The sequence below is a fragment of the Arachis hypogaea genome, chromosome 2 (genome assembly GCF_003086295.3).
Source record: "Arachis hypogaea cultivar Tifrunner chromosome 2, arahy.Tifrunner.gnm2.J5K5, whole genome shotgun sequence".
Taxonomy (NCBI): Eukaryota; Viridiplantae; Streptophyta; class Magnoliopsida; order Fabales; family Fabaceae; genus Arachis; species Arachis hypogaea.
The window spans coordinates 95,525,072-95,584,859 of record NC_092037.1 but is presented as its reverse complement, the minus strand read 5'-3'; the positions used below and the strand labels follow the sequence as shown (position 1 = coordinate 95,584,859).

The following is a 59,788-nucleotide window of genomic DNA, read 5'->3' as shown; positions in this document are numbered from 1 at the left end:
ATTGTATTTTGTTTAATATATTTTGGGCAATTTACATAAATAAAATATTTGAATTTTAAATTTATACAAATACAACTTTTAAAATACGAAGATACAAATGCATTTTTTTATATTTCTATAGAAACTGCTACTGACAGTAGTAGTCTACAGAAGAACATAATCCGCTATAGGTAGCCACGGATTACACGGTTAGGGTGCAACACAGAAACTGTTATAGGCAGCAACAATTTTTGTTGATGGAGAATGTGCATAAACTGCTACTGGCAACAGCGATTTATGTGTTTGGGGACGTGTGTGTAAACTACTGGAGGTAGTAGCAGTTTCATTATGATATAACGATGACAGAAAATTCAGCTAAGTGATACAATCTAACCCCATTTAAATAAGGGATGATCCTGTCACGCATGGGTATATTTTGTTGCCGCCTAGATACACCTTGGGGTATATTTGCTAAACGCCTTGGGGAAGAGAGAAGCGGGTTTGATCCTCTTGAAAGTTTCACTTATATGTTTGGTCAGGAGAAATTAAAATTTGTAATTTCTGCGTTTTATATTTATGGTTGCTAATTACTCTTGGAAAATTAGGTGAGAAATTTTTTTTTTACTAACCCTACACTTCATTTTCTTTTATAAAAAATATACCAATAACTATTACTTTCACAGTAGTTTGTTGTAGTTCTTCCTACTTTTTCATAATTCTTCGTTTTAATTTTTTTTAAATCATTCAGATTTGTTTCAATCTTTTCATATTTTAATTTTTATATTTTTTATTGTATTTTTTATTTATATGATAAATATTTTTATATTATTTATGTAGTATTTTTAATTCTCATGTTGTATTTTTATATGAGTTTTTTTTATTATTTACTATACTATTTTTTATATGTATGTTTTGTATGAAATCTTTTTTTATTTTTGTTTGGCTTTGTTCATATGATTTTTTATTTATTTTATTGTATTTCTTTTATTCATATGACAAATATTGTTGATTTTTTATATTTTTTATAGTGTTCTAATTTTTCAAATATTTTATTAATTTTTATGATATTTTTATTATTTTTTGTTCATATAAATTCTTTTTTTTATCTTTTACTACATTGTATTTATGTTGTGTATGAAATTTTTTAATTTTTTATTTGATTATATTCATATAAATTTTATTTACTTTTTATTGTATTTTTTTATATGATATATGTTGTTGGTTTTATGAAATTTTTATTATTTTTTAACTGTATGATTTTTTTATTTTTTTGATGTAATCTATAAAAAAAGACAAAATAAATAAAAAATTAATTAGAAGTAACAATATAGTCATAAATAATAAAAATTTATAGTTCAAAATAATACTAAATTAAAAAGTACTGACAGTGCTAACAAAATTATAGAATATTTTTTTTGTTTGAAATTATAAAATTTATAGTATTCTCTTTCATATTTTTATTTTTTATTGTATTTATTTTATTTATATGATAAATAATTTTTATAGTATTTTTGTTAGTGTTCTGATTTTGCATACATATAAAAAAATTATTTAAATTGATGTCTATAATATTTATTTTACTATAATCAATTTTGATATAAACATAAATCACGTTGCATAGGCATCCACCCTCAACGTAAACCGCTACTGCTTCCAACAGTTTACGCACAAGTCACATAAACCGTTACTGCTAGTAGCAGTTGATGCATGTTCTCCATCAACAGAAACCACTACTACCTGTAGCGATTTGTGTGTTGTACTATAGCAGATTATGTTATTCTGTAAACCGTTGCTGCCATTAGTAGTTTTCATAAAAATATAAAAAAAATGTATTTACGTCTTCGTATTTCAAAAATTGTATTTGCATAAAATTAGAATTCAAATATTTTATTTATGTAAATTGCCCTATATTTTGCAACACCTTAATTTATTTAATGTAAAATTTTGTTCAATTTATTCATTGTTGGTTTTTCTAGAGTATAACAATTACAAACTTTTATGGAAAAAAATAAAAAAATTTAAATTTTCAATGTATTTATTGTGTCATCCAACACTTCTTTTCTATTAAGCATTAACTAATTATAGAGTTTTAATATTAATAATTAGAGTTTAGTTATAATGTGTTTTAAAAATATATATTAATATTTTAAATTAAAAATTATTAAAAAATAAAAAATTTAAAATATTAATATATTTATTTTAAAACATTTAAATATTTTTATTAATAATAATAAATTTACCATGTATTTTTAAAATACATTAGCTAAACTTTATCTACCAGCACCCACCATTTCATAAGTTAAATATAATTTTAAAATAGCAATGTCAATAGAAGTGACGGATTCAAAAAATTTATATAAACAATATATATTTTAAATTAATAAATTGATTAATTTACTTTAAAATTTTATATGCAACATAATTACATATAACAGAATAAAACGAAAGATAAACAAATAAATAATAAGGATCACTAAATTGAGAATAAAATAAAATATATAAATTCATGAAGAGAATAAAAAAATAAATTAATACCTAAATTATAATCGTTTGAATTAAAATTTGTAATTGCAAATATAAAAAAAAAATAAAATTGAAAGATACATAGAGTCATAGAGAACTATATAAAATAAAATAAAAAATTTAAAATTTATCTTTTGATAAAGAGAAGATAACCAATAGATAAAAAATAGAAAAAGAATGTTAAAAATATGAAACTAAAAAGAAGATTTAAAAGAATAAATGAGTGACGGCTAAAATTTAAAAATTGAAAAAATTAAATTTAATTAGATTAATTAATGATTAATATAATATAAAAATAAAATAAATCTAAAATTTTTAATAATTAAACTTAATTTATTTGTAGTGAAATTATTTAAATTTTAAAATAAGATATATTATATATGCATATTTTTTTATTTGAAAAAATAAAATAAGAGTGGGGTGCTCTCATTACCGAGCGTAGGTCCGTGCCTGGTCAATAGAGAAAAGACCTGCCACCAACTAAAGTAGACTAGGAAGAAATTCATTCAGGGAGAATAATTTGCATAAGCAAATTGCATGCAAAACATAAAACCAAATATGCTAGGTAGTTAAAAGGTAATTATAATATGAAAATATTATGTAAAAATTTTTATTTTTTAATAAGTAAGTGATATATACTTTTTTTATTATTTATTTTTTTAGAATAAAGTATTGTTTTTGTTCTTAATATTTGGGATAAATTTTAAAGTTATTGTCTCTAACGTTTCAATCGTTCTATTTAAATTCCTAATGTTTTAAAATTGACTCAATGTTATCCTGTCATTAGGGATCCGTTAATAGAATTGGCTGTGAGACAAAATTGAGACGATTTTGAAATATTAGAAACTTAAATAGGACAAAAACATTGGGGACAAAAACGATATATAGAAATAAATTTTAATTTTATCCTTCAATAAATAATATCACTTTTTTACTGTACATAGTATTCAATTATTTTTTAATCACATCTAAATTAAGTAAATTACAATTAATTACATTACTTTTTTATTCTAAATAAATTAATTTTTTTATAATTTTACTCTTAAAGTAATATATATTTTTTATAAATAAATAAATTTTATACTTTCATTCTAAATAATATAATTTTACTTTCATTACTTAATCACATTACTTATATTTTTTTATAATTTTACACTTTTATTCTAAATAAATTAATTTTTTAATTATTTTACACTTAAAGTAATGTAATTTTTTATAAATAAATAAATTGTATACTTTCATTCTAAATAATGTAATTTTACTTTCATTACTTCATCACATTACTTATAATTTTTTTTATAATTTTACACTTTCATTCTAATCACATTACATTATTTATTTAGAATGAAAGTGTAAAGTTTATTTATTTATGAAAAAATTACATTACTTTAAGTGTAAAATTATAAAAAAATAAATAAATTTATTTAGAATGAAAGTAATGTGACTAAGTGTAATTTATTTAGATATGATTAAAAAATAATTTAATACTATATACAGTAAAAAATTGATATTATTAAAAGCTAAAATTAAAATTTATTTCTATGTATTATTTTTATCCCCAACGTTTTCGTCCTATTTAAGTCCCGAACATTTCAAAATCGTCTCAATTTTGTCCCGCCGTCAATTCTGTTAACGGATCCCTAACGGCAGGACAACATTGAGTTAGGGACTTAAATAGGACGATTAAAACGTTAGGGACAACTTTGGAACTTACCCCAAACGTTGGAGACAAAAACGATACTTTACTCTTTTTTTTATTATTCACATTTTTTCTGTTTATTTAGAGTTATTAATGTTTTTTTCAAAATCAATTTCAGTTTTTTAAAAATTAAATTTTTAACATCTCTCAATCATATTATTATCTATTAAAATAATATTTTTTTACAAAAATTATGGAGATTAAATTAAAAAATTTTAACAACTTTTATTATACAACTCATATTTTACATATAGACAATTAAAAATTAAAAAATAAAATATAATTGAATATTAAAAAATAAATTTTTAAAAATAATTATTAACTCATCATATTAAAATTAATAAATAAATATATATATGAATATTAAATAAAAAATATTAACATAATTAAAATTATTATCTATTAGTGTATATATAAAATAGTTTAAAAAATATAATAAGATGCATAATTTAAAATTTAATAATATTAATTATAAAAATTTATTAATGATAAATATCGTATGTATGAAATTATAAATATATGATGGTTATTATCAATTGATCGTGTATGTGTGCTTTGGCCTTTGTGCCTATATTTTTTTAATAAAACCTAAATTCATCTAAAAAAATTTTTAAATTAGAGTATTTTAATCTCTAATAAATTTTTATTCTTTAAAAAGTTTTTGTTGAAAAAATTAGTCCAACCCCTTTATTATTTTGAGGGGATTAATTTGTCTTATAGTATTTTTTTGAATTTAATTATTTTATAATAAAATTTGTAAAAAATTTATTTGTCTAATATATATATTACAAATTTAATTAAATACAATAAAAAATTAATTTATTTGACAAAAATAATTTTCAAATTTAAAAAAAAAAATAGAAATTTGTTGGAGGTTCTAAAGTATCCAATCTGACATTATTTGAGGGACAAATTGAGTGCTACTCTTTATCGTTCATTGCCAAAAGTTTATGATCACATATAATAGGGTTAACATACATGACAAGCTTGTGGAATCTATTAAGCATTCGGTTTTATATGTTATATGTACAAGGTTTTGAGTAACTAAACCTAATCAAGTTGTTCAAATTATTAATTGGTCCAACAAATATCATTTACACTATTAAGTGCATACTTCTTTTTTTCCTTCTTTTCTTTTATTTTTTTAGTTTCTTCTTTTTACTTATTTTTTCTCTTCTTCTTTCTTTTAACATGCTCTTTTATTTTTTTTCTCTGGTTCATATTTTGTTATTAATATAAAATATTTTTTTTTATTTTCTTATGTTTCTCCTTAAAAATAGAAATTTTATGGAAAGAAATCAGTTTCTTTTTTAAGTTGAGTTACACAGAAACATCACAAAAAAATGCATAAGAAAAATATAGAAATTTCAGTTGTAAAACACAAAATTATTTTGAATTTTGCATTTTTTTAATTGAATTATTCAAAAGAATTATATAAAACTATTAGTTAAAAATACACAAATTTTAGTTGAATAATGCAAAAAATAATTTGGATAACACAAAAATTGCTTTGAACTATGCATAACTTTTAGTTAGATGGCACAAAATAATAACACATAAATTTTAGTAAAAAATACAGATATTTTTTGCACAAAACACAAAATAATCTTTAAGGCAAACACAATTTTTGGAGAGAAACAAAATCTTTTCATGGTATACACACAATATTTTTAAGAGAAATAAAGACAAAAAACACAGAAATTAAATTTATTGAAGATAAACACAAAACCTTTGTGATGATAAAGACAAAAAATAGAAATTTATGAAGAAAATACAAAAAAATTATTGAAAAAAAATAGAAATTTTATAACGACTAACACATAAATTTTTTTATGATAATTATAAACATAACTTGTTAAAGAGAAACAAAACATTCACAAAAATTTACTTTAACAAAATGACACATAAGGGTAATGAATAATAACACAAAATGAAATGAAATATAAAAAGGATTAATTTTTTACAACTATTAAGATATATATTTAATATACTAGGAAATAAGTCTAAAAAATATTTATTATTAACATTTGAATATTTATTATTAGATTTTTTAATAGTTTAATAACATTCATATTGAAAAGAAGATTAAAAAGTTATAATCAAACATCAAATGTTGTAAGCTGTAACGTTACTAAAATCTTTAACATTTTGTTATGACACAATTATATAATTTTATTTTTAACTCTTTAATTACAAAATTATAGATAGTTTTCCTTAATTTAAAATATTTATACTTATTATTTTACAAATTTCTTGAGTTATATATTTTTAGAAAACAATAATTAATATACTAGATGTATCATTTTCTTTGTCATAAATCCTTTTAACTAAGTAGCCAAATTCAATATTAAAAAATATAATTAATATTTATATTTTTTTACGCAAATATTATATAGATTAACATTTACAGTATAGTAATTTAAAATATAAGTATAAAGTGTTAATTAATTTTTTACAACTAATAGATTATATATTTTAATATATTAAGAAACAAGTTTCAAGAATATTTATTATTACACAATTGTAGTATAATATCAGTTTTAATTATTTAGTTAAAAATTTATAGGTAATCTTCATTAATTTAAAATATTTATTATTATTATTATTTTGTTAATTTCTTGAGTTATAATAAGGTTTTTAAGAAATAATCAATAATTTCTTATTGTAAAGAAACTAAATAATTTTTATGATACAGATTAAATATCCATCAAAAGTACGTTTGAATTCCTTTTGTTGTCTCTCTTGACGGTAAAAAAAAAAAAATTATTATATCTAATATTCATGATTTATATCACATAATTCCTTTTGTAAAATGAATGCTTTAATAAAATGTTACTTGACAAGAATATGATTATTTAAAATAAATGTAATTACAATTAATGAAAAATATATTTTCGTCACTTATTCATCAATATGTATATAATATTTGCCATTTTGTTGTGTTTTGCTTGGAATAATCTGGAACGTTGTTACTTATAAACAAAATTGAGTTAATGATTTGGATTATTTATATAGACATATAGTTTAATTAGTTTTTTTTTGGGAGAATAAATTTTCTTAATTTTTTAATGATTTTGTCAAGTATATTCTTTTGTCATTCAAGATTTTTTCTTATATATTTTTTTTAGTCTAACTTAAAAAATATACAACGAGAGATCACATTATATAACATTAATTAAAAAAAAGTAAATTAAGAGAATCTATTCTTATTTTTTGGTTATCACTTTTATATGAAACAAAGTAAATTAAATTAATCAAGTGAATTTAATATTTTTAATATGTGATATATATTAAAAAATATTTAATTTGAAACATTTATTACGCTTTAAAAAGATATCTTAGTACAAAATATTTAACTATATATTGTTTATAAATATTATTATCTAATTTTTTATTAATTTAAATATAATAATATAATATAATAATAATAATAATTTTATTTAACGATATGACTGAATTATTTAACGATTCACAATATCATATTTACATTAAAAATATCTCGATAAAAGTATCTACCTAATAATTTTATCTGTTATCAATGATTTAATGTGTTTTTTTAATCCCTGCGTGTCGCACAGGCAATATAAAATATGATAACTTCCTAAAAGGACAAAATGAAATGGGAGTGTGAAATATATAATTAAATTAAAATAATTGTGGCAGTTGAAGTGTGAAGAGATAGTGGGTGAATTGCATACCAGCTAATGTAGATGTAGATGTAAGCTTGTAAACAGCAACCAAATTAATATTTTTATTTTTATTTTAAAAAATAATGTGTATATTTGAATTTTCATTTTTTAATTAATGAAATAGAAATAATAAAACAAAGATAACGTGTTTAATTTTTCTCTTTCTTTTAGACTAAAGATTGAAAGTCTTAATTTATTTTTTAAAATTGTTTTTCAGTATTTAAATAAATAATTTAAATATATTTTTTGAAAATACAGAAAATGAAATATCAAACTTTTTATTTAAAAATTAAAAAATAATTAAAAACTGTTTTAAAAATATATATTTCGTCTCTAAAATTTTTGAAAATTTTAAAATTATATTTAATATTATTTTATTTTAATTTTACTTCTAATATTTTAAATATTTTAATTATATCTATTTTAATTCTAACATATGTTATTGACAGGTGACAACTTTAGATTAATGTGTCAACAACATATGAGCCTAAATTTATTACATATGTTATCTCACATAAGATTGAATTAAAATATATTAAAATATTAAAAAAAAACCAAAATTAAATATTAAGAATAAAATTAAAATAAAATATAAAATTTGAGAATAGCAATAATTAAATTAAAATAGTTGTGACAGTTGAAGAGTGAAAAGATAGTGGGTGAGTTGCATACCAGCTAACGTAGATATGTAAGCATGCAAACACCAACCAAATTAATTTTTGGATAAAGTATACTTTTTGTCCCTAAAGTTTGATAAAAGTTTCAAAAATATTCCTAAGTTTTATTTTGTTTCAATTTTGTCCCAAAAGTTTTCGGTTTGCATCAAATATACCTCTAACGACTAATTTTTCAAAAAATTTAAAACCAATTCAACAACAATTTTATAAGAACAACCCTCAATACAAGCAAATCAAACAAAATTTTCATGCATTATTGTTAGATTGATCTTAATTTTTTTGAAAATTTAGTCGGTAGGAGTATATTTGATACAAATCGAAAATTTTTGGGACAAAATTAAAACAAAATAAAATTTAGGAATATTTTTAAAACTTTTGTCAAATTTCAAAGACAAAAAATATATTTTATCCTTAATTTTTTTATTATTTTAAAAAATAATTCGTATATTTTAAGGATTCAACAGTAATTTGATTGGTGACACATTGCTAAAAGAGGTTTAAGTATTCTTATGGTGCTTGGAATTCAATTTGAAAATTAAAATAGTGTAATTAAAATTTAAAAATAAAATAATATACGATTTTAATTTTAGAGTTACTTTAGAGATTATATTATTATTATTGAAATTTTCTGTTTGTCTGATAGTGTTATCTAAAATTTTTATTTTATGCCGTACCAAAAGCAAGAAAAAAGTGTACATGCGAAAAATATATTTTTCATTTTAAAAAAAAAATAAATACACAAAATCATATATATCTAATTACTATCAGGATTTCGCACACACTTTTGTATTTTTTTTATGTTACACGGATAAATATTTATGTAATTAAGTCCAACTAAATTAATATAAGTCTAATGAAAAAAAAAAGCATATGTAGAATTTTTGTATTATTTTTTTCGTATTTTCTGTAACATATAAATTTTTGTTAAATAGTATAAAAATTTATTGATATAGCAAATATTTTAAAATATAATACACAAAATTTTGTACATAATATAAACTTATTAATATAATATACAAATTTTTGTTACGAATATATTTTGTTAGTTGGGTGAGTCATAATCGTCCAAAAATCTGTATTACACGTCAAAACTTATGTCTTATGCACTAAAATTTGTGTTGTATACCAAAATTTATATGTTATGTGTGCGTATTTTATTGGTATATTATACATTTTTTTGCATTATAACACATAAATATTTGCTATACAAAATTTTGCACATAACACAAAATTTTTATATATAGCACACAAAATTTGCTGCAAATGTATTTTGTTTGTTGGATGAATCGATGTTCCGAATATATAGTCTTTCAAAAATTTGTGTAGTACATCAAAACTTATGTGGTATATACCAAGATTTTTGTGTTGTATACCAAAAATTCTGTGTTATATACCAAGAATTTTCCTCAAGATATTTAGGTGCGCAAAATGGGAGCATATAAATCTCTGTTGATCTTTGACAGTCTATTAAATGCAGAAGAGACTTACACATTCAAAATGAATAGCCTTTTACAGTTGTTTCATAGTGTATGGAGGTGAGACGAGTCAGAGAAAAGTGAAACTCGAAGAGTGTGGTTGGAGAGTTTCGGGGTTCCGTTACATGCATGGTCCGTGGATATATTCAGGATAATAGGAAGCCAATGGGGCGAGGTGGTTGGATGTGATAAAGTGACGGAATCGTACAATTCTTTTAATGTCGACCGAGTACAAATTGATACATGTGTGATGGATGTGATCAATGAATGGGTCCATATCACAATAGGTACTAGTGGCTTTGATGTTTTGGTAAAAGAAGTGGGACGTGAAACATATGGAGAGATTTGTAAGTTGAAAACTGTGGGAGAGGATGCGGTCAGATGTGAACAACAGAAGATGTTATCTACAAGGGTTTGTGATGATGTAGCTATATGGTCGAAAAGGCCCACTAAATTAACAGAATGTACAGACCAGGTAGTGGAGGTGATAATAAAGGGGCTACGGGAGGAGGTTGAAGACGAGGATAGATTGGTAAATTCAAAAACAATTTTGAACGAGTGGAGTTATAAATATTTACGTCTCAATCAAATGAAATTGGTAACATATCAATTTTAAATGGTGATATTGAAGGAATTGCAAATTTAGTGGGATATGCAGAGAGCAACGAGGCTGGTTCTGAACAATCAATTTTTTGGTATTATTTTTGTAACTTTAATGGGCTCGCTAAGGAGAGTTTGAGGAATAAATTACTTAGCCCAATTTATAAGCCCACAAACGGAAGAAGGGAGAGCAAGAACATGTTGAGCCATGAGGGCTCAAGCTCCAAGGGAACCTATCAGCCTGGGGACGTGGACACCACTGCTGGGCCGGGTTTGAGGAGTTCGAGTTGGGCTTGGAGACTCCAGCAGGTTGGAGACACGCCTACTTCTGATGCCTTGGAGTCTCGTGACCTGGGAGGCAGCATGCATGGAGAGGCTTGTGAACTAGAAGGCACGGTCTCCAGGTTACGTTCTTCAAGTACACGTCCTGGAGCAAGACATCTTGAGGAGGCTGGTGAAGAACGTTCGACCAAGCTGGGTGATGGTCGATTGGTGGAAGGAGCAGAACCGAACCAGAGTGGAGGATACCAGCTTGAACACGATGGTGTAAGAAGGTTGAAGGTGCAAGTAATCCAGCTAGACGGCAAACCACAAGCCTTGGATGGTGTGCAAGGATTGACCGTTGATAACAGGGTTATGAAGGCTGGAAGCGAAAGAGATGCGGTGGTGGAGGGGGTCACAGAATGATAAAAAATGATAGAGGGGCGGAAGGGATACAAGGAAACGAGGGGGCGGAATACGGGCAGCACGATAGACACTGTCATGGCGATGATTCTGAAAGAAGTGGTCGAGTTTATCAAGAAATTACTAATATGGGGAGAGGAATTGAAGGAATTCGTGGCAGAGATATACTGGAACCTAATAACGGAGATGGCTACGGTGATGATGAGAACATTGTGAGGGGGGGAGAGCACATGCAAACAATGATGAAGCCAGTGATAACGGGTATTCAGGTTTGGATGAGCAGATGATAGAAAACAAAAGGACCTGGAAATTGGCAAAGGAGTCAGGAGCAGAGTTATAAAATGCAGAAGATGACATTATGGCTATTCTCTAACAACAGAATAAAAAAATTGCTCAAAAAAGAAGATTGGCGAAACAGAAGGCAAAAGCTAGACGGAGCAGACCCAAAACTCAAAAAAAAGATGTGCAATATTTCTTTAAAATGATCGTTAGTTCTTGGAATATTAGGGGGTTGAGGGGAGATGAAAAATTGAGGATGGTAAATGACCTAAAGCAAAAATGTAGATTAAACATGTTAGGTCTGGTGGAGACTAAAAGGCAAGTAGTAACTAGCTTTGATGTTTCTAAAATTTGGGGTAATGCTTGTGCGGGGTGGGACTATGTTGAGTCAGTTGGTGCGTCTGGTGGGTTGCTGCTAATATGGGATGCGGAGTTTTTTAAAATTAAAAATTCTTATAAAAGTGAGAGATGGTTGTGCCTTGAAGGGGTTATGCTGAAGAGTAATTACAATTGTGCTTTTATATTGGTTTATGGGGCACATGCTAGAGATGAGAAGCTTTTTATGTGGGAGGAGCTGAGTTACATAGCTAGTTTATGTCAAGTTTTCTATTGTTTCATGGGGACTTTAACGAGATTATACAGGTGGAAGAAAGACGTGGCACTAATAGACTAACCTCGTCGGAAGAAGATTTCAAGACTTGGATACATGACATGGGTTTGGTGGACTTGCTGATTACTGATCGCAAATTTACATGGTTCAGAGGTCGATCCTGTAGTCGTATTGATAGGGCCCTTGTTAGCTTGGAATGGCTTGAGGAGTTTCCAGAGACTCGATTACGGGGGGGTCCAAGGGGTTTGTCTGACCATTGTCCTATTATAGTGGAAGATAAGAGGATTAGAGATGGACCGAGGCCGTTCAGAAGTCTTGACTCATGGTTTACGCATGAAGGTTTCCTGAGGATGGTAAAGGAAGAATGAAGAGGACTAAAAGAGGTGCAATTTACAGATAAGTTGAAGGCCTTGATAATTCCTCTAGGGAGATGGCATAAAGACAAATTTGGTGACATGGACAAGAAAATTATGACGTTTGAGGAAGAGATTAAGAAGATTGATGACATGGTGGGCGATGGGGTCTATAATGGAACGGTAGAAGCAAGAAGGAGGGCGCTTGAGGCTTGCTGTGAGAAATGGTATGTGAGGAAAGAATGACGTTAGAAGCAGATGTCGCGATCTAGACATGCGAGGGACATAGATAAGAACACAAGGTACTTCCACGACTTAGCTTCGGCGAGAAGGAGAAACAACAAGATTGATGCACTGGTCATTAATGGAAGATTGATAAGGAATCAAGGTAGGATTAAGATTAAGATTAGGGGCTTCTACAAGGACTTATATCATTAGGAGGATACTCCAATAATGGTGGGGTTTAGAGACGGTCTGGTGGAAATGATAAATGAAGAGGATGCTTTGGCTTTGAAGGTGCAACCGACTACTGAAGGTTAGAGAAGCAGTGTGGGATTGTGAATTATCCAAGACTCTCGGAAGTGATGGTACAACATGAACTTCATAAAGAAGTGTTGGGATAAAATTGGTTCTGAGTTCACGGCAGCGGTGTTGGACTTTTTTTCCAGTCTTCTAGGTTACCAGCAGATGCCAATCTCACACGGGTGGCGCTGGCACCTAAGTTTACTGGGGCAAAGGAAATAAAAGATCTCAGGTCGATTAGCATGGTAGGATGTGCGTATAAAGTCATCTCGAAGATGCTGGTTAGGAGAATGCGAGCAGTAATGCCAGGGCTAGTAGGTGAGACACAGAGTGCTTTGTCAAGGGGCAAAAGATTCATGACGGGGCTCTTATTGATTGCAAAACAGTTCAATGGATTAAACTGAGGAAGAAGGAAGCGGTGATAATAAAGTTAGATTTTCAAAAAGCATATGATAGAGTCAAGTGGAGTTTTGTGGATCTTGTGCTACAGAAGATGGGGTTTGAATGAAGATGCATGGAGTGTGTCAGTACGTGTTCTATGTCAGTATTGATAAACGGTTCGCCATCTAAACCATTTAAGATGGAAAGGGGCCTACGACAAGGTGATCCACTGTCTCCTTTTTTGTTTGTACTTGTCATGGATGTCCTACACAGGATGTTTGGGGAGGCGGTTAGGAACGGGTATATATCTCCGTTATTGATTGGTAGAGATCATATTGAGCTGTCGCATCTTCAGTTTACGGATGATACTATTTTGTTCTGCCCTCCAGAGGAAGAGACCGTTAAAAATTATAGGAGGATTCTTCGCTGCTTTGAATTGATGTCGGGGTTAAGTATTAACTTTGACAAATCTAGCTTGATTCCAATTAATTGTGATGATTAGTGGGAACAACGTATTTGCAGCGTGCTGGGCTGTAAGGAAGCCTCTCTCTCAGTTAAATACTTGGGGATCTCGCTAGGAGCAAACCTGGGATTGGTGAAGACTTGAAAGTCAATTATAGACAAAGTGAAGGAAAAACTTAGCATATGAAAAGCCAAGGTTCTCAATAAAGCCGGTAAGTTGGTGCTCATCAAATCTATGTTAAATAGTCTCCCTGTATATTATTGGAGTCTATATAAGATGCCAAATGTTGTTGTAGAGAAACTGATTTCTTTACAGAGAAGATTTTTATGGAGCAAGGAGGGTGGTAAGAATGGCATGGCCTTGGTAAGGTAGGAGGTGGTGCAGGCGCCCAAAACGTTTGGTGGTTTGGGTGTCGGGGATGCCATGGTGCACAACACAGCCCTTTTATTTAAGTGGTGGTGGCAATTTTCAACGGAGGAGTGTCCGCTGTGGAAGAAGGTGGTTTGCTCTTGTAATAACTTGAACCCAAATATGTTGCTGTCCTCCCAGGTTTTACCTATCCGGGGGACCCTGGAAGGATATATGCCAAATCCTGTTCAAGAATTAACAAGTAAGACAGAAGATGGTTACTGGGTTGTCTACGGAGGTTGGTGATGGGAGAGGAACACATTTTTGGGAGGATGTCTGGTTGCGTGGAGGTTCTCTGAATGATCAGTTTTTGAGGCTCTTCTCTGTTTCAAACCAAAGATGATCTGTTATAGGGGATTGTGGATTTTGGGATGGGGTTGAGTGGATATGAAACTTCGAATGGAGATGAGAGCTATTGCAATGGGAGTTGGATTTAGTGAACCAGATGCATGATGCACTACGACTAGTCAAACTTGCTTACGACAGAGAGGATAGAGTTGTATGAAAATTTGATAAACAAGGAGTCTTTTCTACTAACTCTTTTGTGCTGGTATTGCAGGCGAAAATAATTCCGGAGGGTATAACAAGCTACAACTTTACTAGGACAATTTGGAAAGATCTAGTTCCACCAAGAGTTGAACCATATGTCTGGTTTGTTTTGACTGGGAAGATCAATACACAGGAGAGTCTGAGTCGGTTTGGGGTTATCAACCAGGAAGATGTTACATGCGTGCTATGTTACAAAGGTGTTGAATATGGTCACCATTTGTTTCTTGGTTGTGATTTTTCTTGGCAGGTTTGGTGTGTTTGGCTTTCATTTGTTGGAAGGCAACGGTCGTGTCCAGGGACGTTGAAGGAACATTTCTTGAGTTGGACTGAGATAACCATTAGTAAGGAGATACGCAAGAGATGAATGGTGTGTTTCTGTGCGATTATTTGGAACATATGGCTAGAAAGGAATAGAAGGATTTTTCAGCATAAAGAAAAAGTGGTCGACAAGATTATCCATATGTCCTTTACAAACTATAAGGAGTAGTTAGGTGTGGATATTTTTGTTGTTGATGACAATGTCGAAGATGACAAAAATTAAAGTTTTGCATTCTTTGTGTTGATTTGGCTAGTTTTTCTTTTTTCTTTATAGTTTATACCGGTCCTGTTGTTGTTTTCTTACTCTTCACTTAGTGTATTGAGCTGTTTTTTTTTTTTTTTTTAAAAATATCTCGAAGGATATGCATCTTAGGGATAACGTGTTAATGGTTATTTGGGATTTCTGCAATAATCATAAAGGACATAAATTTGTTACGGTAAAAGTTTACAGTATAAAGGATTCATCAAAATAGTCTAAAAGGGTATCCTATTTGCTCAATCCATTACATATAATTTGAATTTATATTTATTTAAGTATTAGAGTGTCTTTTCAAGTCACAACTCCTGTGGGTGAATCAAGGATTTCGATATCCCAACTTTTAACTTTATCAAGTTCGTAGATATCTGAACATTAACTTATATTGGGATTAATTATTAGCATTATGTGAAATTAACCTTAGACATATACGAATATTATTGTTTGATTAATTTCTAATTATCTATCATAATGCATTCACGCTTCTTCCCACAAAAAGTTTTCACTAAAGTTGAAGACGTTTTGAATAATAATAAAGGGCATGTATAGGATTTTCGTAAACGCAATTTTGAACAATATTTAAAAGCTGGTTTTGGATGTTTTGAGAAGCTAGGTTTTGTAATATAGACTGGCGGATTCCTGTTATGCATGCAAATTTCTCCAATATTTATGCTTTGTGCCTAGATCTAATCTAAGCCCATTTATAACGTTAGAGTTCGTTGCATTAAGAAAATAAAGTGCAATAGTCAAAAACGCTTACTTAAGTTCATCGATGTGTACTCATTTTTCCACTGTGAAAAAGAGGATGCTTCTGAGCTAAATCAATCAGAAAATAAATCAAATAAGTTAAAATTGAGAAATTCAAAAAGTCTGAATCAAGCCCAAAAATAATAGGTAATAGTTAGGGATTGGCAATGAGTTTTTATGAAGTTTTTTTTTTTATTTTGCGTCCTTGTTTAGTAAAATATATATCTTTCGTTTTATTTTTATCATAGGTCTCTTTTATTTTTCTTCGCGGAAGAGGCGGATATCTGCGTGTATCTATAGATATTAAGTCTTGAAAAAATTTTAAAATAAATTTAACACAATCATAATAAAATCCGATACCATTCAATCAAATGTATTAAATTAAAGCACAATTCTAATATAAATTCAACATAATCAACATACACACAAAATCTTTAACATACAAATAAAAATAAACTAAAATAAAAAATATTCACAAATGTTAAGAATGAATTAAAATTACATAACTATAAAATAAAAAATGTTTTCACAAATGTTAAGAATGAATTAAGATTACATAATTCTATGTGCGTGTGGGTTTTGTAGGTCTCCGTTATAGTTCAATTGCAGATAATTTTTGCAGATATCCATGAGTGCGTGTTTTTTTTGCTATCCCTATTAAGAAGTTAAAAATTGTGAATTATAGCATTAGAAATAAGGTTGCACACAAATCAGATTGGATATAATCAAAATCTCGATCTGATTCGTAATAAACACATCGGATCAAATAAAAAATAATATCACACTTTTTATGTTCGGATCCGATCCAATCCGCACATTTACAGATCGAATATCCGATATATTCGCAAAATAAAAAATATTTTAAAAAATAAACTTATTTATAATAAATATTTTAGTAGAAAATATGTTAATAAACTTAACTATATGTACTATTTAATTATATATATTATGTGTTATGAATTTACGGATTTGTGAATATAGATGTGATTTACAATTCAATTCTATTATTAGAATGTAGATTGAATCTAATTCCATAATTATAAGGATCGGATAATATCCATAATTTGTGAATATCATGTAAATAAATATTACCAATAAATGAATATTATTTGATCTATGTTCATTCCTAATTAAAATGAAAAATTTGAATTCTCGTTTATTTGAGGTATAAGAACCTCCAAGGTATGCAAAAACTAAAATAAAAGTGTTGGACCGTTACAACAACAATCAAAATCAATTCATGATCACGCATTAAAGAAAGAAATTGTTTCTCGGTTTAAGAGGAAGAAAATGTGAAGTGATGATGGCTTGCAATTTTTTTATTATATTTGCTTGCAACCACCCAATTTCGATGAAGGAATGATCAAGTATGGAGCATGTAACAATATATTGTAACCATCTTTAAATATAGTCGATATCTTTCTAAGCGTTGGCCCGTGGTTTTTTGTTCCATTTAAGAAAGAAAATTTTTTTACATTAAAATATTGATGTTACTCTCTCTTTTTCTTGGCATATTGATTCCATCGTTCTCCACAAATTATTTAACTTTTTTTCGTTTTGACTCTATTTTATCTCTAACAAGTGGTATCAAACCGATAATTAATCGGTCTGATAATTTAAAAAATATTTAAAGTAAAGTATTATTAAAAGTCTTTTCGGTATCGGTAAAGATGATTTAGATGACGTGTCTCGCGGTATGGTGCGGTAAACCAATAATATTTTAATATAGTAAAAGAACTAGAAAAAAAATGTTGATGTGCTCAATATGGTGATTTACACTTAAGGGGAGATTATTAAATAGTAAGTATGAGAAGTATAATGAATTAGTTGCACATTAAAAAAAATAAAAAAGAGTGTAAAATTTATAAGATAAGAGATCCATTATCATGAGGTTACAAAAATTTTTCTATTTGAATAAGGTTAAGAGATCACAAATACTCTCATAGAAAATTTTAAGGCAAAATTAAAATAAAATATAGGATAAATTATATTTTTTGTTTTTGAAATTTGGCAAAAGTTATAAAAATACCTCTAAGTTTTATTTTGTTTAATTTTGTTCCAAAAATTTTTTATTTGCATCAAATATACTTTTTATGGCTAAATTTTCAAAAAAATTTAAGATCAATCTAACAATAATGCATGAAAATTATGTTTGATTTGTTTGTATTGAGGGTTTGTTCTTATAAAATTGTTGTTGAATTGGTTTTACATTTTTTGAAAAATTAGCCGTCATGAGTATATTTAATACAAATAAAAAATTTTTGAGACAAAATTTAAACAAAATAAAACTTAGGAATATTTTTAAATTTTTTGTCAAATTTCAAAAAAAATATACTTTACTTTAAAATATAATATTATTTTTAAAATTTTTTACACTCTAAACATAGATGTTGAAAAAAGTCTAAAATGCCGCACAACAATAGTATTTCAATTTCCAACCATATATGATATAGTAATAGAATTATTCTCCACGTCTAAGCAATTTTAACATTTAAGTTTATCTAAATAATTTAGAGGCAAGCGCTTCTTCTTTTTATGTTTTTCTCTTCCCGCGCTTCTTTCAAATTCACGTATGTATGGAGCTTCTTTTCACACTCATTTATGCATGGAGCGTCTTCTTCTTCTTCTTTTCTTTTTCTTCGCGTTCCTCCTCCTCCTCCTCTCCTCTTTCTTTTTCGCGTTCATTTTTCTTCACGTGTTTTCTCTTTATCGTCATTCTTTTATGGTTGTTGCTGCTGTATTTTTTTTCTTTTTCTCCATCTCTCCCTGATGAAGAAGCACTAAAAGGTAAGAAGAAAGTTTTGAATTGTACAGCATAGAAATGAACCGAAATTATATTCATAATAAACCAAAATTATATTTAGAATGAACTGAAATTATATTCAAAACAAGCATAGACTAAATGCACCTCATTTAAATTCAAAATGAATCGAAATTACTTAATAATTACGTTCTTCTTCTTCACCCATGATGCTACGTCTTCTTCTTCTTCTCCTCCTTTTTTATTATTTTTCACTTTCATTATCGTCGTTGTCACTACCACCGTCCCTCCTCCTCCTCCTCCTCTTCCTCCTAATTTTTCTTCTTCTTTTCTCATTTTTTGTTCAAGATTTAATTTTTGTTTGTATGCTTATTTTCGAATTGAGTTTGTGTCGCAATCGTTAAATAATTTCCGTTCATCTGGATTTAAATAATGTGCACTTAGTCTGTACTTATTTTGAAACGAGTTTACATTATGAATTTTGCACAATTCAAAACTTTTCATCCTCACATTCTACTGCTTCTTTACCCGGGAGAGAATGAGAAAAAAATACAGCAGCAACAATAATAAAAGAATGACGATAAGAAAAAAACACGTGAATAAAAAGTAATGCGAAAAAGAAGGAGGAGAAGGAGGAGGAACGTGAAGAAGAAGGCGACGTATAATCACGCTCTTTTAATGAGAGTGATTTTTGTTGATGTTTGGCCTACTTAAATGAATTTGGATGAAAAAATACTTGGATGTGTAGCAACCCTAATAATAATAATAATAATAATAATAATAATAATAATAATAATAATAATAATAATAATAATAATAATAAGTGTTCATAGAACAAGCACTGTTTGTCAACTGAAACATGAAGCATTATCCAAGCAAATAGAGCGAAACCGAAACGGAAAAAAAAAAAGCAAACCAAGCAAATAGACATAGTCGTGTGCAAGGACACACTACTGACACTCATAGTTTAATAGATATTAAATAAAATGTTTGCCAAATCGGAAGTAGCTCAACAGGCAACAATTTTATTTGTAAATTGGAGCTTTGTTATAAAAAGCAGAAAGCTTGAATCAGCACTTCCCTCTCTGCTAGATTCCACGCTCATACATGAAAAAATTGGGTCAATAATAAGAAAGATGAATTCTTGATCTAGCAGAAATTTGTATGATCAATTAATATTTCATATTTGGTAGTAGTTTCTCAAAAAATAAATGTGATAGAAATTAACAAATGATCACTTTTCTCATGATGAATTATAGAAGAACTGATTTTGGGGACCAACAATTAAACAAATTAAAATTACAAAAATTAGTTTTACTCTTACCTCTCCAAAATAGATGCTAGGCATCCCCAATAAATTTCCGAACAAGCATTGCATTCATAATTCCATTAACATTTTGTGCAAATAAAAATCACTCATTTCCCTTTAACTTAAGTACTTCAATATATATATAAAAGAAGGGAAGGCAAAATCCTAAGCTTAAGTGGCAGAAATTGGAAATACAAGGAGCAGTACCCTGTCAAGATAGTGCAGTGCAACAAAAACAAGATTGCGAAGAATACGACATCCATTGAGATTTGAAGTTTGAAAATTGTGCAGATTGCATATTACTCCAGGCAAGCGCTTTAAATCATGATTGAAAAAACAAGTCAAGGTATCTTGGATGAAACAATTTGCCTACCTTTGGTTGAAGTTCTTCAATGGAGCAAGAGCTCAAGATCAGTGTCCTGACCCTCCTCATATTACTTACCAGACTAGAAAATTATTGACAAAGTATAAAAATAAAAAACGAATGTTATGCAATACAAATTTCTCTAAATGTGATAAAAACTCATAACGATGTTATGTGTATCTTGGGAGGTCTGGAGGATATACAATAAGAAAAAGAATGATATATAATATAAGTAGTAAATATGTATGTTTTTGTGTGACAAGAACTGGAGAGCCTGAAAAGCAGCATGTGGTTTATGGCTCTTGCCCATCCCTCATCCGCATCTCTGTTTCTGAAGTTTGCTTTCTCGACAAGATTTGACTTAAAAAATGATCCGTCTTGAGAAGACTAACATGAGTAAGGAATTCCCCTCCACTTGGTAGTTGTTGAGCATGTGAACCCCATTCAAAGTTATAAACAGTGGAGATCAACATATCTAACCAGAAAACATGTATCTCATCCCAGGGTGCACAAGCTAGTTCCTCTCCATCGGGAATTCTATCTAAGAATGACTTGCGATTATTCACTCCATCATGTTTCGTATTCACATATTGCACTAGAATTTGAGCAGCTTGAGCAGGAGACTTGGCATGATGACATAACTCTTGGGCATGATTGATGGTGTCTTGGATATATTCAATACCACCAATCCATGGAGGCAACATGGAAGGGTGTTGAAGCAATATATAGAATAGATAATCAGATATCTTCTTGCATGCTTCACGTTTGCGTTTGTATTCCTCACCAAGACTAGGACTAGTGGAGTGGTACGCAATATCTGTTATAACATGACCTTTAAGCACAGTTTCTGCAAAAATATTTCTTGACTCTAAAATATTCCCTTCCTCTAGACTCTCACCATCATATTCACTACTTTCTATTAGTATTTTAAATATAACTTCTTTCATATCAGTATCCACCTCTTCCAAACGTTCATTACGGATCAGATTAAATTCCAAGGGTAAGATTTTGCTGAACAAGTAGTCTTCAATGCAAGATCTGGTTGTCTTTTTTGAGCAAAGATCCATCAGGCTGAGTTGACTCATGTATAACTTGTTTTTACTGCCTGATAAAATTGATCGAAAGCGAGAAATGGAAGAGTACATTAAGTTTAGCAAACAACTCCTCCTCTCTCTTTTGGTTAGCCAACACATTGTCCAATCAGACAAAGTAATGGCAAAAAATGCATAAAGCTCAAGAAAGATTGCCCCAATAAACAAAACGTATGTTATAACAACATCAACCCTTGAGTAGGCCTCATCACTATGAGTCACAAGAATGAATGCAACCACTGCACATGTTATGGATAAAGCACTCACCAATCTTAGAAAGAGACCTTTTTTGGTATAAATTATAGAAGCTTTTGTGTAGAGCACATCAAATAAAAACCCAAGTTGCACTTCCACCACTTTAAAGGCATGGACTGCTGGTTTCATCTCAAGCACACATTCTTTTGCCAAATTAAAGCTTGTAGTTAAATCTCGTTTTTCTACGCCTAGATTTGCATGAAGACGTTTGACTAGGGGAAACAAAGAATATCCTTTGTGAATACATTCCAATTCAGGATCCCTAAGGATATGACCTGAATTTGGGATTTGTAGCGTGACATTTGAAGGCAAAGATTTCCTAAATTGGTCGATGGTAGCAGACCTTAGAACCCAATTTCTCTCAGAGTACTTAATGATTCCGGAAACAAACACCAGAATGGCCACAAATGTTAGTGCATTGTTGCCCCATGACCTTAGGAAGATGTAGAATGCAATGCTAACTTGGACAATTAGACCAAGCAAGTGCCTTAACCATAAGGTGTTGTCTTCCAAGGAATAAGCAGTGATTGTGTCAGGGCCACCAAGATGCAATAACAGAAAAGGTGCCCATAATGCTTGAAGAAATTGGTCTTTGCTCTCTCTTTTGGAATTGGACTTGTCAACTTCTATTTGGTTCGTGGCAAGGATCCCCAATGCTACAGTTGCTAACTGATCTGCTGTCAAATATGTCACCCAAACAACAAAATTTAGGATCACACCTTTGATGCCACCTCTTTTGTGTTTTCTCATTGGACCACATATGATCAGGATAACTTGCCATAACAGGCTTAGTAAAACCAAAACACGTATTTCACATTTGTTCCATAGTGATAGTACGGATGCCGGGAAGATCTCCATCACTGTCTGCTGTATAATATAATAAAACATATTTGCTAACTAAAATAAATTAGTTAAAATTAACTAAAATTTACTTATTTAATATTTATTTTTTATTTTCCTAACATTACTGTAATATAATTTTGTGTGCTCGGTTTAATAAGTTAAGCATCTTTCGTTTCTTAAAATTAAATATTCTTTCATAAATCATAATGTCAAATGCCGCTTTTTATTTTTCTTGTGTGAGAGAGAGGTGTATCACAAGATGCTGTGAGGAGAAAAGTGTTTTAAATTACTATGAATTACACAAATCAGAGGTACCAATTTGTTTGTATTGTATTATTTTTTAAATAAACAATCACAAATTGAACGGTCTGATTTTTATTTTAAAAAATAAAAAAAATTAAAAATATAAATTGAACCCACTGATTTATAATTTATTTTTTTCTTTTATAAAAGATAATGTCAAATGCTAATGTATTCTAAATATGGGACGTACCTACGTTCTTTGAAAAATGTCAGAGGTAATAAATAAAGTAACAAGTTATGAAAAATGTCATATATATATTTGAAAATTCTAAAACAAATATAGTTAACCTTATTAATAGGTTATCCTTTTAAATCTCAATTATTTTTATATAAAACATTATAAAGTTAAAATTTAAAATTTCTTTACCTAATAAAATGTGTAATGCTCTTTACTTACACTTAGTTTGACAAAAAATTTAAAAAAGATTCTTGTGTTTTTGAAAAGTACAAATTTTTTATTTTGTATTTGATAAATAAAAAAATTATTTGTATCTGTAATTTTTAAAAATAAAAAAAAATTAAAATACTTAAGATGTAATTTTTTAAAGTTAGATTGGGTTTATCAAAATTAAAAAGTATAATATAATTTTATACATTAATTAATTTTTAAATTTAAGTATTATATTTATGTTTATTATAATATTTTAAAATTTTAAAAATTATTTTATTAAATATAATTATTATTTGAATTTATTAAAAATTATCTTTTAATTTAATTTACTAAATATAGATGTTATAAAGATGTTATAATAATTTTTAAAAAATAAAAATTTTACTAAATCAGACCTAAAAGATATTTAAAGATGAGTCCGTTAATAATGTTAGTAATTGCTATTAAGAGTTTAATTTTGAAAAGCAAGTGTCTTGATTTAAAGTTATGACAAAGTAACTTTCATATATTAATTAAAAATTAAAATTAATTAAAGCTTGTGTAGAGAAAAAGTTATGGTAAAGTTGATTGGGTTTTTATTAATAAGTTTGAAGAATGCCAATAGTTTCACCTTGAGATCAAGGGGAAAAAAAAAAGTAGTATTTCAACCATTCAATTGTTTAAAAGAAAAGAATAATAACTTTTAAAAAAAATAAGAAAATATTAATCTGTAAGCATTGTTTGGATTTGTGGCATAATATAGGAGAAAAAGGTCAGAGGACAAGTACTTTTATTAAAATTTGGTTAGTATTTAACCAATAAAAGAAAAATGAATAATCTCACACTATTAGATATAATCTCACACTATTAAAAATACTAATGATTATAAATTGATGACTTCAAATCACAAAATCTGCTGGTCCCTAACACCCATTATAGAAGTAATTTACTAATAATTCCAAATGTTTTCATTTATGTCAAATGTCAATAAATCATATTCCAATAATAAATAATTACCCTGGGTTATGAAATGTTCGATGTCAACATAATTCTTAAAATTATAACAAAAGTAACATACTAAACATAATTGAGATTTGGAAATTTAATCAATACTAACACTTTTATCATAGAATATATAAGAGATGAAAATGCTAGAAAATTAAATATGAAAATTTAGAATACGTAAAAGATATAAATAGGCAATGCTAGTTAATAACACCACATCTTTCAATTACTTGATATAGCATTCGTTGTAGTAATTAATAATAGTAATTAAGTAATAGAATGACATACCGTACAATGCAAATTAATCTACACACAAATTTTTGCTTTTCAAATTTCTTCTGATTTATAAGCCAGCTGACAATGGAAAGAGGAAATGAAAAGAGCATTAAAGACCATAATTAAAAGTTAGAATAAGGATTAAATTGAGAGGGAAGGAGGGATGATATGTCACACATATACACTTACACTGTATGGTAAATAATTTAATTGATTGTTGTAACAGTAATGTGCAATCATCATGCTATATATAGGGATTATAGAGACTATAGTAACAATGAAGTATTACAAAGGCATCTTACTTTAAGGATGTTTGTACAGTAAGACCAAGACATACACAAGCAACATGCATGTTTGTAAGTATGAAGAGATAATTTAATGCCAAGTTACGATCATTTTGGAATAATTCTAAAATCAAGCACACATTCTTTTTTTAATTTTAAGAGTAATATATTAATGGTCAATACCTTATGCTCTTTCCTATCAAAAAGATAATTATGAAGAAATATAATCTAGCTTGATCACATCAATCTTTAATGTTAGTTTAGAAAATTAAAAGATGTCACATTTAAATGCATATATTCTGCGTTTTAATTTTAGAATATAGTATTATCAAACGATTATTATTAAGAAAAAATTTAAGGGACTAATACTTTTATTAAAATTAATAATTAACTAATAAGAAAAATGAATAATTTTATATTATTAAATATAATCTTACATCATAAAAAATATTATTACTGATTAATTGATAATTATAAATTACAAATCTGCTAACACTTTAATACTCTTCTGTTATTAATATACTCTCTTCAATAATTCCCAATCAAAAGAAAAAGAAAATTTTATAGAGAAAACCTTGTAATATTATTTTGGATAATGATTATACCTTGCGTAATAGCTAGCTAGAATGCATTGCATTAAAGTATGACACACATAGTCAAGCAACAAAATTTATTTTATTCTTTCTTCCCAACAAAAAGGTAAAAGGATAAAAGTTACACAAAAATTAGCAAGTATTCCTAGATACGTGTGAATAGACCCTTGCATGCATATGTACGTATAAGAGAAAGTGTTAGACACGTTAATGAAATTTAACTTTACTTTAATAATAATTTTGAAAATAATATATATAAATGTGTAACTAGATCGCATTGTCTTGCAAATTCACAAGACATAAATTACTTACAAAGTACACAATATTATATATTAATAACAAAAAGCCGTAGCTTCCCCAATCATAAATTTTTTTTTCTTGCTTTTTCACGAGATACAAGGCGAGATTTAAATCATTGACACTTGTTTAAATAAATTAGTGAGTTAACTACTAGATCAATCCAACTTAATTTTTTCGATCATAATTTTATTAGATGAGTTTCCAGTTTTAATTTTAAGGGCCCATCTTATTTGTATTATTATTAATTGGCTGTCCCCTAGTACTCGGATGGTTATTCTAAATAATATAAAAAGATGTTCATTTTGTAACTCAATAGCTCTGTATTGTACATATTGTACAAATAGTCTATTATCTAAAGAGATCTGAAAAGAAAAAACATATTCGTAGTTGTAATCTAATCTTTTATTGCTAATAATGATAATTCAAATATTCAACTTAATTTTATTCTATACCTTGCTTAATAGTTAGCATTTTTTATTCCATGAAATAGACACCATACTTTTTTTATTCTTTTCCTCTTATTTTAGAAGTAACAAAAACAAAAGATATACATAGAATATATAGAAACATTTTTTTTCTTCATGGAAGCAAGTAACATTAGATTGGGAGTAAATTTGAATTCACATGGTATATATATCTTTAACTTTTAGAGTGAATAAAGTATTAAATGGTCAATATATCATAATCTCTTGCTTGTCAAAAATAAAAGAAAAATCATATCATTTTCATAATATTTATATTTAGAGCTCTTAAAAGTTAACATTACACATATATAATAGAAAAAAGTTTACATTACTCTAAATGCTATTAGTACATGCATCATAATAATTTTTCCTCTCTCCCACATATAAAGTAAAATAAATTATATACTGAAAGTAACATGTCTCGCTTTGTATTCGTCATGAAATAATTTTTTTTTTTGAAATTTAAACTCATAAGATAAGGTAGTATAAACGGTTATATCTATTTTTATATAAATTTTTTTATTTATTTTATATTATTTTTTTCATTTTTAAAATTCATTAATAATCAAAATTTAAATATTTTGAATATAATCATCTATGTTACTTTTTTTTATAGTTTAAACTTTAAAAAAAAGTTGTATAATGACAAAGATAATAATAACTTTGCTATGAATTTAAATTCCTATTATTATTATTATTATTATTATTATTATTATTATTATTATTATTATTAGAGACGGTAAGATCTGTAATTACAATTAATAAATTATATTAGATCCAATATTTAATTTGCATTACTAGAAGAGAATCAATTATCATGACACATCAATTATATTTTAAAACCGGTAAGTTTATAGTAACATTTTTGTTTTTCCACCATCCAAGATACTGAAAGGAAAAGTTTAGGTACATGAGTTTTATTAAAATTTGGCCAGCAAAGTAAAGTGAATAATTTTACATTTTTGAATAAAATTTTACACCATTAAAATAAAAAATGATGATTAATTGATAGTTATAAATCACAAAACTTGCTGCCCCTAATATTCCTCTTATTGAAATCCACAAACTCATCTTAGTCGTACTTAAAAGTAGGGATGTACATGGGTCAGGTCACACCGGATTTGACCTAACGTAGACCCGACCTGAATTATAGACCAGACCTAATTTTTAGACCCTAACCTAAACCCTAATTTTTAGACCCTAGAGCCTAACCTGTTTTTGTGTGACAAGAACCGCAAACACAGAACTAGAGAGCCTGAAAAGCAGTTGCTAACTGATCTGCCGTCAAATATGTCACCCAAACAACAAAATTTAGGATCACACCTTTGATGCCACCTCTTTTGTGTTTTCTCATTGGACCACATATGATCAGGATAAGTTACCATAACAGACTTAGTAAAACCAAAAAACGTATCTCACATTTGTTCCACACTGATAGGACGGACGCCGGGAAGATCTCCATCACTTTCTGCTGTATGCACCAATACGGACGTAATTGAAGAGGAAAAACTTTTAGTGGGAAAAAAAAGTTGCATAACATTGCAAATACAATTTAAAATTGTTCGTTATTTAACATTTTTATACTTCTTCGTTTGTATAGTATAATAAAAAATATCTGACAACCAAGATAAATTAGCCAAAATCAGCCAGAATTTATCATTAAAGTTGATTGGGTTTTTATTAATAAGTTTGAAGAATGGCAATAGTTAGATCAAGGGAGAAAAGTAGTATTTCAACCATTCAATTGTTTAAAAGAAAAGAATAATAAGTTTTTAAAAAAATAAAAAGAAAATATTAATGTGTAAGCATTGTTTGGATTTGTGGTAACATAAGGTGAAATACAATTTTTCAATGAGTTCAGAGTACAGTGCGATGTTTCCGATTTCAAGATAGAGGTGTAGAAGTAATCTGCTAATAATTCCAAATGTTTTCATTTTATGTCAAGTGTAACCAATCATATCCCAATAATAGATAATTACTCTGGGTTATGCAATGTTGGATGTCAACATAATTCTTAAAATTATAACGAAAGTAACGTACTAAACATAATTGAGATTTGGATAATTAATCAATACTAACACTTTTATCATATAATAATGAAAATGCTAGAGAATCAAATATGAAAAATCAGAATATGTAAGAGATATAAATTGGCAATGCTAGTTAATAACACCACATCTTTCAATTACTTGATATAGCATTTGTTGTAGTAATTAGTAATTAGTAATTAAGTGATACAAGGACATACCGTATAGTGCAAATTAATCTACACACAAGTTTTTGCTTCTCAAATTTCTTCTGATTTATAAGCTGACAATGGAGAGAGGAAATGAAAAGAACATTAAAGATAATAATTTAGAAGTTAGAATAAGGATTAAATTTTGAGAGGAGAAGAGAGGGATGATGGTCACACACTTAAACTATACGGAAAATTATTTAATTTGTTGTTGTAACAATAATGTGCAATCATCATGCTATATATAGGGATTTATAGAGACTACAGTAATAATGAAGTGTTACAAAGGCATCTTGCTTTGAGGATGCTTATACAGTAAGACGAGGACACACACGAGCAACATGTTTGTAAGGATGATGAAATAATTTAATATCAAGCTACAATAATTTTGGAATAAATCTAAAATCACATATTCTATTATTAATTTTAAGAGTAATATATTAATGGTCAGCATCTTATTTTCTTTCCTATCAAAAAAATAAAGTAAATTATACAGTAAAGATGTACAGATCTTTTTATTAATAGAATAAAAAAGATTGAGAAAATTAAGACCCATATTTTAAACATTAATAAAATAATAAAAAATAATTATAAAAAAATTTATACTCTTTTTATACAATTTTAGTCTGTATAATAGGATATCCAAAAAATAATTATGAAGAAACATAGTCTAGCTTAATCACATTAGTCTTCAATGTTAGTTTAGAAAATTAGAAGATGTAAAAATTATTTGCTCACATTTTTCTGCATTTTAATTTTATTCTAGTATTATCAAAGGATTATTTACTAATATACTCTCTTCAATTCCCTGTCAAAAGAAAAAGAAAATTATATGAATAAAGTATTATTTTTATTCTAAATATTTGGAATAAATTTTAAAGTTATTCTTAACATTTAAATTGTCATATTTAAGTTCCTAATGTTTTAAAATATTGTCCTGTCGTTAGGAATCTATTAATAGAATTGACGGCGAGACAAATTTGAGACAATTTTAAAATACTAGTCGTTGAGGATAAAAACGATACATTACTCTTAAAATAATTACCAAATCAAGTAAAATGAAAATAAATTTTAATGGAATGAGTTGCATTACAAATTCAAAATTTTTACTCATAAGATAATACTTCTAGAATGAGTAATAGATAAACTTCTGAAAAAAAAAAAACAAATATGATACATATACAATATATATAGTATGTCTCTAATGTATTGAAATTTTTTAATGTTTAACTTAGTTAAATTTTATTTTTAATTTTAAAATAAATTTTAATTTTATCCTTCAATAATATTAATTTTTTATAATAAGTAATTATATCATTATTTTTTTAATTGCATTTAAATAAGTTATTCATAATCACATTATTTTCATTCTAAATAAATTTATTTTTTAATTTTATTCTTAATCACATTATTTTTATTCAAAGTAGTTTTATTTTTTATTAAGAGAAAAATTAAAAAATAAATTAAATAATTGTCTATCTTAAAAAAGGTAAAATTATTGAAGGAAAAAAATTAAAATTTATTCAAAAGTTAAAAATAAAGTTTAATTAAATTAAACATTAAAAAATTTGGTATATTAAAAATAAAAAGATATAATTTATATTTTATTGTATTTGTATATTTTTTTTTAAATTTATATACTAATCATTTTATAAGTATAAGTAAAAATCTTGAATTTGTAATATATAATTTATTTTGTTAAAATCTATTATCATTTTACTTGATTTGGTAATTTTTCTAAAAATAATGTATTGTTTTTGTTTTCAATATTTTTATTCTATTTAAATTCTTGATATTTTAAAATTGTCTCAATTTTATCTTATTATTAATTTTATTAATAAATCACTAATAATAAAATAACATTAAAATAATATTAAAATATTAAAAATTTAAATAATATAATTTAAATATTAGAGATTTAGAGGTATTTAAAACTTACTCTAAATATGAGGAAGAAATCAATACTTTACTCGAATTATGTTCTTGCCGTGACAAGGTTATCTCTATTCTCTAATATTTTGGATAATGATTATACTTTGATAGTTAGAATGGATTGCATTAAAGTATGAAACGCATAGTCAAGCAACACATCTTATTTTATTCTTTCTTCCCAACATAAAAAGTAAAGGAGTAAAAGTTACAAAAAAATTAGCGAATATTCTTAGATATGTGTGAAGAAGAGTATTAGAGACCAACAGAATTTATAATATTTAATTATTAATTAATTATTATTAATATTTTTAATAATATATAATAATATATATTTGATAATATAGAATTAATTTTTTTATAATTAAATATTGACTAAATTTCAATAAAAATATTAATTTCTTAAATTTTTTCATGTGTGAATAGACCCTTGCAAGCATGTGTGCGTATAACGTGAATTGTTACATACGTTAATGAAAATTAACTTTACATTAATAATAATTTTGAAAATAATATATATAATATGTGTAAGTAGATCGCATTGTCTTGAAAATTCACAAGACATAAATTACTTACAAAGTACACAATATTATATATATTAATAACAAAAAGTCGTAGCTTCCCCATCATAATTTTATTAGATGAGTTTTCAATTTTAATTTTAAGGGCTCATCTTATAACACTCTCATTATTAGAATATTATATTTTTTGCTATGTTATTCTTGAGAAAAAATTGACCCTTCGAGTATTACAAATTGTATGAAAAAAGATTATAGAAGTAAGGGGCTTTAAAAAAGATATAGATATATAGTATCTATCTATGTATATTGAATTGCGAATATAGAAATAATACAATTATTTCAGATTCGACAAAATCTGGATATCCGATATAGATGAAAGAAAGTAAATAAAATGGGTGGAAACATTTTTCAATAGCGAAATATATTTCTAATAAATTCTACAGTTCCGACATAATTATATATAGAATTAGATTCTATTTTATACTTCTCAATATACTCTTTTCTACTCATCCTATTCCTATTAACTGAATATATATATTCAGTTAATAGGAATAGGATGAGTAGAATCCATAAAAAATACTTATCGAAAAAAGTGATCCATTGAGTCATACTAAGTATATTTGAATTCTATTGATTATAGACTATCTTTATAACAATATAAGAAAAAAATGCGATATATAAATTCAATATTCTATAATTAATAATTATATATAGCAGGTACAAATATTAAATCGAGGTACCCATTCTATGATAAACTTACCTTCCATTTTTGTGCCTTTAGTGGGCCTAGTATTTCCGGCACTTGCAATGGCTTCTTTATTTCTTTATGTTCAAAAGAACAAGATCTTTTAGATACGGACAATAGGCACAAATCAAGTATATTTTTTTAGATCAGGGAGCAACTTGATGAATAATCACTCCTAAAGGTTTACACCATAATAGTGCTAGTCGATGAGAGTTACTTCGGAAACAAAGAAGAATCAAGTCAAATTCATTTACTTAGCAAGGAGTATTATGATTACTTTATATATTTAATATTAAAATAGGAGCCTGTGACTCGATATTGTATCGTTAAGTTTTTTGAAAATTGGAAAAAATAAATACTTTAAAAACAAGCAGGCATAGATTCATATACAAGATTCCTTACATAATATCTTATAATATAATATACATATAAAACATACAACTCCTATCCCTCTTACAAAATTGTAATAACAAAGACGAGGGAAGAAAATAATCTAAACAATACAACAACGTATAAACCAAACACATGCATTATAATTCTCTTTAATGCCTCTTCTTCTAGTTCCTGAAAAGGTAAAGCTTTAGGGGGTGAGAACCTAACCACACGGTCTCACCACGGAGTTTCAAAGTTGTCATAAGAAGATATTTAATAAGAAAACTGTTTCAAGCTCAGTGATTATCATTGCCTTATGAATTTTTTTAAAAACCAATAGGTAATAATTCAAAACCTTTTCAAATGAACAATGTTTAATCTTTCAAAAATTCGAAACATTTCCTTTCTTATAAGAAAATCTCAATCAGAGACCAATCACGCAATTAAACAACACAATCATTACTTCAGCACCAAAATTCATTCTCAAATGTAGCACGCCAGGACAAACACAAGCAAGACAGACAAGGAAAGCACAAGTAGATAGCAATTACAGCAAATAGTTCAAATAACAGTTAAGAACAGTTTAGCAATTAGGCAAACCAAAACAAGTTTCAATCCAAGCAAAACATATAGATACATATGATGCATGCCTGTCCTATGGCTGATGAGGCTCATCTGTCGGTTATCCAGCCAACCCGACAAGTCTGAATTGTTCTTAGACTGTCCCCCGACGTACATTTCCAAGAGTCTATGCATAACTTTTTCTCAAATAATCAATATTGCTCAATGGGGGTAATATTATTCCCTGAAATTTATATAGTGCCCGGTCACACTTACGTCGTAGGGTCAACAGAGTATCGAATTTTCAACCTGGTACACGTGGTGGCAAGTCATGGTACTTTATCCAGGGAACCTCGTATCTCAGATAATTCAAATTCATAAGCTAAATGAATAATTATTCAGAGATCATATTTCAACATTTTCAATCCATATCTCAACATTCTCATCATTCTCAACATCATCATCATTCATCAATCCAAATCTCATTTCCAAATTCATTCAAAAACCATATTCCAAAGAAAATTCTCAATCATCCTTCTTTCCATTCCGTTCACTAACAATTCCCAATCCAAAACATAACTCTTCCTTTGATAAATGAGGTAATTTTAAATCATTATAATACTTAAAACCTTTTAAAATAACTACTTCCAATGAAACTTCTAATTTTATAAAATTTCGGCAGCATCCCCTCTAAAACTCGGATTCTGCCACCTTTTTCGGGTCTCAACCAAACCAAACCAAACGCCTGCCAATCAGTCAAATCACTTCCAATAACCATTATCACAACAACACTCAATCCAAAGAAATTGAAAAATCTAGAATTCAATCAACTAATCCTATAAATCGCAATTTAAACCAATTTCAACCAACAACATCAATCAATAGTTAAAAATTCTCAGACTTCTCAAACAGTGTTAAACCAAACCATTCCTCAAACACTTTTCTAATCATTTCCAAAATAAAAAATCATTCTCAATAAATAACCCGTTTTCAGATATCAAGTCCTTTTCAAATTTATTTTTAAAATCAAATTCCGATACTAAATCGGGTTTAATATCAAATCAAATCTCAATATTAAATCTTTTCTAAAATCAAATTGTTTCCAAAATTAACCTAAAAGTCAATAATAAATCTTCTCTAATAATTCAAGGAAAACCACTTTAACAACATCAATCAACTAATCCAAATATCCACTTTCTCAATCGATCAGTTTATTAATCAAACTAATAATCTCATTCAACCAAAACAACTCAATTCAATTCATAAGACTCGCAAAATCACAAAAATATATTTTACGCGTTAATATCGATTTATAACAACCCTGTAATGTAAAATAGATTTAAGAAAAATCCCTACCTCGATTAGTCGCAAGATTTGTGAAATGAAAATTGGTTAGACTAAGGATGAAATATTTTCTCAAAAATCCTGGAAAAAAAAATACTTAGATGCAAAATCTCATAAGAACATGTATAAAAATTGTGATAAGATTGGAAGTGAATCAAGTTGTAGTCAATGAAAAAAATCTAAAGTAGAAATTGTTTTCACATGTCTTTAGAAAAATAGGTGAAGTATTGCAGATAAACAGATTTAAACCATATAAAGATTCTTTAATCCATATAAGAAAGTATATGCTAAATTAAAAATGATCTCATCAAATATTCGAAGGGTGGTTGTGAAACAGAATTTGGTAGGGAAAAAAAGTCAATTCAAAACTTTTTCAATTTAAAACAAGAACTCTAAAAATAGACTGTAAGGGATGATGCATCTCACCAACACAAGCTTAGTTTATATCAAGGAGATACACAGATCACAAAGCAGTTAAAGTTAGGAACTGTGATGTCAAAAATTTAAGAGATAATCAAGAATATGATCAATGAGAACAAGATTTTATGAAGAAGAACATAGTCAATAATAAAGATAGATATGTTTTGAAAGTCTCAGGTAAATCCTCAGGAATACAACGAAACATGATTATGGACGAATAATAAAATATGGTTAGAGAATAGTCAAATCATGGTTCAAAAAAAGAAACCTGAGTCAAGGAACTTCCATGAGAATAGTAAAGAAGAAATAATATGCCAACCTAAGCAACGTGAACAAGAATCATAAGTTGAAACCAAGCACGAAAAGCGAATTCTAGTATCCCCGAACCACGTGACTCATATTACTTATTACTTATCAATTTCAATTCGCCTATAATTACCTATTAACTTTCCCGTTCACATAAGTTATCAACATTAAGTTGGCCAGACTTAACATCAACAGATATGCAACAGTAAGCTAACAGTATTAATTAATAGGCAGTCATGTGCATAAAATTCTAATTCTTGTTATTCTACAACTCCTAGATTTTATAATTTAAATATGAAAATTATCCAATAATTATAAAATTAGATAAAATTTCTAATTTGATTATCAAAACTTGATTTAGTTAGCTTTAATAAAATAATTTCTAAAATTAAAATCTTTAATAAATAAATAAACTGAAATTGACTCATAATAAGATCTTTCAAAAGTTTTGGGTCTTACATCCTGCTCACCTCCAGTGACAGCAAGTTCCGCCAACGGCAGAGGCGCAGCCAGAAGCTTCGGCAGCAGCGAATCTGGTGGTGGTTCAGACGAAGACGACACCGGCAACTGGGCAAAACTGGCTCCGACGGCGCACGGGTGTCCTTCCTTCTCCTCTCTTTAATCGCGTCACTCCCTCTCTTCGCGGCGGTGGCACGGCAGCAGTGACGAGCTTCAGCAGCGGTGAATCACTGGCGATGGAGGTTTGGCAGTGGTGAACGGCTTCTCCTCCTCTGTGTGCACTCTGCTCCTCCCTTCCACCAATCAGCGACGGCAACGCGGATAGGGTGCGGCAGTGCAGACGACAGCAGCTCCCTCTCTCTCTCTCAAACGTGTCGCTCTCTCCCTTGGTTCTTTCCTGCGATGGCGACGGTGAGGACGGCATGGGCTGGACGCAGGCTGGGCAGCAGCGGATCTTCAAAGCCTCCTTGGCGCTGCTGCTACTCCAAAATTTCGCTTCTGTTTCTTAGGGTTTGATATCTCACCCTCCTACAGCTCTACCTTTTCAGGAACCAGATGAAGAGGCATTAAGGAGAGTTATACTGTATTTGGTTTATATGTTGTTGTATTGATTAGATTATTTTCTTTCCTCGTCTTTGTTATTACAATTTTGTAAGAGGGGTAGGAGTTGTATGTTTTATATATGTATTACATTATAAGATGTTATGTAAGATGTCTTGTATATGAATTTATGTCTGTTTTTTTTTAACATAAAGTATTTACTTCCGATTTTTAGAGAAATCAGCGATACGGAATTGAGTCACTGGCTCCTATTTTAATATTAAGTGTATAAAGTAGTCATAATACTTCTTGCTATCAGAGTAACGCAGCTGGAAGCGTGACTTTCTGATAATGAGAGTGTTACACATCTTATTTGTATTATTATTAATTGGCTAGGTAATATTCTGATCATTTAGGAAAAACAATAAAACATATTCGTCTCGTGTAAAGTCTTAATGTGATCTTTTATTGCTAATAATGATAATTCAAATATTCAACTTAATTGTATTATATATTTCAATAGCTATCATTTTTGTTCCATGAAAAATACTTGGGCACCATAACTTTTTTATTCGTTTCCTCTTACTTTAGAAGTAAACAAAAAGAAAAGATACTCAAAGAATATATATATATATATATATATATATATATATAAACATTTCTTCTATTCATGGAAGCAAGTAAAATTACATTTGGATTAAATTTAAATTAATTAATCTCTACATTCAAGTTATTTAACTAACCAAGTCCAATCAAGTAGTTTTAATCTAATTCATCTCCACGCGCCACTATCTCTAACAAACTTTTGATTCAACGCGTGAATACATATAACTGTATTTTTATTTTATGCGGATTTCGTTTCCTTTTTCAAATTTTCTCAGCGTTTTCTGTGTCTCTACGGTCTGTTCCATCTCTGCGTTTTCTGTATTTTTCTTCCTTCTCTATATTCTCTGCGTTCTCTTTGTTCAAGTTTAATGTTATTTTATCTGATTTGAAGATTTGGATCAAATTAAAGTTTTTGAAATCAAAGCATGAAATTAAGGTTGAACAAGCATTTCATTGTCAAAGATAATGAATGATTCAAGTTTAAACTGTCAATTGAACTAGAATAAAGTGGATTATTATTTTGAATCGAATCAAGTAGGTGAGGTGTGGTTCTTTCTAGTTAATATAATTCATTAGTAGTTTATGATTCTGTAGGTGAATAATGTTTTTGTTTGTGAAAATTGCTGTCATGGTTGATGGTTTGAATTGAATGTAATGTAAGAGTTCTGAATCTGAATTATTATTGTGATGAATCTGTTCCGTTTCCATTTCGGTGTATTTCAATTATAAATTGGTGTATTTTGGAAATGCTTTCGGTGTTTTTTTTAGTTCATACTTTTAATTGAAACAGAGAGAATTGCATTATTGTTTTGAATCGAATCAAGTGGTAAGGTATGGTTTGAATCTAGTTAATATAGTTTCTTAGTAGTTTATGATTCTATAGTTGAATAATTTTGTTTTTGTTTGTGAAAATTGTTGTTTATAGTTGTTGGTTTGAATTTGAAAGTAATGTACAAGTTCTAAATCTGATTTTATTATTTTAGTGAATTTGCTTCGTTCCTAGTTTCAGTGTATTTTAGATTCTAATATTGTTCGTTTTGGAACGATTTCGGCGTGTTTTCAGTTTCTGTGGGATGGTCATGAGCAGCTTGTTCCAAAGGTTGGAATGACTTTTAACACGGTTGAAGAAGTTAAAAAATTCTACAAAGATTATTCTAAACTTGCAGATTTTTCTAAAAAATTTTGAAACACAAATAACAAGGGAAGTAAAATTAATAACCAATTGATTACTTGTAACAGAGAGGATAAATGAAAATCGAACATATCTCCAACTGAAAAGACAAATTCCTCAGTTGGATTAAGTTGTCCTGCAAGAATTTGTATACATATATTGAAGGCTAGGACGTTGGTGTTTGGATCATTTTGAATGTTGTGTTGCATCATTCACATCCATACTGTCCAAATCAAGCAGAGATACTTAAACAATACAGGAAATTAAGCATGTATGTACGACGTATATAATAGAAAATAACAAAGAAGCCGAAATTAGACCAAGCAAAACATATCAATAATTTGTCCTAGCAACAAGGGGTTATCGTGAATTAAGTTTTATTGAAAAATATAATAATAAGTTACTTTTCTCCTTAGCATAATTTAATGCTACTGTAACCCCAGTATTCATCACTTTAATCAACTCTTCCAACTTTTCCACCAATATTGAGCTGTCTTGAGATTTTTCCATGTCAGTTGGTGGTTAACCCTCTTGAGTAAGTGTAACTTCATCACTTGATTGAGTAAAGCCAAGGCTAAATGATGTGCAAAAAATTTCATCTTTAATGCAGTAGTAGCAACCATCATTATTACATTATTCACGGTTTGAGCAGGTGGATGACTGCATGGTAACACATAAAATAGTTTAAGAACACACAAAAAATATTAAAAAAGAATTTTATTAAGTAGAAATTAAACATTAGTAAGAGCTACTTCCTCATGAGATTCTTGTTGAGCTTGTTGAGGTTGTTCTTTGGGTCGAAGACTTTGTAATAGGCTGTTGAGTTTATGGAGGACAGCAGGATTACAAAAAAGAAATTTAATTAATACAACTAAACCAAGTGCACCTCAATTCACATGAAATACATTAAAATACAAATCAAATACATCACTATTTAAAAGATATGCAACTCAATAAAATATGCACAAAATGATACCAGAAGCATTACAACAAATTTCTATGGGCTAGTTACAAAAAATGCATCAACAAAGTTTCTCAAAATAGACAAAATCAATATTCTGTTGCCTAGTTACAACAAAAAGATGACAACAACACCAAGTGCACCTCAAATCACATGCAATACACCGAAAGATAAACCAAATACACTGAAACTATTAGAAAAGAAATTTAAGTAATACTTACGCATTAATAGTTTCTTCTTCTATATATTTCTCTCTAGGAGATTTTGCAGCAGCTTGTTGAGTGTACAAAAGGCTTGAGGCAGGTACTTTCGAAAGCGAAGCAAATACTTGAAGTAGAACTCTAATGAAGACAAAAATAAAAAAATTAATATGGAATAAACATTCAGGTGCAAATGATTAACTCAATGAAAAGAACATTAAAAGTGAATTGAAAAACTCATATATCCATTGGTTCTGATTGAGAATGAGTCTGTTTCTGAAGAACAATCATTTGTTCTTTGAGATTATTACTTCTTGAACAAGAGTTGGTTCATTCAATGATTCTTCTTGTTCCTTGAACCTGAAATACACCGAAATCATCTCACGACTACACCTTAAGTATTCAACAAAAACACAACTTTTGTTGTATGAGAATTTATATAGTTGCAATTTTTTCTTTTTTTTCTTATTTTTTTTTCTTGAATAAAATCTTAAAGAAATTTAAAAAAAAAATATATATATATATATATATATATATATATATATATAAAATCAGAAGCAGAATATGGTAGCACAAGAATTAAAGAAATAGTAAGAGAAACAGAAATTGCATGTTATCACTTGGTTGATTTATATTGCTCTAATAGTTTGTCTGTGTTTGAAATACAGTATCCTTTTCACTTGTCAAATTTACATGTGGTATTCTAAGGACAAAATAAATATTATTCACTAAAATTAGAGTAATTATTACATCAAGTTTTAGAAAACTTTAGCAAAGAAATAATTTCATACATTAAATTTTACATTTGTAAAGAATCATAGTGAGCTTCTATGGAGTGGAGCACACTTTCTGAAATATCTGTGTTTTTTTCTGTATCCTGAAAAAACAAACAATCAGCAGGCAAAAAAAACTCAATCAAAATATACCGAAAAATAATACATACTTTTGTGCAGACTTATCATTTATTTTTTTAATCTTGTTTTTCTTATTTCTTGTATTTGTTCACTTCTGACAGTACATGCAAAAGATTATGTTAATAAATAAAATTCGGATGAAAAAGAAAACATAGCATTACAATGATAGTTTCTGAATCTTACTCATCAGATTCAATTTCTTTTTGGGAAAATGAATCCTCAATAACATGTTTCCTTTTTTTGGATTCAATCCTAGAAAAGCAAACAATGATCAGGCAAATAAACACAATAAAATTGACAAAATAAACCGAAAAGTAACACTTATTTTTTTGCCGGCTTGTGGTTTTTTTTCTTCAATCTTCTTTTTCTTATTTCCTCCATTTCTTCACTTCTGACAATACATGCAAAAAATTCTGTTAATAAATAAAATTTTGACGGAAAAAAACATAATATTACAATGATAGTTTTTGAATCTTACTCATCATCAAATTCAGTTTCTTTTTCGAAAGATGAATCCTCAATAACGTGCTTCTTTTTTTGGATTCCTTCCTAAAAAAGCAAATAATTATCAGGCAAATAAATACAATAAAACTGATAAAATACACCAAAAAGTAACATACATTTTTGCAGGCTTGTGAATTTTTTTTGTTAAATCTTCTTTTTGTTATTTTCTCTAATTCTTTACTTTTGACAATACATAAAAAAAATTCTGTTAATAAATAAAATTTTGATGAAAAAATAAAACATAGCATTCCAATAATAGTTTCTGAATCTTACTCATCATCAGATTCAGTTTGTTTTTCGAAAGATGAATGCTCAATAACGTGCTTTCATTTTGGATTCCATCCTGGAAAAACAAACAATCATCAGGCAATAAACACAATAAAATTAGGTTGCTTTCTTACTAATAGTTACTTCTTTGCCATTCTCTTAGGTTGCTTTCTTCTTTTTGATATCTCCTCTGAGTCATGTTCAGAATCAGACTTAGCAACACTTTCATTTTTCAAAGAAATAGTCTTCTTCTTTTGTGGCATCTTTTGTTCCTTCTTTTACTTTTTTTTTTTGTCTTTTGATTGTTCTCTCAGCTGTGCTCTTTTCACAATGCCCTAAAATAGAAAAAATATTAATTTACATAACATATTTAAAACAAATACACCGAAATTAAAAAAAAATTCTGTTGAATTATCATATCATCCTTAATCTCAGTTTCTATTCTTTCAACTAGCAACTCCCTAGTCTAATGTCGCACCTACTGTACGGTGGTCCAGAAATTGTATGCACCGGCTTATTCTTGTGTGTGAATTCATGAAAATATACAATCATCAGAGTAAAAAGGCAGCTATCAATAGAATATTTTTTTTTGATGTGTGCTCTCTAATGCCCTTGATGAGGAAGTTGAGCACATGACCACCTCAATCCCGTTCATGTATTGTGTCCACATGAAGAATGGGCGGCATGTGAACCGGAGAAATTTTGTTTATCATTGTCAGCAACAAAAAGCACATCTGAATATAAAGAATGAATCTCCTCTTGAATTTTAGCCAATTTTCCTCTCCATCAACACTCATCTTCATCATAGATTTTGTCAATTGCGATAAAGTCAAGCCTTGAAAGTTTTTAACAACTTCCTTCTGCTCCTCACTATATCTTTAAATTTAATTTTGCGTGGATAGCATGCCCTACAAAAACAGCAAAAATATTTCAATAACAGAAATAATTTGATAAAATATCGAAATTTGATTTACAGAATAAATTACAAAATAATTTTTTACCAGAAGCATTCAAATCAAGGACATATCTTATATTTTCTTTGGTGATGTCGATTACACTATACCGTGTGTGCAGTGTGTTATTGTACAGATCAAATGAATATACCAATTTTTTCAAGGGCTTATGTGGTATATTCATGGCAGGGTTACGTTATGCATCATACCACCAAATTCAAATCCTTGAACAATGGCTTCTCATCATTACTCATATTTTGAAATCTATCATTAATGAATATTGTGGAGCATCTCAAATCATGAATTTTCTATAAATAAATGAGAATCATATAAATAAACTATATTTATACAAAAAAAATTTGAATTGTTCTAACATATATATGCTTACATTATATTTTGGTGCTTCTTTTTTTGCGATGCTCCTCCCAACAACTTTTTTTATTGTCATTTTTTTGTAAAGAATAAAAAAAGTTTAATAGGTAACAACAGTATCAGGTGCACCTCAATTTATACAAAATATACCAAAAGACAAACCAAATACACCACTATTATTCTTTGATTACATCACACAATGTGAGTTCAAAAAGACATTCAACTCAATCAAACATGCATAAAATAACACCAGAAGCACTATAACAAAATTTTATGGGTAAGTTACAATAAAAAAAGGACAAAAACACTAAGTGCACCTCAATTTACATAAAATACACCGAAAGACAAACTAAATACACTGCTGTTATTTTTTTATTACATCATACAATGTGAGTTAAAAAAGACATGTAACTCAATCAAACATGCATAAAATGACACTAAAAACACTACAACAAAATTTTATGGTTAGTTACAACAAATTCATGAATAAAATTCCTGAAAAATGGACAAAAACATATACAAATCACTCAAATATGTACAAAATAACATCAGAAGAACAAGAATAATATTTTGGTGTATGTCTAGTTCTGGCAGAAAGAGGACAACAACACCTAGTACACCTTAATTCACATGAAATACACAAAAAGTTGTTACTGATTATTACAGACAAACTCAGTTCGAAACATGCAAATACTCAAACATGCACAAAAACACATTCAAATCTCTCAAACACATACAAATATAGGTTAAATTATACGAGAAGTACTACGTAATATTTTTACACTGACCTAACATAGTTATCACCAAATAAACAGTATAATGAGAACAGTAATATGTACTTTAACTCAAGAACACAAAATGAATCTACTAAATAAACAAAAATATGACTATCTAGTGTTTCGCGATCGAAATGAGAAAAAAAGTAGAAAAATTGGACGATTAGTGAACAGTACCTTCAATAATCTTTTGTCTTCTGTTTCTGTATTTTTTGGTGAAGATTTTGAACTTAGCTTTGAGATTTCCTTAAATTTTGCGACAATTTTTAGAGATTTTGAGTGTCGTTTAAATTTTGAACGTTACAGTTTTGATCGAGAAAGAAAAAGCATTTTTCATAATAATGTTCACGCTATGGAACAGGAATGTATGTTTACACGCACTCTAATCTGAGGTTGATTTTTATTGGACTTGAGCTAATTTGTTTAGACTTGATTGTTAAAAAAGGTGAAAACTCAGGTGTTGTGAAATTGATAACTGAGAGTCGTTAGATAATTTAACTAATTTGACTAAATTTTTAGCTAATAATAATCAACTATCAACTTTACATAAAATCAATAAAATCAACTGTACCTGAGTTTTTACCAAAAAAATTTTTTTGTATATATAACAAGACTGAATTTGAATTCACATGGTATATCTTTAACTTTGTATATATAACAAGACTGAATAGTGAGTAAGATATTAAATGATTAACATCATAATCTCTTGCAGGTCAAAAAGAAAAGAAAAATTATATCATCTTCATAATATTTATATTTAGAGTTCTTAATTTCTTATAGTTAACATTACACTATAATCGGAAAAAATTACATTACTCTAAATTCTATTAGTAGAGGAATCATAATTATAATAGTTTTTCCTCTTTCATCTCCCACATATAAAGTAAAATAAATTATATACAGAAAGTAGCATATGTCTCGCTTTGCATGAAGGTAATAATAACTTTCCTATGAATTATTATTATTATTATTATTATTATTATTATTATTATTATTATTATTATTATTATTATTATTAGAGACGGTAAGATCTGTAATTATAATCAATAAATTATATTAGATCCAATATTTAATTTGCATTATTAGAAGAGAATCAATTCTCATAAGTCATAACACACCAATTATATTTTAAAACCGGTAAATCTATAATAAAATTTTTGTTTTACCACCATCGAAGTTATTGAAATCCACAATTTATCTTAGCCGTACTAATGACACATGTTCTAAGGTTTTTTTTTTTTTTTGTTCCCTTTACAAGTAAACTCATTTTTCTCATAATTTCATACAAAAGAATTAGATTTTAGAATAATGATAAAATTCTAAAGATAAGATAGATAATAAATAATAAAATAATAATTTATAAATTTTAAAATAAATTTTAAAATTAAATAATATATAAAGAATCAATTACTAAATAAAATTAAATAAAAATTATTTAATAATTATTAAAAAATTTAAAAAATATATTTTATTATTAAGACTATTTAATAGTTTTTGAAACTATTAAAATGGAAGCCACTTTTTCAATTCAAATGAACACTATTGTTTAAGAAATTTATAAAGTTGTTAAGAAATTAAAAAATCTATTCCATCAGTGACACTGTTAAAATTAAAACTGTAAAAATAAAACAAAATCAGAACACATGTGGCTAGATTAATTCTTTGACTTTTGAATTTTTCTACGAATCAATTTAACTGACAAAAATTAAAGATTCAAGTATTACTCTCAATAATAAACAAAATACTATTTTCACTCCATTATTTTTATCTATCCTTTTTCTTTTATTATATTTCTAGTCAAACTAGATAATGTCTACAAGTCTCTAAGCCTGACGCATCACTTTAAAAGCATACAAATGTATCCATGTGCATGCAACCGTTCTAGTAACATGTATGTAGCATTGCTAATAATGAATGTTGTTCATATTGCATTCTGATCTCCTAAATTAAATAACACCCCTTATAAATTAAAAAAACAAAAACATATCACTTAATTCATATAAAAATCAAGTGATAAGTGCATTTTCTTTTTAGGATTTATTTGTGAGTGGAATTTTAAGGTGAAAAAAGAAGAAAATTGTAGTGTAATTTTTATACTATAAACATTCTATTTTCCTCCCTTAGCTAGTAATATAATAATGATAATGGGTCCTAAATGAACTATAGAAAGCCCTTCTCTTTGCAACATTGTATAGCTCCATCATACATTTCATTTATGCCATACTTAAACTTGAAACCTGCATCCAACAGCTTTCTTGATGATAGATCACTGAACTTCAGATCACCATTTGTTGTCTCCCTTAACTTACTACAAAACAGTTAAGAAAAAAAAGTTATTTATATTCATCAATAGGCTTTAATTTTCTTTTCTTAGTAAAATTAATAAATAAATAAAAGTGCTGAATAAACATTTTAGTGTACCTTTTTTTGCAAAATAAAAATATTATTGATACACCAAATAAACAAACCCATATAAAAAAATATGATTATCATTAATTAATTATATATTTAGATTTTTATTAATAACACAAAGGGAATGTATATTAGCTATTTAAAAAATTCTAATATCAAAATAGTGTTTACAATAAAAAAAAATAAATCGGTAATTTTATGCTTAAGAAAAACTTAATTAAAGAAAAAAGGGGTAAAAAAAAAATAAAAAAGTGAAATAAAATATGGAACTTACTTGGGTAGTGAGATATGAAGGTGTGGGTATCTTTGAGAAAGTAATTGATAAACCTGATAGAATGATACTTGGTGGGAGGAACAAATGTACCTTCCATTAGCATGAGCATATTCAAAAAGAAATATAAGTGCATTGGCAGCATCATCTATATGCACCATGTATGAGTTGGTTAGATACTCGTATTTACTATGGTCTCCTGCACACATATATATAAAAGTCTATGGATGGTGAGGAATATACGTACGGATTTATTCAAATTTAAAATTATTTTAAAAATAAAACATTTAATCAATGTAATATTAAAATACCTATAAAAACAAAAGATATATAATTGTACGTATATAATTTGACTAAATTTTTTAGTTTAATTTTGATTGTAAAATATTTTACACAATCGTATATTAAATCCGTTCTTTTATATGATTATTGTTCACGCGGTCAATGTAAAAAGTAGTTATTTTTACTGATGTGGTGTTACTAATTGAATACACGTATAAAACTACTTTACGATGAACTAAAGTGTAGAGTCTTTTAAAATTAAATTCTTATTATAAAATGATGAGTTACAAGATTTTGAGAAAATCATCGTCATAAAAGTTAATTAATTATTATGGCGAGGGAAAATATAAAGTCTTTTAAATTTTTTTTGAGTAAAATATCGTTTTTATTCCTAATGTTTCGGGTAAGTCTCAAAGTTGTTCGTAACGTTTTAATCGTCCTATTTAAGTCTCCAACGTTTCAAAATTGACTTAATGTTGTCCTGCCATTAGGGATCCGTTAACAGAATTGACGGCGGGACAAAATTGAGACGATTTTGAAACGTTAGAGACTTAAATAGGACGAAAACGTTGGGGACAAAAACGATACATAAAAATAAATTTTAATTTAATTTTATCTTTCAATAATATCAATTTTTTCCTTTACATAGTATTCAATTATTTTTTAATTACATCTAAGTAAATTACTTTTAATCACATTACTTTCATTTTAAATAAATTTGTTTTTTTATAATTTTAAAGAATTTTGATACATTAGAGACAAAATGTATAATTTATATTTTATTATATATATATATATTATTTTTTTTCCGCAAGTTTATATACTAGTCATTCTACAAACATTTCATGATAACTAAAAATCTTTAAGAGTAAAATTATAAAAAGAATTAATTTATTTAGAATGAAAGTAATATGATTAAGTATAATTTACTTAGATGTGATTAAAAAATAATTGAATAATATGCATAGTAAAAAATTGATATTATTGAAGGATAAAATTAAAATTTATTTCTATGTATCGTTTTTGTCCCCAACGTTTTCGTCCTATTTAAGTCCCCAACGTTTTAAAATTGTCTCAATTTTGTCCTGCCGTCAATTCTGTTAACGGATCCCTAACGGCAGGACAACGTTGAGTCAAGTTTGAAACGTTAAGAATTTAAATAGGACGATTGAAACGTTAAGGATAATTTTGAGACTTACCCCAAACATTAGCAACAAAAACGATATTTTACTCAATTTTTTTTCCAGGTGTTTGCTCTTGAAAATAAGATGATCTTTTTTAGATATTAGTCTCTCGATACTTATATTATAACAAATTATTACATAATCAACAAATAATATAAAAAAATTATAAAATATTAAAAAATAAAAATATTTAAAATTCAATTAAGAAAATATCCAATCTAAATTTAACAAATGTTATCTTTAGCAAATTTTATATTGAATTTATTTAATAATTTAATTGAAATAGACTATTATAATGTAAATTCTTAATATTATTGAATAATGAAGAGAAATTGAAATGCATACCTAATAGGATGGCGAGTGCTATGTGTACGGATGAAGGCATGTTGGGACAAATAAATGGTCCAACGACCAAAGGAAGAACCAAACTCACAACCTCCAAACCATTATTTTGTCCAAACTCCAATGCAGCCTTCTCAGTTAAGATCTTTGATACCAAATATGAAGAGCTTACAATATTGTTACCATTTTGGCAAACTTCAATTTCGCTCCATGTTTCTTCATCCACCGTTTCCAACGCATTCTTACCTAGGTTGCGTGACAAATACGATACATAAATACAATAATTTCATAAAATACGGAGTTTAGTGGCGAAACTCATAGAGGATAGAGGATTTACTGATTTAGTGTCGGTACAATAGAGATTAGCTTTTAATGCTATCTGAAACTAACTAAAGACTTTTAGACAAAGAATAAAGAAAAGTCTCATGGTGATAATGTCTTTTAATTTATCTTTATGAAAGTGCTACATTAAGAATAGAAAAGGAAGAATATATATCCCGATTTAAATACAACTTTGAGGTATGCTAGAATATTGTAAGACAAAGGTGGCTGCTAGAATATTTTGCTGAGTTTGAATTTATCATTTTTATCCTGTATTATTTTTTAGATTGGATTCGAGTCATACTTAGGATAAATTTGGTTTTGTCCAAAATCATAATTTATAATTAAAATATATTTTAAGATAAAGTTAATTACAAAATATTATATTTTTATATTTTAATTAATATTTTAATATTAAAATTTATTTTTTTATTTTAAAATTAATTTATTATAGTGTAAATATAATTTCACATTTGTTAAATTTAATTTTTAAAATTTAAAATTTCTGAATTTATCGTATAAAATTTATATAATTGTATACACTAATTTTACATCAAATCAACTTCATTAGGTTTTGAGTCAATTTAAGAATAAATTGAATTCTTTAAAATAGATCCGATAAAAATATTAATAAAATAAGGAATATAAAAATTTTTCCTTAACGAATATAAAATAAGGAACCTAAGCTGTTCTTTAGTTAAAAAAATTGATCAAAAATAAAAATTTATAAAGCAGTAACAGTATTTAATAGTTAACAAACACCTATAAGCTAGCAATAAAATTTGAAGTATGGAAAAATTTTAAATGTACCTAAAATATCAATATTATATTAATTTTAATTAATATATATTATATATTTTTTATAATTAAAATTAACCATTAAAACTATTAAAATATCTGTATTTTATTAGGTACACTTCAAATTCTTTTTATAATTATAATTATGCATGTATTTGTAGTTAAGAGAGATTGTTGTTTACCATTGTTGTACAAGACAGTGACAGCACTGGAAGCGTAAACCACTCTTCTGACAGTCTTAGAGCGAAGGCAAGCTTTCAAGATTCCAAGTGTACCTTCCATGGCTCTCTTTGTCACCTTTTCTTCGCCCTCTTCTCCATTCACATCCATTGGATGAGCAAGGTGGAACACCCCTACACACCCTTCAATTGCCTCGTCATAACTACCCAATTCTTCAAGCTCTCCATGGAACATTTTCAGCCTCTTCGATGCTCCTTCTAACTTTCTCAAATAGCTCAGGTCTTTCTTCTTTTCTGTCCATACATAAAATTAAATCTCAACTTTTAATTTCAATTATTATAAAAGCCAATAAGATTATACACTAAGTGTTTTACAACTCACTTTCTTTTTCCTTTTTTCCTAACCAATTAAATTGAACTTCTAGGCAAAAAATTAAGAGCTTCTTAACAACTTTAAATTAATGCTAATTTTTTTAGATTAAAAAAATACAACTATATATTAGCAAGAATGCAATTTTATTTTTTGTATAATTTATTATTAAACAGAATAATTCATTAACCAACAACAAACTTTTAATAGAGAAAAAAAATATACTAAACCCAAGCAGTGGGCTCTTAATTATTAGAGGTGAAGTTTGTTAAATTAAAACTAAATTTATAATAACTAATTAAGAAAAGAAAATTATGGTTATGTATATACACATACATACCCGTTGTTATTCCTTCATCATCAGGACTACTATGGCATCTAACGGTGGCTCGAACACAGTAACCACGTTGAAGAAGATTCTTAATTAGCCATGATGCTACAAACCCTGTCCCACCAGTTACACAAACGGTTCCTTTTCCCTCTTCCATTATTTCTCTCTTCGATCTGCTTCCTCTCTTTCCCTCTGATCTCTACTTTAATTTCTTCTCAGTGGCTGGTAAACTACATATATATATTATGATGATTTAAATAAAGGGTGTCACATATTTAATATGAAACATTTAATGCCATATTCACAGGCTATTCCAGCTATTATTTTAGGTATATTGTTAATAAATATATATATATGGGTTGAATTAATGGTATTATGATGATTTATGATGCTAGCTGTACTATAATGTTACTTCCTCTGAAATTAAAGTATGTATGTATTCCCATTTTTTGAGGTGTTCTTTCATCGATCATTTAGTTTATGGATATAGGATTTGATTTTATTTATATTTTTAGTAACATATTTTAATTAACTCTCCATGATGTCATGTTTTAAATGTGTATGTAGTTTGATTCATAGAGATGTTTGCATTATGTCTAGTGTGTCCACAAATCATTCATTCCCAGATACGTTTTCTATGTTTTTATTAACAAATTTTTGAGCTGTACGTACGTTTGAAACTGAAATTTAGAAGAAAAAAGATACACACGTCTAACAAAATTCATCCCAAAAATGAAAAAAAATAGATATTATTAACTTTGGTTATAAATAAGTAGTGTTTAATCATAATTGCGTAAGGGAATTAAAGAAATAATTTTGTAGCTTTATTTTAGATAGTTTAGAAGATTTGTTGGACGAAATTATTTTTTATTAAGTATATAAATTCCATTCATTTAATGTTACTTAATTTTGCTAAATGAAGACTATATAGTAAATACTTATTTAAATGCAAAAGAAGTAAATACCTAAGTAGTTGTAAGCAAACTATATTTAATATGAATTTTATTATCATATACTTTAAAAATATAGGTTAAACAGATCATACAAAAATATTTTAGTATTATTTATTGTAAAAATAAATTTTTTTACGCTTTTAATGTATAAAAATAATAAATAATGTTAAAATATTTTTTTATGAGATGCGTAATCCATACTTTTAGAGTACAGGATAATAAAATTCATTTAATATTAATGCCAACTTGATTTCATAAGCTTTAAAATTGCATGACGATCTTGTTATGTAAGTTAACATTTTTTTATGATGAACATTAAAGCCTGTTTCAGATATTTTTGAACAAGAGCCGAAAAATCAGTGCCCCTCCCAAAATCCAAAGACTAGTAGCTGTCCATGTCAGGGTCATGACATGGATAATGTTAAATACGAGTTTCTCTAATAAACATAAAATGACAAAAATAGCATTTGGTAGATGAGTCAACGTTTTTTAAATTAAAATATATTACTTGTTATGCATAGAAAAATCTAAGGGTAGTTAGCATTTGTTACAACATCTTTTAGAGAAACGTAGCAGAAATTAATTTATTTATGGAAGTGAAAAACGTGATGTGCAGTAATATTGTATTATGGTGGTGAGTAATCTATAGATGTGGAATTGGTGAATTCAGTAACTTGTAAAACGTAGGTTACATTTTGACTGAGATGATTTTAAAAAAGTTACAGCTTGCGTTTGGCATGGGAGGAGAACCCAGTTTTAAAACGTGTCTCTATGCTCTTTGTATGCCAACACCTCGAACCTCTAAAACGTAAGATGTGTTTGGCAGGTGCACAGCAAAACGCAACTTGCGTTTGACAGTCTTCTCAACTGCATGTGTGACACGTGTGAAGGAGAGTGGTGGTGAAGCCTACCTATAAAAATCAAAACGCAGGCCATAAGAGGGCTCAGCTTCCCTTTTATGTTACATGCTTCCCTTTCATATTACATGCTGTGAGTGAGTTTTGAGAGTACAAGGGTGGGGTTAAGGGTGAAAGGGAGTGAGTTTGTGAAGAGGAAGAATTAGTGAAGGTTTAGGATTTTATTTAGTAAAAAAAGAAAAATAGTTCGTAATTTTATTTTATAAGAAGAACACATTATTGAATATTTGAAACATCCTCAATTGGTGAGTAATTTTTTATTTAAGTTTATGATAAATAAATATTTTTATTTTTATGTTCTGTAGTGATATTTTTAACTTATTATTATTATTATTATTATTATTATTATTATTATGTCTATGATATGAATAATAATTGTGTTTTATCATACCGGTATTATTATTATTATCATGTCTATTATATGAAAAATAGTTGTGTTTTATCATACGATAGTCATGAAATAATTATAATTATTATTATTATTATTATTATTATTATTATTATTATTATTATTATTATTGTTATTATAATAATTATTTTTTAAGATAATAATAGTAATAACAATATTATTTAATTACCGTATTATTATTATTGTTATTATTATTATTATTATTATTATTATTATTATTATTATTATTATGAATGTTACCCATAATAGAATATTGTATAATAATTATTATTATTTTCTAATAGTAAATAAATATTTATTATTTTTTAATAATTTATTATCATTTTTTAATAATTTATGATTATTATTTAGAATTTAATAATTATTATTTTATTTATTGCAGGCTATCAGGAATTTGTTGCCCAAAAAACTCGATCCACCAGATACTTTTAACGAGATAGCGGCAGAGGCACTAGCATTAACTGGGTTTCAACATGTTTCGCGAGTAGGCGAAATGAGAGGTCATCATGCTGCACTACTGAGTGCCTTGGTGGAACGCTGGAGGCCGGAGGCTCACACGTTTCATCTTCCGGTCGGCGAAGTGACAGTAACGTTGGAAGATGTGAGCTATATTCTTGGTCTCCCGATTAATGGGGAGGCTGTTACCGGTAGATCAGATAGCAGTCACCAGTTTTTGGTGGAGAACTGCATTGCCTGTTTTGGTCGGGAGCCCGGTCCGCAAAATCACATGTTAGGGAAGGTTAATCTCGCATGGGTCCGAAGGTGCAGAGACACTCAGGAGTCTGTTGAGCGGTACGTCCGGGCGCACATTTTCTGCGTGCTCGGAACAGTAGTGTTTCCGGATAAGTCGACCACTTCATTGAATTCGAAGTTTCTACCGCTACTTCGAGATTTCCACCGGATTTCAGAATACAGTTGGGGGGCAGTCAGTCTGGCACACTTATACAGATCGTTGTGTCGTGCTTCACGATACAACTGTAAAGAGATGGACGGCCCACCGATACTGCTTTTTGTTTGGGCGTGGGAGCGTATGCCGCTCCTGGCACCTATACCTCGCGATAAGCTCGGCGACGTCGGTATTCCACTTGCGCGAAGGTATTGTTTGTTATTGTTATTGTTGTTGTTGTTATTATTATTGTTATTCTTATTATTAATTTGTTATTCTTATTAATATTATTATTGTTTTTTTATGTTAGGTGGAGCCATTGGCGCCGACATACACGATATATCCGGAGGCCTACTGCGCATTTTAGGCGAGGACTCGACGACATGGGAGTTGACGATGTAAGTTGTAACCATTAATGTCCAATGTTTTTATTCAGTTAATTTTTCTAATAGGCCTCTTGGTAACTAATGTGCAGTTTATATGGCGGCCGTATATGGGAGTGTGGGTTCCAGATGTCCTCGCTGCTCAGTTGGTTATGTGCTCCACGCAGTCGACGCTAGTGTCCTTCGAGTGCATAGAATGGCACCCGACAGACCGAATTCCATTCCGACACTAAACTCGCCATCTTCCGCCGCAACATTGCCTTCACCTACGACATGCGCACCACCATCAGTCAAACAAGGTAAATAAATTAAGCACTATAGGACACTTGAGTTAATTATCATAACATACCCGTATTCGCATACTCAGGAACATTGACCTCGTCGCCGACCATACCCATCCCCGACTGCTGTTCAAACTCAACTACAGCTCTATCACCGGCATATGAAATCGGATTTGTCGATAAATATAGAACATCTGCTGCATGCTTGCATCGTCAGTGATGGACATTATTTGAAACTGTATCAGTCCACCAAATACTTGCATAGGATTCCTATACAAAATGTTGCTCACCCTTTTCGAAATGTGACTTTGTATGTTCACACAAAGACCATTTTGCAACTCTATAAAACTCGTGCTGTATAAAATAGCAAATGAAAATGGACATTCACAAACAAAACTCACTCCTTCGTATGTATTCGGTATAATCTCACCGTTATAATACACTCGTATATTTGCAATATCCTCCATATTCTCACTTTTTTTACCCTTCTAATAACCAAAAAATCTCACAAGCATCAGATACAAGAAAAGAGAATGGGAGTAGAAGTGAAGAAGAGAAGTGAGGTGCGAGTTGGAATTAGCTGTGTTAGCTATTTATATGTAAGACTCTTTATTAAAATATTATTTCGCATACAAAACGTAAGCTGCGTTTTGTACATTTCAAAAAAGAATTAGGCCCAAATAAAACGCAGATTGCATTTTCTCTTCTTCTAAAAAAATTTGAACAGTCCATCTGACAAACGTAGCCTATGTTTTACTTTTTAAAAAAAAATTAATAAAACTTTTCTAACAAATGCAAGTTGCATTTTTGCTTTTCTCATAAAACAAAAAAAAAATTCAAATACAAAACGGAAGTTACGTTTTGTTTAATCTGAAACAAAAAAAAAACACGAAATGCTAGAGAATAAAAAACAGAAGCTACATTTTTCTCCTGACACCCATAGCAGTGAAACGTAGTCTAAATTTACATTTTAATTATCATTTATGACGCAAATATACTTAATCTGGAAAAAGTATTTTTCTTATTCACAAAATGATAATAACTTAAAAGAACAACAAAACAAACCAGCCTATATCTCATTAATTTTGGGTTTCAAGGGTCAACGATACTAATTGAGGAACCAAGAAAAGGTGATCCCCTGTATATCTTCTAATCTCCTCTTAATAGTATTAGCTTATTATTATTCTGTTAATCTTTGGCTCTTTGCAATCAAGATTGAAGGTTTTTTTGGCAACATTATTGAAATGTTCACCAAAAAAGCAAGGTGGATAAAACAAAACCAAAAGAAAAATAAAGACTAAATTTTTATTTTGGTCTTGAGATTTACGCGATTATTCAATTTGGTTTTCAAAATTTAAAATTACTTATATTAGTCTCCTAGATTTAAGTTTAGGCACCAATATGATCCTTCGAGTCTTTTTGGTGATGATTAAGCAAATGGAGGGCTGAGATGACATCTTTTCTGCCACGTTGGATGATAAGTAAGTGACGTCATTTATCCTTGCCACCCAAACAAGTCAGAAATGAAAAATAGTAGAGGTAGAGAAGAAGAAGAATACTTTATTTGGGTCTCTATCGTTTCTTCTTCCTTCATATACAAAGCGACTATATTTCTGACTTGTTTGGATGTCAATGGTAAATTATATCGTTTACTCATCCTCTAACATAGTAAGGAAGGTGTCATCCTAACATTCCGTTTTTCTAATCATCGTCGGAAAGAATCGAAGGATCACATTAGTGTGCGAACTTAAATCTAGATGACCAATATAGATAATTTTAAATTTCAAAGACCAAAATGAATAATCGCGTAATCAAAACAGAAATTTAGTCGAAAAATAAGGAAGTCAAGGATGATGGTTTCAGTAGCTAAGAGAAGGGGGGTTGAATCTTAGCCCCCTTTTTTCTTGAATACACTTTCTGGTCTTTGAGGAGACTTTTTTGTTTTTGTCTCGTCCCTAGCTACGAGACTTTTTGTTTTTGTCTCGTCACTTGGCACGAGATATTTTTTATTTTAGCTCCTGTATAGCAGAAACAGAAATGGAGTAGTAGAGAAAGAAGATTACATCCAGATATATCCTGGTTCAGCTGCTAAGTGCAATGCAGCCTACATCCAGTCTCCATCACAATAATGATGGAATTTCACTATAATCATCCAGATTACAAACTGTAAAGTGCTAACCCAACTTACAAGGGGATTCCCACAGAATCATGAAACACAACATAGATGAACAAAGGAACTCTAAGACATCTATGGCTTTTTCTTTTAATTTTGCACTCTCTGTCTTTTTCCGCTCTATGACTTTTTCATACAAATCTCACTGTTTGCCTTTTTCCATGAGACTCAAGACATGACAAAATTAAACAGAAAAATTACAAAACAGAATACATTGAAGGAGAAGAAAATTTGTAAGCTTAGGTAGCTATGAGACTTCTGTGCCTTGCACTCTCACTTTCTTTCCTTGAATTAAACCGTGACTGTTCACCTTTTTTATAGAGAAGAGAAGCCTTCACAGTTGAAACAAAACCAAGCTTAACTTCCTTTCCTTCAAAACAGAACCGGTTCGGCCACAGAGAAAGAAGAGGTAATTCATGCAAAACCCAACATGCAAATACCTCTAGTTCTTCCTTGGTCATCACTCTTCATCAATCTGAGCGCTCCATCCTTTGCTTGCTCTCCAAGATGGATTTCTGGCCCTTGATGCTTCATGATGATGATGGCTTCATCTGCTCCAATCTCTGCCTCTTCCATCACTTCGCCACTCTAGCTACTTCATGTGGTGGTTGAGCAGAATCAGAGACAAGCCATGCCTCCAAAGATCTCTTCCTTGCTGGCCGAATCTCCTTCTTTCTTTTGGGTATGGAGAGCTCGAGATTACCTCACCAAATCTTACCACTTTTGGTGATAATCTCAGCCACAGCATACTTTTATTGAGATATGTTTTCTTGCCATCATTAGTTTGATGGTCTTGATGCATGCAGCTTCTTTTTTCTTTTGGTAGCTTAACATAGCTTCCATTGTTTCCTAAATAATAACCGAAAAAGTGAAGCAAATAGAGAGAAGAGAGAAATTTGAAAAGCATTGATTTAGGAAAGAGAATGAAATTAAATGAAATGATTCTTTCCTTGCTGAGTAGCGTGTAGTCATTAGTGCTACAATCAAATCAAGTGTCTTGCTTTCTCTCTCATAATTCCCATGCAATAAATGACAATGTAATAAATTTTGGAATCCATCACATGGTGAAATGCTTGGATCCGTTGGAAGCAATTTTGCTTTTCTTCTATCATTTGTTTCGGATCATGCATGAGGAATTAACATTGGGCTTAGTTGTTACAATTATTTAATTCTGGCCCAATAGTAACATTTGCTTTCCTGATAAATTTTGGGTCATGCATAGAGTAAATAGGAAAGCATTTTCAGCTTGGACTTGTAACCATAATGGATTATATTGGCCCAAGTAACAAAAAAATTAATTCAACTATACTCATCATATTTTATTAAAACCAAAGGCTGAATGTAATTTGGCTTGCATCAGAAATTTATTTTTCAGCCCAAATAAATCTGCATTGCAAAAATTAATTTAATCATTCAATCCAATATTAATTTAATAATTCTTGCAATTGATCATAATAATAATATTTGATCATCACTTAATTAAAAATAGAATTTTTCAAACTCATCAAAGGAACATATCACAAACCTTGGGAATGAAAATATATAAAGCTCTATCCTTTTATTTTATTATTATTATTAATTTTTTTGTTAAATGAAGCTCTATCCTTTATAGAGTGGGTTAGAGTTTTGTCACACCCACCATGAATATCCATCCTAATTTCTCTTAAAAAATTTTAAATACAAAAAATATATTTTATCCGAACGATATTTAAAAGTGTAAGTGTGCAATCAAAGGTTATGAATTGTTTGCCAAATTTTTTGTGATAAGGATGTACATAGATGGAATCGAATTAAATTTAAACAAATTCGTGATTCAATTTACACTTAAAATCTCATATTAGATTTGATATTGGTGTTTTTAGTCTTGCAATTCGATTCGTCAATCTTTTTATTAGATCATTAATTTTTTTTCCCACTTTTTCATTTGAACTTTCTTCTCCAAAAAGATTATAAATTAAAACAGACCCAAAATAAAAAAAAAAGAAAAAAATTGAAGCAACGTTAATCACTAATCAGCTAAAGAAAAAATACACAATAGCACCAAGAATGAAGACTCAACCAAACAGCCGCAACAACACTTAAGACAACAATAAAAACCGTGATGAAGTGAGGAGATCTAGATGCAGCGCTGACAAAAAGGGAAGCAAATTGTGATAGATATGAGAAGCAGAAACAGAATAGTGAGCTATTGCACTAGCCAGGGAGGAGTAATGTGGGCCAAGGCCTCTTGCTAGGGAAGAGTAGTGGTGATGAAGGACTGAGGAGCGGCGTGTAGCAACTAGCATTAGCAACGACCAACAAAATGAAGAGAAGGTGGGGCCAATGACAGAGAAAAAAAGATGGGAGACTAGGAAATAGACTTAGGGTGTACATAGTTCGACTCAATTTGAAGATTTGGTTAAGATTTGGATCGGATTCAAATATTTTAAGGGTTAATTTGGTCTGATTTTATTAGATCTAAGATTGGGTAAGTGTTTTAAAAATAGACCCGGTCATTATTTAAGATCGAGTTCAAATCAAGACGAATTCGGTTTCACCCGACTTATATACACTCAAAAGAAATTAAAAAAGGTATATATATTTTAAATTAATTCTAATATTATGTTATATTAATTATAAGTTTATTGTTTTATTTTTAATCGTACTTGTTGAATTAGAAAAATGATTAAAAAAAGTATCAAATTATAATTTATGGATAAATTTAAGTTTAAATATGGGTATCAACATTTCGATAACAAATTTCTTCTTTATAAATAAGTACATCATAAATAAGTTTTTTTATAAAAAAAAGTTTTTTGTATAAAAATTGTTGTTAAAGCTTTAAAGGTCTAATTTTTATCCAGTTTGAACCCATTATAATAAAGACCCAAAAATGTTTAGATTTTATCGGATTTAGGATCAAGTTGGAATCTAAAAAATAGATAAGGTGTATATTTAAGATCGAATTTGAGTTAAAACAAATTCAATTTCATCCGATCTATATACACTTCTAAAATAGACTACAACATTATATTTGGACATTCAAGTTAAAGAAAAAAAATGAGAGAAAGATTAGGGACCATAATTACTGATTATATATATATATATATATATATATATATATATATATATATATATATATATATATATATATATATATATATATATATTAACTTTTGTTTTCTTAGTTGAATCAATGTCCTATTCTATTGCATTGGATCTACGTATATATTAGTAAAATTTGATATTCAACACAACAATAAAGTCCTATCCCACTAAGTAAGATCAACTATATAGATTAAATTATTGGATTCTATTATGTATCATATTTATAGAGAGATCGTTTACATGTAGATTTCGTTTGACCACCTCATAAATAATCTTCTTAGGTCTTCCTCTGTCTTTCTTTCATCCGTTGTTCATCTTCCATCTCATCCACCCTCCTGATTAGATGCTTTTTCGGTCTTCTTCTCATATATTCAAATTACCTGAGACACAATTCTACTATCTTTTTTACAATAGGTATTATTCTAACTCTCTCTTATATCTTTGTTCTTTATTTTATCTAATTGTATATGAACACTCATCCATCTCAATATCTTTATCTCTATCATACTTAATTTAAATGGACAAAATTTGATATTTGATTCAACTTATTTTAGATCAAATAAAAAAATCTAATAAAATTGTGAATTGAATAATATTCACAAAATTTGAATCGAATACAGATTTTACAGACCAAATAAGAATTTATTAAATTTTTAAAGAATCTTATTTTTGGTTTGAGATAGCGAGTTTTTTACAAGGCCATTGTGAGACAAACTCGTCCAATATCTTCTTTTTGGTGCAAAACAAGCAAATTTTCATTGACATGTTGAATGAGATGTTATTGAAAATATATTTTAGAGAATTTGAAAAATATTTTTTAGCCTATTTTATGGTGGCTGACTTACTAACAGAGATACTAAGAATGATGCATATTATAGCCGATGGCTTCATTTAGAGAAGAAGATTACTGCAATGATTGTTTCGAGACATAGACCTGTTAGAAGCTCCATTATATTTATTTATTTATTTATTTTTCATACCAAATTGGATATCATACGAGAAAGCAAAATAAATTTTGGTGATTAAGCAATTTGACTTGGATTAGAAGAAATATAAAATTTTAAAAAAGATCAATTTTATTGTGATGAATTAGAAATTAATTTTGACTTGTCTATTAATTAAAAATAATGATGCAAATCGATAAACATAAATATTACTAAAAATTGTATTAATTGCATAGTTTGACTCTATTCAAATATAAAAAATTAATTAGTTGGTCAAATATATATAGTGATTTCCCCTACCAAGACAAAGAACCAGCAGTCAAGTACTACCATCACAGAGTTATAATCGAGAAATAATAGTGAAAATTGAGGTAAAAAAGAAAATCCACCTTAAAATCACACACATAATGGAATCAGTGAAAACCAGATTGTGAGTAAATACCTGAACAGTAGCCAAACAAACCTTCTCTTTGGAGATATCTTCAGGCTCTCCTTGCAACTCTAGCACTGCAAAAACAAAACAAAACCCTTGTAAGAATAAAAACATAAAACAAACAAAAGAAAGGGATAAATTAAACGAAATTAGAGGGAAGAGTGAAGTGTTACAATCAACTTTGAGGGACTGAAATGGAATTGACTGGCCCAAGATGGCACGAACTTCATCAAGCTTTTTGGCAT

At 28.4% G+C, this 59,788-nt stretch overlaps 2 protein-coding genes and 2 long non-coding RNA genes across 7 annotated transcripts in view; all 4 read right to left on the bottom strand.

Annotated features, from left to right (window-relative positions):
* Positions 1-20,939: 20,939 nt before the first annotated feature.
* LOC140177400 (uncharacterized) lies at positions 20,940-22,850 on the bottom strand. The gene has a single exon (XM_072210494.1). It carries the CDS (start codon positions 22,848-22,850, stop codon positions 20,940-20,942), a length of 1,911 nt encoding a protein of 636 aa, XP_072066595.1.
* Positions 22,851-27,319: 4,469 nt separating this feature from the next.
* On the bottom strand, positions 27,320-28,813 carry LOC140177944 (uncharacterized). The gene is made up of 2 exons (XR_011869659.1): positions 28,679-28,813; positions 27,320-27,901 (listed from the first exon to the last, which is right to left on the bottom strand). It is a non-coding gene; the product is annotated as an uncharacterized lncRNA (long non-coding RNA).
* Positions 28,814-44,529: 15,716 nt separating this feature from the next.
* On the bottom strand, positions 44,530-49,234 carry LOC112753052 (protein BRI1-5 ENHANCED 1). Of its 4 annotated transcripts, none has more exons than XM_025801587.3 (5): positions 49,087-49,234; positions 48,380-48,670; positions 47,082-47,324; positions 45,274-45,469; positions 44,530-44,895 (listed from the first exon to the last, which is right to left on the bottom strand). In XM_025801587.3, exons 1-5 carry the CDS (start codon positions 49,232-49,234, stop codon positions 44,748-44,750), a joined length of 1,026 nt encoding a protein of 341 aa, XP_025657372.1. In that variant the 3' UTR covers positions 44,530-44,747. The 4 variants fall into 4 exon arrangements, with proteins under 4 accessions (XP_025657372.1, XP_029150007.1, XP_072077187.1 ...); XM_029294174.2 differs by having other exon boundaries at positions 44,530-44,891; XM_072221086.1 differs by having other exon boundaries at positions 45,274-45,363.
* Positions 49,235-58,287: 9,053 nt separating this feature from the next.
* The window catches only part of LOC112753041 (uncharacterized), a 2,921-nt gene continuing 1,420 nt past the window's right edge, over positions 58,288-59,788 (bottom strand). The window contains exons 1-2 of the long non-coding RNA XR_003177447.3: positions 59,717-59,788; positions 58,288-59,617 (exon numbers count right to left, since the gene is read on the bottom strand). The exon at positions 59,717-59,788 is cut by the window's right edge and continues 1,420 nt beyond it. This is a non-coding gene — a long non-coding RNA (uncharacterized lncRNA). The remainder of the gene's footprint in view (positions 59,618-59,716) is intronic.

What these genes read in the sequence shown, in the direction of transcription:
- LOC112753052 (XM_025801587.3), bottom strand. Translation starts at nt 49,234, where the DNA reads ATGGAAGAGGGAAAAGGAACCGTTTGTGTAACTGGTGGGACAGGGTTT. An exon ending in TGATGAAGGAATAACAACGG is followed by an intron (nt 48,671 to 49,086) that starts GTATGTATGTGT and finishes ATGTATGGACAG; the next exon opens with AAAAGAAGAAAGACCTGAGC. An exon ending in AGCACTCGCCATCCTATTAG is followed by an intron (nt 45,470 to 47,081) that starts GTATGCATTTCA and finishes ATATGTGTGCAG; the next exon opens with GAGACCATAGTAAATACGAG.
- LOC140177400 (XM_072210494.1), bottom strand. Translation starts at nt 22,850, where the DNA reads ATGGAGATCTTCCCGGCATCCGTACTATCACTATGGAACAAATGTGAA.